At 44.5% G+C, this 53889-nt stretch overlaps 1 protein-coding gene across 2 annotated transcripts; it reads left to right on the forward strand.

Moving 5' to 3' along the window:
- The first annotated feature begins 1302 nt into the window (after window positions 1–1302).
- On the forward strand, window positions 1303–47436 carry LOC147624300 (uncharacterized). 2 transcript variants are annotated; one of them, XM_086819270.1, is made up of 18 exons: window positions 1303–1528; window positions 9730–9840; window positions 9949–10113; window positions 10191–10253; window positions 10774–10863; window positions 10998–11303; window positions 11426–11523; window positions 11648–11683; window positions 11817–11937; window positions 12029–12268; window positions 12417–12512; window positions 12629–12694; window positions 12856–12894; window positions 13043–13177; window positions 14160–14536; window positions 14666–14759; window positions 46440–46610; window positions 46821–47436. In XM_086819270.1, the coding sequence occupies exons 2-18, from the start codon at window positions 9733–9735 to the stop codon at window positions 46917–46919; spliced, it is 2304 nt and encodes a 767-aa protein (XP_086675396.1). In that variant the 5' UTR covers window positions 1303–1528; window positions 9730–9732; the 3' UTR covers window positions 46920–47436. The 2 variants fall into 2 exon arrangements, with proteins under 2 accessions (XP_086675396.1, XP_086675397.1); XM_086819271.1 differs by having other exon boundaries at window positions 9733–9840.
- The last annotated feature ends 6453 nt before the right edge of the window (window positions 47437–53889 follow it).

Consider the following 53889-nt stretch of genomic DNA (forward strand, 5'->3'; position numbering starts at 1 on the left):
TAAAGCATTCATTCGCAAATATACATGAAATTACATGGACCAATCACAAAAGTAGTCTCCCTTGCCGTATTTGGAAGGCTCACAATAGTATTTAAACGTGATGTCTTGTGTATAATGACACCTCTCACATGAATTGGATCAAGACTTCCTTGTTACACCATTGAGGTTGTATGCAAAGGCACTAGGTTTCATGGAAAGGGGTATAATGCGTTGGATAGTCCAAGTCCGCATAAAAGTTGAGAGTGCCTCAATGTTCTTGGAGGTTCATGGAGATGAAATTGGAGCTCAAACTATTGGGTTTTGTTCACTTCCTTCAATAAGTGTGTTTAAATGGTCCATCATGAATGGCTTGCATGTTTGCCACTATTATGGGATTCACACATGTAAGCAAAGTGTGTGAGCAACCCCGAATTCATGTGACATGTGCAACCCTAGATTTCATGTGGACATGTGCACGCTTGTATAATAAGAGCAAGTCTAGAAACATGTAGAGGGGGCCATGCTTGTATGTTTATATACATAGTAGTGGCAGAGTTTGTGAGTTCAATGGGCTCGTGGTCCCTCCATGGGAGCGAAGATGTTTGTTTTTACATATTTTTTATAAGGTTTGCAAGTTCAATGGGTTGGTGGTTCCTCCATGGAAGTGGAGATGCCTATCTAATGGTCCATCATGAATGGCTTGCATGTTTGCCACTATTATGGGATTCACACATGCATGGAGCAACCCCGAATTCATGTGACATGTGCAACCCTAGATTTCATGTAGACATGTGCATGCTTGTACAATAAGAGCAGGCCTGGAAACATGTGGAGGGAGCCATTGCTTATATACAATAGTGGCAGAGTTTGTGAGTTCAATGGGCTGGTGGTCCCTCCATGGGAGCGAAGATGTTTGTTTTTACATATTTTTTATAAGGTTTGCGAGTTCAATGGGTTGGTGGTTCCTCCATGGAAGTGGAGATGCCTATCTTTGGCGATTTTTACACCACACTATAACCACAACATATGTACATTCTTTAAGAATGGTGTTCCCTTGGAAGTGGGTTAAGCTTGCCATGGACATTCTTGTGCTTGTCCTGAGGAATCTTTTGTGTCGAAGTGCCCGTCCATGTGCGTCCCGGCTTGTCGGTGGGCCCATCTAAAGCACTCCCTTGAACAAGTCCTCATCCAAGGGGTGGTGGGTCATTGGTGACAGTGGGAAGAGCTGATGTGGCAACCATGTAGACTTGGGTTCTACAATCAAGCCTAGGTGGCAGTCCACATAGGACAACTATGTTTTCATCATTTTCTCTACTTCAACCCTTTATTTTGGTCTTCCACAGCTCATCGCCAGAGCCAGCATCGTTTTTATGTATTTTTTCCCTACGCCCGCAGCTCTGTGTGTAGCTCATACCCCTTTCGCTCGATCGACTTTTCTGAACTCCAATTGGGTTGCTGCTGCTGCTGTGGGCGTGGGAGCCCTTCTTCTACAACTTCGGGGCAAGCGATGCTCTCCTTCAGAAAATCAGAGCATCTCATCTTCTTCTGAGTAAGTCTCTCAATTTCCTTGCGTTTTTTATTTTCTGAGTAAGTTTCTCAAATTTCTTTTTCGCTCTGATGATGAGCTTCCGCCACAGAATTGATTTTAAAAAAGATAAAGGACTTTTCATCGCCCTCTTCATTAAGGAAAAAGCACACCTTAATTATGATGCTTTATTGTTAAGTTATGTTATCAACCATCAGGTCAAACTCGGTTGCTTCTTCCGATTAGTTGGATTATTAGGTCAAAATAGGTGGAACTCTTTACTTAAAATGTGGCAATGGCTTTTTTTTTCTTTTTGGTGGGGAGGGTGTGTACATGACCATGGAGCATAAACTCTACATGGGCTGTCAGCACACGCCATTGAGCAGATCCGATCAAGAGTTTCTCAATGATTTGTAATTGTTGTATCGGATAGCTGGCTGGTGCAGGTTCGAATTGTTGACATTGTACCTACTGTGGTGTGAATGTTTCTGTGAAGCAGTGCCCGGTTCTCTAATGTTTTGTGATTGCAATGTCAGTTTAATGTTGCTTCTTTCAAGCTTTGTAAACAGGGTCGTTCTTTGTCAGCTAGAAACACGGGGTTCCTTGACCAGCCTCCAAACCAAGCTATGGCTCATGTGAACCATCTGTTTTCATCCTGTTTAGTTAGCTTTCTCGGCCTTCTTCTCTTTCGTGGGCTCCTCCAGCTTCTCTGAGTCATTTGCATTTGAGTATCATGGGCTCTCAGACGTTTTGGATCCTTTTGTGCTGCCCTCCGTTTGAGTATCTCTTCAGAGCTTATGTCCTCCCCTGAAGCTGCCACCTCATCAGCTTTGCAAGGCTGTGACAAGCATGCATAATTATTCCTCAAAGAATTACTTGAATATTTTCAACAAAAAACATGTGGTTTTTCTTCCAAAAAACCAATGAGTATTTTACAGAAAATTGGGGTGGAAATAAAAAAATCCAGATTTCACACTACTAATTTTGACCAAACCCTTCACCCATTTCTCTTCCAGACCTGACCACGGATAGCCCCTACGGTTGTTCACACTCAGACACTCTTTGCATACAAAAACTTGAGCTCTATGCAAGAATGGGCGCCCTTGCTAATCACTCGAGTGATCATGTTGTTGCATTTTAAGCACCCGTTGCATCATTTGAGCAATCAGCAAGAAGAAGCAGAAAGAGCTTGCGTGAAAGCTAAATAAGATTGTCATCATGAGCAAAAAGATGCCAATTGTGCTTACAACTAGAATGGAAGAGATTACCAAGGGTGTTTTTTCACCAGGGGTAGGTGCAGGAGGGAGTTTTTCCTCAAGGTACCGAAGTTTCCTGGGATTTAGGACTAGTGAACAAACATGAGGAGGTGCCACTTTAGCTTTAGAAGAATTGGCAAATGTTTAGAGCTCGGAGTTGGTGACAACCCCAATGAAACAGATCCAATAGACCATAGTCTTGACTCTTTAAGTTCACTAGAGTAATGTGATTAGAGAATCCAGGTTAACAACCAGTGTCTCACTAATCCAACCTTAGGTTTGACAGCTCCATAGCACGCTCAAGCATAAGGAAAGTTAAAATGACGTATTCATTTGAGTACAAGGTCTTTGGATCCCTAGATCACTTTGTTATTGGACAAACCACCATACAATTCCATACTACACACAAAAGGCACCCTCAAGTTTGGCAACCCATAGGCCTACTCCACGATGGTTCTTCTACGTTTCTTGGTTGCCCATCTTCTTGTGGGCTGCCCACGTTGCTTCCCACCCATGCCCGACTTGTCTACCTTGATTTCTAGTGCCTTGCACTTTACCTAATAAACATCATGGATGATTTTACAACATTTCAACATCAAGTGGAATACAGAACTGTCCGAGACTTCACACAATTGAGTGGCCAACCTACCTTGACACACCTTGATGGCGATTGCATTGTTGCATGAAACTGACACCGAAATGGTTGATGTGTATGGAATGGAAATGACCTAAAATTAGGAAATGGAAACAACTAAAAAATGGCAAGTCTTTAACATTATACATTACCCATAAAAGGTAAAATTGTAGAATTAAATAGAAATGATGTAAAAGTGTGAGAATGAAGTGTCATTAAAATTAGGAAATGGAAACAACTAAAAAATGGCAAGTCTTTAACATTATACATTACCCATAAAAGGTAAAATTGTAGAATTAAATAGAAATGACGTAAAAGTGTGAGAATTAAGTGTCATGTGTACACATGGACATGGCTAATCACTAATCTCCAGGTTAATCCTTGATTTGGGTAGCAGATAAACATAAATAGTAGGCTTAGGGCACTTGCAAGGCTCAAGAGCATGTAGAAGAATCCCCCGTAAGGTCAGGACAGTAGTTGGCAGGGTGGACAAGGACATACAAAAGAAGTTGGGAATTATATATTTCAATGGGTTGTGTCCTAGCTACTAGTCGACAGCAGGTGGGCCAGGTCATGGGCATGTGGAGAGCCTATAAAGGGCTAGGCAAAGAGCCTATATATATACCTAGATGAATCCAAGAACATACCCAAATTCACCTTATAAGAAAGTGCAATTGTCATGTGCACACATGTACATGCTTCTCACAAGGGGCTAACCATAAGGAGGCAACAAGATAAAGAAAGATGATCAGAATAGAACCAAAATTTGGGAGCATTTTCTGTCCATGGGATATTCTCCAGCCTATAAAAGGCAAGTTTGCTCATTGTTTTAGTCATTCACTCCCCCTTTGGGTGTGGGTCTAGATTAGGACTAGAATAGGCGTTCTACCTTTTCATGGAAGGCAGCCCATGGCTGCAAGACTCTATGTACCTTTTTGTACCACTAGGGAGGATGATCCTCCAAGGGGTGGAGTGAGTGCCGGACTCATTTCTCATGAATGAAGACCAAGACGGTGTTCAGAGACAGGGCAGGAACGGATTGGGGATTGGATGGAACAGATGCATAGATCTTATTCAGAGTCGGGGTGGATTTGGAGACTGGGCTGGGTTTTCAGTGAAAAAGAGTTGCCAGAGATGGATTGGATGACAAAAGGACTCCAGGAAAGGGAAAGGAATGGGTTGCTGATAGAACATATTGGAATCCCGTCATCAAGTTTAGCAGAGGGGGATGTCATGTGCAAAGGTTTTGCCCATGGACATGTCCTGAAGCTAGTCTTGAAGGGGCAGCCAGAAAAAGAGATTAGAACCAGGGATTTTGGAGCATGAAGCGCAGATTTGGCAAGTGTTGGACTGGGAGAAGGACAAGGAAGACCTGTTGTCTGCATAGAATAGGTGTGGGTCTAGACTAGGACTAGAATAGGTGTTCTACCTTTTCATGGAAGGCAGCCCATGGCTGCAAGAATCTATGTACCTTTTTGTGCCATATGAAAATATTTGAATTTTCAGCCCTCTCTCTCTCTCTCTCCCCCTTCTGTCTACGTTTTTGCATCAGCATGTTCTAGATGGTGTTTAGGGTTGAAAGAAGACTCTCAGAGCTTCCGCATGTAACATTGGTATCAGAGCATCAGGCTCAGCAAGGCTAAACCCTAATTCAGTCCCATATGAAGGTGTACATGTCCAAGGTACAGGAAAGTGCTCAGGTACGAAGCCCAAGGCAAGGAACACAAGACCGGGAAGAGCTCCCAGGAGGTTGGTTGGTGGTGTTCCACAAAGCCCAAAGGGGATGGCAGTCCTGTGAGCCAGGAAAGGCTTTCGGGCAACGGTTCCAAGGGAGGATGATCCTCCAAGGGGTGGAGTGAGAGTGCCAGACTCATTTCTCAGGAATGAAGACCAAGACGGTGTTCAGAGACAAGGCATGAACGGATTGGGGACTGGATGGAACAGATGCTTAGATCTTATTCAGAGTTAGAGTGGATTTGGGGCCCGGGCCGTGCATTCATTGAAAAGGTTGCCAGAGTAGGAAGGATGACAGAGGGACTCCGGGAATAACATGGGATGATGACAGTCATCCAAGAATCAGATTGGAATCGCGTCATCAAGTTTAGTAGAGGGGGATGTCATGTGCACACACATGTACATGCTTCTCACAGGGACTAATCCTAAGGAGGCAACAAGATAAAGAAGAGATGATCAGAACAGAATTAGATTTTAGGAGCATTTTTTGTGGAGTATTCCCTGTCGACTGCATCATTATGTGAATTATTTGTCCTGGAGCTGGTTGACCAGCAGTCGGCCAGTCCATGGGATATTCTCCAGCCTATAAAAGGCAAGTTTGCTCATTGTTTTAGTCTATTCACTCCCCCTTTGGGTGTGGGTCTAGACTAGGACTAGAATAGGTGTTAGGTGTTCTACCTTTTCATGGAAGGTAGCCCATGGTTGCAAGAATCTATGTACCTTTTTGTACCATATGAAAATATTGAATTTCCAGCTCTCTCTCTCTCTCTCTCTCTCTCTCTCTCTCTCTTCTGTCTATGTTTTTGCATCAGCATGTTCTAGATGGTGTTTAGGGCTGAAAGAAGACTCTCAGAGCTTCCGCATGTAACAGCAATCAGTCCTAGTGGTCTTTAGATTCTCCTTTTGGAAGGCCAAAGGCCACAGATTTGTACAGTCCTATTGATAGCCCAAATTCACCTTATAAGAAAGTGCAATTAGTCCTAGTGGTCTTTAGATTCTCTTTTTGGAAGGCCAAAGGCCACAGATTTGTACAATCCTATTGATAGCTTTTTGTACTGTATAATATACTGAACACACAGCTATCTCTCTCTCTCTCCTCTCTGTGTCTTTGTTGGTGACTTGCATCAAGGTTCCTATTCAATTGCTTAGGGCTGAAAGAAGACGCACAAAGCTTCCGTGCATGTGACATTGGTATCAGATCATCAAGCTCAGAAACGCTAACTGCTGAAGGTGTCCCACGACGGTGCACAGGTCCAAGGAGAGTAACACAGCTAGGGTAGAAATCCCATGGGGCTGGTCAGTGTCAGCAAAACCCAAGAGAGTGGCAGTCCTGAGGGTCGGATGCATAGTTGCAATGAAACGTGTTTCATTCAATTTGAATGAAATGAAATGTTTCATATGAATGAAACGCATTTCATTCGTGTCCACCTGGGAACTGTACGATTTAGGCGTTTTTTAACCTAGATTCTTTAGTTTTGACTTGAAAACACGTTTTAATATGTAAATGATGCATGTTTAATATTGTTTTTCAAGGAAGGCAACATATTTTTTACATATTATAAACTTATATACAAATTTTGGGGCTTGTAATCCCCTTGTTTTGTATGAAACGTTTATGAAACGTCTGGGATTTGAAAGAAACGTTTATGAAACGCGTTTCATGGAAGGAAGGCTCTCGGGAAAACGGTTCCAAGTTGGTGGAGCAAAGATGCCACAACCAACCTCGGGAAGGAGACCATTGTAGTCTTCAGGCTATCCTGACGTCATCCTTGCTAGCCCTTAGCCTCCTAGGCGGGTCCTATTAGTCCCCATGCCCAACTAAGCCCTAACCCTAACCCTAACCCTAACGCAAGCCCTTAACCTAACCTTGGGTTAGCACATCTCCTTAACCTTGGTTATCCTAACCCTCGGGTAACACCGGTCCTCAGCTCAATTGGGGATGTAACAGCTAGCTAGGTTTACATAGCATGCATGATCTAGATCTGCGTTTTTTTATTGTTTATATCCCTTCATTGCAATATATAATAGTTTAGGTCTATGGTCTTCTGTGTTGTGTCTTTGTGATTTTGTTTAGCGTTAATTCATGTTTTGTTTAGCCTTAATCATCATTTTAATCTTCCGTTGTCAGCACACATGTTACACCTCAAGCACACCCTAGTGACGTGGTGTGTTTCTCCCATGATCTGTTTGTCCTCTTTGGTCTTGTTAGGGCTGCATATTCATAATAACCATAGGGGGAGGGCCAAAGAAGCCTATGACATTCTCGTATGGTGTCGTGCTGTCTAGTTTGCAGAGCTCTCTTTGTCACGGGGTATCTCTAGCGAAAATAACCTAGACTTGTATGATTTGTGAACTACGTCATGTGACAGAGGCCCAAACTCTTAGTGGAAGCGTCCTTGTATCTCGTACTAGACTTGGGCACCTATACATGTAGTCCTCCTTTGACTCTCCCCAATCATGCAGAATCTGCATATCTGCATGTCTCCTGGAATGCCCTATGCTCTTCCTGTGTCCATTTGAAGGAAGACACTCTCAATTGACCAATGGCAATCCTCATGGCATGCGATGTGTTTGTGGAGATAGTTGGGTCTCTCAATGAATCCATCCTTTGAAATTGCTTAATATAATTCATGGGACGCTCAGGGGACAAAAACCATGTCCGAAGAACCACTCCATGTTGTAAGCCATATTCTATAAAGGGACATGGCTATGTGTGTCTTGAGGAGGGGGCGTGTGTGTGTTCGTCTTAGCCATTGGGACCTAATGCAGTGTCTATTTGCATTTTCTGTTTTTTAAATGGTTCACATTAGAAAGATATGGATGAAAACAATAATTTATGGCAACTGTATGAATAACCTTTCAAGCCTTTACAACAACCTTTGTAGCTGCAGAACTTCCATTTTACCAGGATCTTATTAAGGTGGAAGAAATATCAATATTTTAACAGTTGGAGTTGTCCGGCACTAAGATTAAGCTAGAGTAACTTACCTCATATGGCTTACACTCTAGTTACTAGCTTAAAGATATACTCGTATTGTAAACTTCACACAGTCTAAGATCTATTTTTCTCTAGACATTGTCATAATTTACTGTCACAAAATTCCTTACAGCTTCTATTTTTCTTCTGTTCGTGTGTGGCATGTGGAGCCTGACATGATATATATGTATGGCTGGTGTAGCCTGACATGGTGTGTCTGTGTGGCATATGGAGCCTTGCATGACAGTACATGTATGGCTGGTGTAGCTTGACATGATAGTACATGTGTGGCTTGTGGGACCTGACATGGTGTACATGTATGGCCCATGGAGCCTGTCATGATGAAGTTCTCTGGGACTAGCTATCTTGGAGATCTTTTGTATTTATGTTCTGGGAAGGTTCCGGAAGAGGATCATGAGCCCTGGATATTTTATCGGATACAACTGAGCAGATGGGTGTTTCTTCCAATCTAGTTGCACTCGTGTGTGCATGACTTTGATTTTATCGTTGGATGACTTGTCTTGTTTGCCTAGACAATGCCTGAGATTTCTGCCTGTGTTGTCCATGGGACCGGGGACGCTTGGGTGCCCTGTGGGCGTGTATGTGCACATCTGTTTGGGACTGACAGGTGGTCTACATGTGTTTTGCAGGTGGTAAGTATTCCCAAAAACTCAATTTACAGCTTTATGAGTTCACATGCTAATAATACATGTGGCGGCCAAAAGTTGGGCATTGGACATTATTTGGGCCTCCTTCAAGTAGGCGCCCCCTTCTGGACCTAAAAAGCACACCTGGGAGCTAAAACTGGAAGAAGCGCTCTAATCTTAAGTAAGACTCCAATTTTATGTGAGTTGCTTTTCTGGGTGCATGGGAGCTGCTTGACTGTTTTATACAGGCTGTTTATAGCCTTATACCGCGCAAAAACCTAATAGGTGCATGGAAAGTGCTGGCCGACCCCTTCTGCATGTTCTCCACTGCTGGCCGGCTGATTTCCAACTTGAACAGAGGCTGGACAGAGGATAAAAATAGGGAGGAAGAGCTGGTCGTGGGCATCTGGACAGTTTTCTTTTTGACCGGGGGCTTGCAGGCTTGTGTACAACTGCAGGTCGATTTCTTCTAAGGCTACTGAGGGCTGGTTGACTACTGAAAACAACCTTTGAGGGCTGGTCGACTTGCTCTATGAGCCAGACAGGAAGAAGACGATGATGTTGAGTTGTCCCGGGCTGATGTGGGAGTGCTATGGGCTGTCCATAGTTGTCGTGCATGTGCTTGATGCCGGGAATGCGCACTTGTGCTGAGAATTGTCAGCAAATTCAGTTTATGTTATGTTTTCTTGTTTTCATATTGTATTGGAAGAAACAGGTGTAGCCAGTGGTGGTGAACACTGGGCACCGGCAAAGTTGTATCGGAAGCAGACTCCTTTTTGGTAATCTAACCATGGGGGAGGGGGGGGGTCAGCCCATCTTCTGGCCCCTAGTGTGGTGTACTGTTGAGATTTGTCATCTTGTTTTATCTGGCATGCTTATGTGTATTTTCAGATTTCATGCTTGATTAGATTTTCCGTGTTCAGTTGCCCTTCCGTTTACAATTACAAAAATTTTTGACACATTTTTTCTGGGTGTAGGAGATGGTCGGTATGCATCGTGTAGGCAGCACAAGCAATGTGGCAAATGCAGCACGCTCTCGCAAAGAACGGCGCTTAACATATGTTCTTTGCGATTCTTATGATTCAAAGGTTTTTGTCTGAGTCCCTATAGAATGCTCATGATTGTGTGCTGAATTGCTACTGAGAGCTATTGGTTTTGAACTAGCAATTTTAAAGAGTTCTACTTGTGCATGGCAGCATTGTTCAGGGATAAACTGCCTCACAGTAAGCTCTCCTCCTGTCTATGACGGTGGAAGCAATGCCATCTTATTTAGTGGCAGTCGCGATGGGACTTTGAAAAGGTGGGAAGTGAGTGATGAAACCGCCATTTGTACGGCAACATTCGAATCACATATTGACTGGGTAGGTGGTGTTGGTACTTTGTCAGCCCATTTTTTACCATTTAATCTAGCCTGCTTTTAACCAGTTTATTTTCACAGGTAAATGATGCCGTTTTGTTGGGCAAAACACTAGTTTCATGCTCATCTGACACTACCATTAAGGTGTGCTCCAGTTTGATTTTATATGCTGTTCTATTTTATTAGTTGATATACAGTAAATTGATAGATTTTTTTTTAATTTTATTTTTTGATGAGAGAGGGTTCTGAGTTTAGATGCCACTAGGGTAGATTTGAACCTGGTACCTCCTTGGGAGGCATGAGTGCTACTGCTGGGCTATATCCCAGGAGGCAAATTGATAGATTGTTGAGAGGACTAAGATTTAGTAGATTAAACCATAGCATTGTGTTTTGCAGTTTCTTTCTTACATCATATGCAATGTGTGTGTCCCGAAGGAAGGGTGTTTCGTCCATGTGGGCAAGTGACGTGGACTGCCATGTCATTTGTGCCAGCACAGATGATGTGGCACTCTACATCACTGCTCCACATGGACAAATTGTATGAAGTCAAGTGGATGCCATTCACTCTGCAATTTTAAAACAAATCTTATTTGTGCAAGTACTAAAAATTCTTACGAGGCTGCTTAATATTTTTGGATTTGCTTGGGTGTTTCTATCATTTTAGACTTGGGGAGCTTTTTCGGATGATGGGTGTTGTCTGAAAACGTTCCGGCAGCACTCGGATTATGTTATTTCCCTTGCAGCAGCAAAGAATGTAAGTTCCTGAAGATGTTTGTCCACCCTGGTAATTGCACCAATAAGAACACGGCTGAAGCTATGGCCACGATGAGAATGTTAGTTGGCTTCATGATTAAGTGTTTATTGCTTCTTTTTTCCTGCACAATGTAGAGCAATATTATTGCCTCTGCCGGCCTTGGCGGCGAAGTGTTTGTGTGGGATTTGGATGCAGCCAATGTACCCTTATCAAAGGCTGTTGTGGAGGAAACTGGATGTGAAGCTAGTGTCAGCTCGGGGCCACCTGGTCAAATTACGGGTAGTGAGCGCTCCACTGTGGCCAGCTACAACATTGCTGTGCCAAATGTGGCATCATTGCAAGGCTATACACCCATTACAGCCAAGGGGCATAAGGAATCTGTATATGCTTTGGCTATGAATGACGCTGGTACCATACTCGTGTCGGGAGGCACAGAGAAGGTTAGGCTGTGTGTGATAAAATATGATAACGACTTCTTAAGACTTTTAAACTGTGGCGTGATCATTGTTAGGTTAAAATTTGGCCATGTATCTTGAAAATAGTTGCTGCTAATATGTGACAGGCAGTTAGAGTGTGGGATCCTAGAAGTGGGACAAAGACGATGAAGTTAAAAGGCCACACCGACAATATACGGGCTCTCTCACTGGATCCCTCTGGCAGGTAACAAGGCTGGAAGAAGTGGCTGCTTTATATATGTACGTCCGCATGAGTTGCATGTCAACATGCCCACATAAGGTCATGTCATATGTCCTTATGAGGTGATTTGGTTGTTTTTTTTGGACAGGTTCTGCTTGTCTGGGTCTTCGGATTCGATGATCAGGTGTGTGCATTTGGCATTCATAGCTTGTGAAGGATTGCATTATAAGATACAAACTCTTAGTTTGGCCATTTGCATGCTGTTTTTTTCTATGCTGGTTCCTGATCTCAACCAAGTATGATGTCGTGTGGAACAGGTTATGGGATTTGGGACAGCAGCGGTGTGTGCACTCTTATGCTGTCCATACTGACTCTGTGTGGGCCCTTGCGACCACTTCTTCATTCAATCATGTTTACAGTGGCGGGCGTGATCTTTCTGTGAGTTCTGGTTTCTTCTTAACTGTGAATTTTAATGCTAAGAGGGGAAAAAGTTGATGTTTTTGTTATGGATTGTATTGTTTGGTAACAGGTCTACTTGACAGATTTGTCATCTCGTGAGAGCTTGCTTGTCTGTTCAGAGGAATACCCTATTCTTTCTTTAGCCTTGGAAGGTGACGACTGGTTGTGGGTTGCAACATCAGACTCTTCACTGCGCAAGTGGCCCACCAAAGAGCGAAGCGCAGCCAAAAACTTGTCTAGGGCAAGCTCTTTTGTGGCTGGCACTCTACCCTTTGCTAGAGCTAGGGCATGCCTAGAAAGCTCTCCTCCTGTAAGTATAGATCTAATTTCATTGGTTTATTTGATCCTCCTTCAAGAACATGAACACTGAGGAGCCAAAGGCCTTTAGGTCAACATTAAGGGATTTATAAAACTATAGTAATGTTTAAAGGTTTAATAAGGCTTTATTATGTCTGCAGACTCCATTGAATACAAAGCCAGCATGTATTGTGGCTGGAACACCTGGAATTGTCCGGCATACAGTGCTCAATGATAGGCGGCATGTGTTGACTAAGGTCTGCCTTTCTATCGAAAAATTTAATTACTTTAAGGGGGCTTCCTACCTCTAGATTTTTCTAGAAAATCACCATCTAGCTTTCTCAATTCCTTTTATTTTTTTCCAAAAAAAAAGGATGCCACAGGAGTTGTAAAGCTCTGGGAGATCACCAAAGGAGCCGTAATTGCTGACTTTGGCAAGGTAATAAAGTTGATTATTCCAAAAAAAAAATTCGAGGGCTGGCCGTTAACAGGTGTATTGATTGTGAAACTTCTCCTCTTGAATGGAGACCTTGCAGAATGCGTAGGATTTTAGTGTCAGAGCTTTTTGATATGTAACTCACACATGTGCTTGCTTGCCAGGTCACCTTTGAAGAAAAGGAGAAAGAGTTGTTCGAAATGGTAATTAGTTGCAATTCCGTTCTTGATGGGTCTTTTTAAAGAAAAAACAGAGGTAGTTTAAACAGCTTTCTAATCTGTATTGGAATTTAAATGCATTGATAAGGCTTTTTTTTTTGTGTGTGTGTGTGGGGGGGGGGTGGGATTATAGGTCAGTATACCTACGTGGTTTACGATGGATACACGGCTGGGGAGCATCTCTGTTCACCTTGAAACGCCTCAATGCTTCTCGGCAGAAATGTATGCTGTTGACCTCCAGGTTCCGGGAGCTTCTGAAGACCAAAAAGTAAGAATGCTGGACTATTATCGTTCTTTAGTGCCTAATATTTGCTGTTATGCATCTAGTCACTAATTCATTAGGATTAGCGCAAGGGTCTGGACTCCGCTGTCTCATGACCTCATTATGATGCTGATTGCTGATTATCGATGCTATTTTAACCCGAAAAAGTGGTATCAATAGCATCAGAGCTTGGGTATAAAGAATCAGAGCTTGGGTATATAAATTCTTTATACCCAAGCTCTATTGTCTTTATACTTGAGCTCTAATGTTATTGATGGCATGGTTTACATTTTCTTTGTCATGCTCACTTGTCGGTGCTTGACCATGGTCTCTAAGGTTCAGGCCAGCCAGGGGCTTGTGATACCAAGGCCATCCGTATGCAGAATGCAGCCATGGGCACTTCTCATGCACGTTGCTCGTCTCCCTCCTTTTCTAGAGTGCTAAATATCTCTTTTGTATTGCCGAAGAAGCCAATTCTATGAAAAACAAATGATGAATGTGAGAGATATGTTTTTCTTTAGTACTCATGATCATTGGGTATGCTGATCATTTATGATTTAAGTGTATGAAAGGTAAGTATGTTCTCAAATTTTGTGTGTGGGTGTCTCACACACGCACACGCACATGCATACTCGCACAAACACATGTGGCGTTTTTGTTCCCATTCCCTAATTCCTATACGCTGTTCCTGTTTTCTTGGGGTGCCTCCTGTTTCTTTTCCTGTTCCGTTACCGTTACATTGTGACTATGATGCACAAGTCTTCCAGCTTTTCCATATCAACCCAGATGCGGCTGTGGTACACGGATACAAGGATCCTTTGTCATTGCACATTGGCATGGTGTTTGAGAATGGTAGGATTGTATAAGCATGGACGGATGTCAGTTGTTATCTAATGGCGAATGAGAATAGCAGCATAGGTTATGAAGTAGAGTTCCCCTCTTTGAGTTCATGCTATCATTGAAGTCACTTTGTATTGAAATTTTGCAGATGAACTTAGGCCAGGAGACACTTCGAGGACTCTTCGCCCATTGGTTGATCTGCAGACGACAGAAAGCAGCAGCGTTACCTATTGCAAATGGGGATGTGCAATCCAGTCGTGAAGCTGGAAACGGTAATCATGCTAGTGGAAGAGTATCAACAAACTTGGATTCACATTCGGTTGCTGAAAACCACACTCCAACAATGTATCCTGCATTTGAGTTCTCGACTTCGTCTCTCCCTTCAATCATATCCGAGGGCTGTCAGGGAGGTCCATGGCGGAAAAAGCTCACGGAGCTGGACGGAACTGAGGACGATAAATCTCTTCCTTCATGGTGTTTGGACTGTTTGCTACATGGAAGACTTCCTCCTAGGGAAAACACAAAGTATATATCTGCTTATGCTATCTTTTCTTGAACCCTGCAGTTCATTCATTGCTATTAAATCCATTCTTGAATGGTTTTCAGCCTTGAATCAAAGGATACTGATGACACTTTTGTGCACTAACATTAAAGATGCAGTTTTTATCTACACCCTTATGAGGGATCTATCACGCCAGTGCTTACACAGGGAAAGTTGAGTGCTCCACGCATACTACGAATCAACAAGGTACTTCTTTCTTCAAACTATAGTGGTCATATGTACATGCTTACCCCCTTTCAATCCCATCCTCATATGTTCTTTTGGTTTGGGCCATCCAAACCATATGGGGAGGTTTTGTATGCACAGATGTAAATGGGAACAAGCCATGGTGTGACATTGGCTAGTGACATAGGCGTTAGAGTTTCTCATTAGACATGTCTGTGAGTCTTGGTGGGAAGTTGAGAGCTTCACGCATACGAAAATTTTTGGCGGTTCTAACCATATGAGGAGGTTTTATATGAACTGTTGTAAATGGCAACAAGCCATGCCGTGACATTGCAATCCCATTAACAGAGATCTTGAAGGACAATGGTTATAACATATTCCACCTCTAACATGTCCATGGGTTACACCCCATCAAATAGGTGGAAAATCCACACGACTCCAAAGTCATGGAATCAAAATATCCCCATGACCTCGGAGTATCAAACGGTCCAACCGTTAACTGGTCTAAACATTCGGTCTAAGATTGAGAGATTGTGTTTTCACACATAACTAGTAGATACTAATGTCTACTTTAGGGCAAGTATAAAACTCCTTATCAACTTCTGTGTATGTCCGGTGTCCTTGAATAGCCTGAAGACAACATCTGGCTAACAACCACTTTCATGCCACCAAATTGAGATGAACCAAAGGTCCATGCAATTCCATTAAAAGAGATCCCGAAGGACAATGGTTATAACAAATTCCACCTCTAACATGTCCATGGGTTACACCCTATCGAACGTGATGAAAATCCACATGACTCCAAAGTCCTAGAATCAAAATAACCCCGTGGAACTACGTCCACCCCGGAGTATCAAACGGTCCAACCATCAACTGGTCTAGACATCGAGTCTTAAGCCCAATAAGTTCCAAACTTTTTATCACTCTCGCGAACAATTTCGAGGGTGCCTCATGCATCAATATTAGTTGGCAACACGAGAGAGTGTGTGATGAATCATAAAACTTGTCATGCTACGAGTGATATGCCAATGCTCATACAACCAAAAAAGTCCCTTATCTTGTGTGTGATGAATCATAAAACTTGTCACCCTATGAGTGATATGCCAATGCTCAGACAACCAAAAAAGTCCCTTATCTTGTGTGTGATGAATCATAAAACTTGTCACCCTATGAGTGATATGCCAATGCTTAGACAATCAAGAAACTTGTCAACCTACGAGTGTTGGACATGTCATCTCCAGCCCATTTTATTCCATTTTATGCCACTATTTATCTAGATATTTATATGATGTAATTCAGGATTTTTCCTATATTTTTTCAGCTATTTTAGGCATTTTTATCAATTATGGACATTTGTCCTCTAGCCCTACAAGCTGACTGGCTCTACAGATATGTATATAAGCATGGACATTGTTCATTCATAATTCAATCAATACTTTTCAGTTTCTGGCTCAAGTGTTGGATCTCTCTTGGCTGTCTACTCTCTCTTGTGTGATCTCTACTTGCTTCCGCTTCATATATACATATTCTCACATGGTATCAGAGATCTTGTGCTTCCATAGATCAGCAAGAAGAGTTTTTCAGCTTGTGTTTTTTTTCTCCTCTAGCTCCCTTGGTGGCTGAATTTTGGAGATCTACTTATATATATATATATATATATTTTAAAACAGTGATTCGGGGCTGTTTTTTTTGCCTCCTGGACAGCAGTTCTTTGTTGTGTTTTGTATTCTGTGCCTACCCCGGACTAGTGGTAGCACCATGCACTTGCTCCATTAGCCTCTCCCTCCCTTACTTCTCCATGCATCGTGTCGGTGTGAGGGCAAAAGGACGAAAGGACCAGATGTACGAGAGATCAAAGCAAAACAACCCAGCATGAAATAGGTGAGTGAGTCTATATATAATGGTGAGTGAACATATGTACAAGAGGCCCTCTGATGTGAGGTGACTCTGAGTAGAAAGACCAATGCAGAAGCAGAGATGATGTCGGAGATGAAGCATAGTCTATGACGAAGGCTCGTGTCGATGTGAGGCAAAGCACTCCGAGAGGTGGTTAGTGTCGATGAATCGCATTGGTAGATGTAGAGGCACTCCGAGGTGGTAGTGGCAGCGGAAGATGAGGTGATGCAGACTCTGGTGGCGGGTGCTGCGGTACCCGAGGTGGTAGATGAAGAGCAGAGAGGGATGCCGTCCCAAGTGGTGTAGTGGTGCAAGCACTGGTGAGACAAGGGTGTTGCGTACCTGAAGGGTGCAAGCTTTGGTGACAAGGGTGCTGCGAACCTAAAGGGTGAAGAGCAGAGAGGGCTGCCGTCCGGAGTGGTGCTGATGGTGAAGCCTACTTGCAACCTTTCTGTTGTAAATTCAAGAGGAGGATTCCATGGCTTCTACACCGACTGTCATCTCTTCATGCATTCCTCAACTTCCCAAGGAATCCATCTTAGATGGATCATGGAACCAATTATCCTGATTGGGCACTACAGATGAAGACTCCTTTGGTATCATCGGCTATGGGGTATTTTTTCTGGTATTGATGCCTCTCTTGATGCAACATCTCCTCAGGCTGTCATTAATGCCTGGGCTGACAAAGATGCAAGGGCTCATGCCTTCATCTTCTTCAACATAAAACCCTCTATTGATCGTCAATTTGATGACAATAATGAGATAACTGTAGAAGAATTGTGGGATACCATCCAAAGGAGGTATTCCTGTGAGATCTTTGCTGAGAAGGTAGCTTTCGAGAATCAGCTCTCCAACCTGAAGATTGCCGATACTGCTAACATCATGGATTCTGTTACGGAGTTCATAACCATTCAGAAGCAGTTAGTCTCTTTGGGGAGCAAAGTTATCGACGAGGACTTTGTCAATTGGCTCCTCGCCAAATTGCCTGAGACTTTGTTTGCTTTTTGTGATACTATATCACTTCTTCCTTCTACTCTTGATCTACATACCATTGTTGGCATGCTTCAGGATAGGGCCATGAGAAAGAAGACCAACTAGGGTACTTTTGAGACCCTTCTTCAAGCTAAGGACAAAAGCAAATGGTAGTCCAAGGTTTCCACGAGCAACAAAGGTGACCACAAGCCTGCCAACAATCTTGCTCATAAGAAGCTTATTTGTCATTATTGTTATCTCAAAGATCACATTGAGTTTGATTATCGCAAGCAGAAGAGAGAAGGTGGTTCTGCTAAGAAACCTCCCAATCAAACCTCTTCATCCACCAACCAAACTCAAAAATCCTCTTCCACCAAGGAGACTGTCTTCATCGGTATTGAGGAGCTTTCCTCTAACTCTCGTGCTCATTTCAAGGCTGTCTTCGGAATGTCCTCCTCAACAATCCTTACGTGGTGGTACCCAGTCTTCAAGTCCATTTTCGAGAACACCTTGGTCCCATTCAGCCTCTTGAGAATATAATCTATTCGAGGCTTCGGGAACTTACTCTTGATAGTTAGCTTATTGAGTGCACGATAATCGACACACAATCGAGAAGAACCATCCTTCTTCCCGACGAACAGGATCAATGCTACAAATGGTGACACGTTGGGATGTATGAAGCCAGATTGCAACAGTTCTTGGAGTTGGCGGTCCAACTCTGATTCCATTGCCTTGGATAGTTGGTATGGAAACTTGCTTGGGGGATCCAAGCTTGGGAGGAGGTCTATCTTGTGGTCGTCCGGTCTATAGACAGGGGAAGCTGGGGAGGGAGATTATCCCGAAGAAAAATCTTCCGAAACTTTTCATGGAGAGACTGATACTTCTGTGAAGCACTGGTCACTGTTTGGGCAGTGTGGATGTATATCATCGTGCATTGTGCATCTTTTCTGTTTTCTCGTTTAACCACTGCAGCTTTTGGACACATTCTGGGCTAATCTGTAAAGTGTACCTGTCCCAATCGATCTCTGGCTAGAACTTGTGAAACCATTGAATTCCCAGAATTATGTTTGCCCCTCCTACAAGAGGGACAACCATAAAATCTCGTACAAACTCTATGCCTTGAATAACTAATTTAGCACCTTGAACTTCAAACTTGATACACGTCGTCATGCCTATGCTAAAACCCTCAACTTTCTTGTCCACCGAAGTCGGGATGAAAGAGGCTCGCCGAGCGGCTTGTTCTGTCATGTTGCCGCTATCAAACAAGATGACGACTCTCTGGCCACCTATGTAGCCAAAGGTCTTGAGCAATTCGTTGCGCTCATACTCCTGGTCTTGGGCACCGTTCTGCTTATCTTCGAGCTCCCAGCTAACGATTGCACCAACTGGAGCACTGGGATATGAAGAACTAAGGACAGCCGGTGGGGTATGTGTGAGATGGGCTCACCACAGAAGCCGTGGAGGCCAAGGTGGGTGTTTGTGGAGTGGTAGTCTTCTTTGGACAATCTCTAGAAGTGTCCTTTTGTGTGACCAAAGAAACACCTACCCTTCTCCTTGTTCTAAGCTGTCTCCTCAGCACTCAATTTTCCACTAGTCTTGCCTGCCTGAGCTTTTTGGTCTTGAGTAAGCTTGGGTGCGTTAGTTGAGCTCTTGGAGCCGGAGGCTCCTGTGCTCTGTTCTAGAAAGACCATGTGTAACATGCGGAAGCTTTGGGGTCGAATCGGTAACTTCAATGCTCTGAATTCAGCAATCTTTCACGACAAAAATAACGCACAAAACTGAAGTAGATGTGTAGAAATTAGAGAGAGAGAAAGAAAGAAAGCTTTATTAACGTCTACTAGAGGCCGAAGTCGGCCTATGAGAGAGAGAGAGAGAGAGAGAGAGAGAGAGAGAGAGACACTGTATTGGGTCCCAAATACCCTCTGTAGGGGCCCCAGCACGAATGGTGTATTTGCTTTATTAGAATGATGCAAATCAGAAAATAAAGACTGAACTTTGACCTATTTTGGTTGAGATAGATCTCTGCCCTTGACCTTCAGCTTTCACCCTTGCGTTAGCTTCTCCCTTGGCTGTCTGGGCCCTTGAGATGCTTCAGCACTTCGTGAAATATGAGATAGAATGAATGAAAACAAGGCTGGCCTTTTATACCCCCTCAGGTACCCAGTCAGCCAGCAGCATGAAGTTGGGTGGCAGCAATTAATGCTCACGCCTTGTGAAAATAGCAATAAAATGCTGAAAAGGTTTCACATTCTGAAAAAGTGGCCTGGCCACTTGCGCATGGGCTATGGGCTGCTGGGCAGCCTGTGTAGGCTGTCCCACACCGGGCGATAGCCCCTCTAGGGCCTGGGACCCAGTTGGCTGGCTGCATAAGGCCATAGTGCTGGCCAGCAGCCCCTTCCAGCCTAACACATGGCTGGTGGGCACAGCCAGGGCCCTCCTGGCCCCTTGGGGGTGGTTCTACACCTCCCCATGCCCACATTAAGGGGTAGCCCTATGGGTTGGCCCCATCTCTACATGCATGTCCGCATAGAGGTCTGGCATCTAGTAGCACACCAGATACACAGAACAATTGACATCATTCTAGAGGGAGACTCACAGCGCGGACTAGCTTTGTGTCATGTGTAGGACAATGCACACGTGACCTCGGACGCATAGAGTGGAACCTTGGCTGACTCGTCATGGACTGGGCTCACATTGGACCAGTTTCCACTCCAGGTCCTGCACCTTCTTATTCAAATATGTCCACGTGGTAATCCAAGTGTAGGATGCACGTGACATCCCTTCTGGTTCTGGCCTTTTCCCCTCGAGACAGTTGCCTTGGGAGTGGCAAGGTGGGAAGTCTTGGGCTTTCTGCCATTGTGCTTCATTTTAGCACTCTGCGCATACGAGAGTGTGTCTTCGAAGGTGGCTAGCCTAAACATACGCACCTCCGACTCGATTTGCGTGTCCAGGGAATAAAGGAACTGTCCTTTCTTGTCCTTGTCAGATAAGCCTAATTGCAAACATAAGTTTGAATTTTTATTGGCAAATTGAAGGATTGGTTGCATGTTTTGACGTGCCCTCTAAACTCGTCTTCAAGTTGCTCAAGGTAATGGGGTGGTAGAAACCGTCGCTTAAGGGCGAGGACCAACTCGTCCCAAACATAAGCCGCCATACCCAATCTGGTGTGGGCATGATCCCACTGGGTCCACCAAGGAATGGCTTCACCTTCCAAATACCAACTAGCCAAGATCACTCTGTCAGTATCATTTTTTCTAATTGCAGCAAAATAAGCTTCAAACTAATGCAACTAGGAATAAAGAGTTGTGGGGTTGAGCTTACCATTATACTTACTAAAGTTCATTTTCTTGGAAAGATGACTGGAGGAAGCCGCTGGTGTCATTCTTGCATCTAAAGCCGCAAGGTATCTTTCATGTTCCACGCGTCCCCTGGCGTCTTCTTGTGAGTAGCACGGGATGCTGCCGCACGGTCTTCCATCATATCTCCATTGCTTGCGTCCTCAACTCAAGCGTCGAACTCGGTTGCGGTCGTAACCCTTCAAAAGGGTCATTTGGTAGACGATCTGCTCTTGGGATCTAGGAAATGGAAGGAGAGGGAGGAGGAGACGAAGAAAGAGGGGCTAGAAAATGGGTGTGCTCTTCCAGGGCCAAGATCTGCGTCTTCTGCTCTTCCAATTTGGTGCTTTGTATTGCGAGTTCTTGCATCATCTATTGGAACATATCCTGTACACTCATGTCTGTCGCCCTCGAAGGACTACTTGGTGCACTTTGTTCCCAAGTTCGTCGTTGTCTCTCTTCGTCGTAGCTTTGCTATAGCAAGAAAATGCGCTTTCTTTTCAGAGCGCAATCTGACCATCCACTATGCGTGTGGGAGACTTTTGGAGGCTGAAAACCAACCGTCCTTTGAGGGACAGGAGTCACACCAAAAGGGGTGGTCCACTGGAGTCTAGAAACCAACCACACAAGCGAGAAAAAGAAAATCTTTTTTTTTTCCTGGCTAAATCTTTACACTTGAAGAAGGCTCTGATACCAATGTAGCATGCGGAAGCTTCATGGAAGAATCGGTAACTTCAATGCTCAGAATTCAGCAATCATTCACGACGATTATAACGCACAATACTAAAGAAGATGTGCAGAAAATAGAGAGAGAGAGAGAGAGAAGAGGACACAGTAGTGGGTCCCACCCACCACGAATGGTGTATTTGCTTTATTAGAATGATGTAAATCTGAAAATAAAGACTTAAATCTTGACCTACACTGTTCACCTTGGTTGGAGCTTTTTCCCCTTGGTTGTCTTGGCCCTTGGAACGCACCACCACTTTTGAATTCAACACTGGGTATTTATACCCCTTAAGATGGCTGGTCGGCTGCCCCAAACAAGGCCGGCCTGCTGATTATTCTCATGACCAGGTAAAATCGCATTTAATGCTGATTTAATCCATCGTTTCACACTGGACAAGAGGCTGGCCAGTCTTGCGCATGGACTAGGCTGCTGGGCAGCCTTGCGCAAGCAATGTGGGCTGCCCCCCACATCTAGCCGACTGGCTGGGCAAGGCCCAGGGCCATGTCGGCTGCCTGGCTAGGGCTGTTAGCAAACCAAATACACAGATCATTTGACATCATTCCAGAGGGAGACTCACAGTATGGACTTGCATTGCTTTATGTGTAGGACAATGCACACTTGACCTCGGATGTGTAGAGTGGAACACTGCTGACTTGTTCTGGACTGGGCTCACATGGGACTAGTTTCCACTCCAGGTCCTGCACCTTCTTGTTCAGATATGTCTACATGGCATCCAAGTGTAGGATGCATGTGACATATGGATTGGGTGGTTGATAGTGGGTGTACTACTTACATGACTCTTGACAGGAGCATTCTTCATGACATTCATTTGAGCTCTTTGACGGTGTCCATTGGTGATGCTTCCAACTTGGAGGCCTCTTCGGTTGGTAATGTGCGACTTAACTCTTCCCCAGGCCAGCCTTCTACCATTCGGGATGTGCTTCATGTTTCGAAGCTCTCCCGCAATCTCCTTGAGATCATTGACACTAGTACCTTGCAGATTGTTGCCATAGGTATCTAGGAAGGCGGTCTTTATCGGTTGAGGGATTTTGGTGGCTCTTTGAACGAGTCCCAATTTCATTGCTGCAACTTCTTCACAGCTATCATGCCTTAGTAGCTTATGTGGATATAGATTTGTGGCATGTTCGCTACGAACATCTAAATTATACTTTTTTGCAGTTGTTGTCTTCTCAGCAGATGGTCAAGGGTCTTCCACCACAAACCCTCTCACTCCACTTGTGTGGCTTGTCTTCATGGTGGCAAGCAACATTGAGATGCCTTTCCTCACGAGGGTACTCATCAGACTTCTTATCTTCTCGAGCTCATTCATATGGACTTGTGCGGTCCCATGCGGACTACTACCCAAGGAGGAGCCAAGTACTTTATGCTTATTATTGATGATTACTCACGCAAAAGGTTCGACAAGATCGCTCTGACAACGGAGAAGAATTCATCTCCAAAGCCTTTCATATTTTTTGCTCACAGCAAGGTATTGTTGGAAGGTTTGCGATTTCGAGCGCGTCATCTATGGCTAGAAGGTGCCTTGGATTATCCCATAAGTGGAAGCATGGGAAGTTGAAGAGCCATATATAGGCTAGAGTGGCACCTTGTCATAATCTTCTCCTCCGGCCGGTGTTTTGGGAGGCAGCTCACCGGGACGGGCGTGTGTGGTCCTGGGCGGCTCAGGCATGTGTGGTCTTGGGCGACCCCCTCGTGCCTCGGTGGCTTGTGGAGCTCGAATCGAGGGAGGGTGTTGCAAGGTTGGCGATTTCGAGCGTGTGATCTATGGCTAGAAGGTGCCTTGGATTATCCCATAAGTGGAAGCATGGGAAGTTGAAGAGCCATATATAGGCTAGAGTGGCACCTTGTCATAATCATCTCCTCCGGCCGGTGTTTTGGGAGGCTCACTAGGAGATGGGAGCCCGGTGAAGATCCCTACACTCCCCACGTTCCCGGTGGACCGTCAGTTGGACGGGAACAACTACGGCATATGAAAGGTTATGATGGAATCTGTTATGGAGTCTTACGACCTCTCTAATTTCGTTGTTGTTGGGGTTCCACGGCCGGAAGTAGAGGAAGGGGAGTTACTGTCGATCCGAAAGGACCGGGAGTCACAGGCACATATGTGGGATCATGTCAACGCTAGGGTCCGTTCGTTTATCTTCCTCGACTGCACACCGCAGGTAATCAATCATGTAAAGCACATGACGCTGGTCAGAGGTATATGGCAGCATTTGGCCTCTCTTTACAACAGGGTATCGCCCATGAAGAGGATTTCCTTGGAAGTACAGATGCGGGTTATGAGCCCTACAAAGTCGTTGACGATGCGAGAGCATATTAATAAGCTGTAGGCTCTTTAGTAAGAAGTTCTTCAGGCTAGGAAGGAGATATCGTCAGAGGACATGGCCATCACGTTGCTGTCGCATTTGCCCTCTCAGTACTCAGCATTTTACTCGTCTTTGATTACCAGTGGCAGGCACAGCACCATCACGTGGGAGGAGCTTGTGTCCATGGTCTTGGACCAGGAGGAATGATTCACGAACCCTCCTCAGGGTGGAGGTTCGAAGGCCTTAACTGGCCAACGGTCGAAAGGCTGTAACACGGGCAAAGGGAAGGCTTCATCGGAGAAGTTTTCTGAGAAGAAGTCCGTTACTGACCGCGAGAAACTAAAGGCAGAGAGGACCTGTAATGATTGTGGCGAGAAAGGCCACTATTGGAGGCAGTGTCCCAAGCAGAAGACCGAGAAGGGTGAGGATTCCTCAGCAGCAGTCATGAAGACTCCGTCTTTTGTGCACCTGGAGAGGTGATGGACACCGATGTTTCATTTTCTTCAGGCAGGGAGGAGGTTGGAGGATTCTCCGCAGGGAGTGGATTCTAGACAGCGGTGCTTCTAGGTACATGACTCCTTGCTGTTCAGATTTACAGGATCTCTGCAGGTATTCTGGTCACATTCTTACTGGGGATACATCCACTATCCCAGTTCACAGTGAGGGCAAGTTGGAGATAGTTCCTGATGGCAGAGGGAGGAAGCATTTCTCCGAGGTGTTGTATGTTCCGTCACTTGGTTTTCAATTTGTTGTCAGTGCATCAGGTTTGCAAGACTGGCGTACGGGTGGAGTTTGATGAGCATTTTGTTGCTCTCCGGGACAAAGCAACTAGCCAGGTGGTTTGGGATGGTGGAGTGGAGAATGGAGTTTACAAGCTTTCAGCACTCTCTCTCCCAGGTCGTCAGGTTTGTGATGAGTGGCAGTCTGGTAATGGCCACTTAAGTGTGGATACGCTGCAGATGCAGGCTTTCTGGAACCAGATGGTGGATAGCTTGCCAGTTGATGGCAGCAGTTGGCAGGAACTTTCCAGTACTGATGTTGGTGGTTCTTGTGTTCGTCAGTCAGAGGAAACTGAACAGGTAACCTATGCTCTGATGTCTCGTAGTATTCGGGACAAAGAAACTCCTGTATATGAGGATGTTCTTTCTAAGGGACCTCTCGGAAAGCCAGGTAGGTGGGAGTTGATTGCTTGCAGAAGGAGGTGGTTTCTCCAAGCTTTGTGGTTTCGGATTTAGAGGTGGTTGACAGGTTTCAGAAGGCCTTGCGTGGTCTTCAGCAGGTTTCCAGGAGTAGGCTTTGCACCGTAATAGGTGTTGATCCTTGTGATGCCTCTTTGACTCAGAAGCAGAATGGTTCATTGATCTAGTTGATGGACACCAGATTGGACGAGAGCTTCCTGATGAGGCAGTTGAGCTCATGGTTTCAGATGACTCTTTGGGAGGCACGATTGCATATCCTGTGGTTTCTGTAGCATGCGAAGGATCATGGACTCTTTTACACAGGAGGGGGATTGATTGATGGAGTCCGACTCCACGACTGGAGTGACTCAGTTTGGGGAGGAGATCCGGACACGAGGAGATCTACTTCAGGCCCAGGAGTAGCTTTATGGAACAGTAAGAGGCAGTCATCTTTTGCCTTGTCGATGACAGAGGCAGCATACCGGGCTGCTTGTGATGCTGCTTGTGAGGTGGTGAGGTTGCATTGCAGGATTGGGCTTCCACTGGAGGAACCCATGGTCATCCAGAGGCACTTTGTTTGTGAACAGATTGTTGCTGATGACATCTTGGTGGAGTTCTGCTCGACAGAGGACAGTACGGTGGACCTCTTCACGAAGTCGCTATCTCAGGATTTGCTCAAGCGGCACCCCAGCTCCTTGTGGTTGGTTTCACAGCCAGGAGTTGAGAGGGGGTGCTAGAAGTCATCTCCTGTCTTTATGTTGACACCAGGGCCTTTGTTGTGGGTGTGCCCGCCCTTGTAGGTGGTGTTCTCATTTTTCCTCACTCACCGTATTTTTTCCCCATTTTTTCCATTTTTTCTATGGCTTGGGTGGCACTTCTGTGGTGGCAAGAGATCTTGGTAGGTGGCCGATTGTACCTGCAGTACCTGACTTCAACTCTGGTGCTGGCCGACTGTGGTACAGGTCGTGGACACCCTGGCATTGCTGGCCGATTGGGTGTCTATGGGCTGGTCGTGGAGATCTAGGATAGCCCCCTTGTCTAGTTGTATCATTCCAGGATTCTTCTTTGTGTATATAGAGCAGAGTTACCTCTCTCTCTCTCTCTCTCTCTCTCTCTCTCTCTCTCTCTCTCTCTCTCTCTCTCTCTCTCTCTCTCTCTCGTGCTGTTATTTTCTGCATTGCATTTTGCTCGTGTTCCCAGATCTGGTCATCATCTCCGCTGCGTATTCTGACATGGTATCAGAGCCCGGGCGTGTGTGGTCCTGGGCGGCTCAGGTGTGTGTGGTCTTGGGCGACCCCCTCGCGCCTCGGTGGCTTGCGGAACTCGAATCGAGGGAGGGTGTTGGAAGGTTGGCGATTTAGCGTGTGATCTATGGCTAGAAGGTGCCTTGGATTATCCCATAAGTGGAAGCATGGGAAGTTGAAGAGCTATATATAGGCCAGAGTGGCACCTTGTCATAATCATCTCCTCCGGCCGGTGTTTTGGGAGGCAGCTCACCGGGAGATGGGAGCCCGGTGGAGGGATGCTGCAGTGCCCGTTTGGGGGTGTTCGTGGTGCTCGATGGTGATGCGTCTCCTACGTGCGTTAGTTTTCTGCTGCGCATTCTGACAGGTATAAGCCGTCAATTTTCCATGCCTCACACTCCTCAGTGGAATGGTGTGGTTGAACACAAGGACCAAGACTATTTAGGAGATGGCGTGTACCATGCTTTCTTTTTCTGACCTTCCTCCCTCTTTCTGGGGAGAAGCTGTGAGCACTGCTGTTTACATCATCAACTGTTCTCTTACAAAGGGGGTTTCTCATATGACTCCAGAGGAGGCTTTTACCAGACATAAACCTTATGTCTCTCATTTCAAGTTTTTTGGTTGTGATGCCTATGTTCATATCCCTACTTCTGACAGATCCAAATTTGATCCCAAGTCCAGGAAGTGCAAATTCCTTGGATATAGCTCTCATTCCAAAGCTTACAAATTATGGGACGGAGTCACGGTCCTTGGTGATTTCTCGCGATGTTCACTTTGTTGATCTTCTTTACCCCTTGCCTCTCCACCCCCACCATGGTTGTTTCTTGTACCGGTACGAATATTCGTACCATATGGTTTGTATGATACGGTACCGTACGGTTTCGTACGATACGAAATCCCCCTTCCCCCTCCCCCCCAAAAAAATAAATCCAAAATGCTCCAAAAAAAAAAGCGTGCTCAACGAAGGTCCCAAATGCCCGCAATACTTCGCAACTTTCGTGTCCACTCAATATACCTAAAAAATCTGGCAAGGTAAACTGGTAGTGTACACTTGATTGGTAGGATGAGAGAATCTTGCTACATCACTTGGAGATCCTTGGTATAGGTAGGCTAGACAGTCAGATCCTCAAGTTATTTACGAGGGAGGAGATTTGGAGAGGGCCATTTTGATCTATAGAGGAGTCCCTAAACCTATCACCCTACATGCTCATGCACTGCTTGTATTTGTGCAAGGACAGTCCCTTAGTCATAAACGCTACACTGGGAGACCTTTGGTATCACATTATCCATGCAGGCTCTTTTTTGGAGACAATTGGGAGATCCAACTGGGAGAGACACATCTCCATGTTCTGGTTCCTCAAGCACTGTAGACTCCTCTCCCTTAACCTTTCCTCACATTCAAGCTTGAAGCTCCATAGTTTGTAAGTGTCAAAAAAACCGTATTTTATCGTACGGTATCCCAAAATTTCACATCGCACCAAAAATTTCCGTATGGTATCGTATTTTCGTACCGTGACAACTATGACCCCCGCTTCCTCCTTCCTTGGCTTCTCTTCCTTCTACTCCTGTGCAACGGAGGATTGCCCTCGAGATTCCACGATGGCTTGAAACCACTGTTCATGATTCTCATCTCTCCGATATGGAGCTTCATCAGCTTGCTGATTCTTCTGCACAATCTTTGACACGTGCATGGAATGAGTAGAGTGATATAGTCATATGAGCCTACTATAGCTAAAGAGGCTCTTGCTCTTCTTGAGTGGCAGGCAGCCGTGGAGGCAAGATTCCATTGAGAGGAATCGTACATGGGAGCTTGTGGACCTACCTCTGCATCGATAGGTCATTGAGGTCAAGTGGGTCTTTTAAGACCAAGCTTCATGCTAATGGATCTTTGGACAAACACAAAGCCAAATTGGTTGCAAAGGGGTACTCTCATATGGAGGGTGTGGATTATGAGGAAACTTTTGCTCCTACATACATATACACCACCATCCGGACAGTTGTTGCCCTTTTTGCTCATGAGTACTAGCCAGTTTACCAAATGGATGTCAAGTATGCCTTTCTTAATGGTGACTTACATGGGGAGGTCTATGTTGAACAACCTCAAGGTTATCAAGTTCCCGGACATGAGGGTAAGGTGTATAGATTGCACAAAGCCCTTTATGGTTTGAAATAGGCACCCAAGGCATGGTATGATAAGATTGATGCATTCTTTCTTTCCCTTGGATTCCAGAAATGCTTTGCAGACAACAATCTCTATGTCTTCGCTTAGGATGCTTTGCTTTGTTTGATTGTCTTATATGTTGATGATTTATTGATCACTGGCTCACATCTTGCCAAGATTTGCACAACTCCGGTCAAATTTAGCTCTCACCATTGAGATGATTGATTTAGGACTTCTTCGCTATTGTCTTGGGATGGAGGTCTATCAGTCTTTTGATGAAGTGTTTCTTAGCTAGTGTAGATATTTGCAGCAGCTCCTGGAGACATTTGGGATAGCCGAGTGCCGTCCAATTTCTTGTCCAAGGAGCCTTACTCCAAGCTCTCCCGTGATATTCCCTCTCCTCTCTTCGAGGAAAGTACACAATATCTGAGGCTTGTTGGTTCTCTTATTTATTTGACTTACACCAGGCTCAACATTTCATACAGTGTCAGTGTTCTTCCACTCCTCGACATTCTCATTGGCATGTCGCTCTGAGGGTTCTCCGATACTTATCCGGTACCTTGAACTATGGTCTCTCTTTCAGAGGAGGCACTGATCTTGTGGATACTTTGATGCTGATTGGGCAAGTGATGAAGATATTCGACGATCCACTTCTGGTGATTGCTTTACCCTTGCTTCCGATCTTATTTCCTGTAGATCCAAGAAGCAGAATATAGTTTCATTATCTTCTATTGAGGTTGAGTACCGTGCTTATTTGGCTACTTGTTGTGAGCTGTTATGGTTGTTCCAGATGTTGAGCAATTTTGATGTACTCTCGGATTCTCTGATCTGTATTCTTACGGACAGCCAGAGTGCCTTGGTGCTGGCTCAAACTTCATCCTTCCACGGCGAGACTAAACATATCGAGGTCCACTTTCGCTTCCTTCGTGAGCTTGTCGTTGACGACATCTCTCTTCACCAAACCTCTTCCTTGAGATACTATTGATTAGCGTCTTACCCGTATGGGAGTTGGACCCCGTGCTGGAGCTGAGAGGAGGTGTTGGACATGTCATCTCCAGCCCATTTTACTCCATTTTTTTATCTAGATATTTATCTGATGTAATTAGGTATTTTCCCCATATTTTTTCAACTACTTTAGGCATTTTTATCAGTCATGGACATTTGTCCTCCAGCCCTACATGTCGATTGGCTCTATAGATATGTATATAAGCATGGACATTGTTCATTTATAATTCAATCAATACTTTTCAGTTTTTGGCTTAGGTGTTGGATCTCTCTTGGCTGTCAGGCCCAGTGTTGGATCTCTCTTAGCTGTCTACTCTCTCGTGTGATTTCTACTTGCTTCCACTTCATATTCATCTATTCTCACAATGAGTGATATGCCAATTCTCAGACAACCAAGAAAGTCTCTTATTTGTTGTCACTCACAGACTAGCATTGCTCCTCATAGTTACCAGAGGTCAACGCCCCATACCACTAGAGCACACCCCACATAAAACCCGAGTTAAGCATGATCATAGGTGGAATGGCCAACTTTCCTCCCTACAACCGAGCCTTGAAGCAACTGAATTCCCCTCTAAACACGAAGGTCAAACCTTAAGTCAACTTGAGGGTCAATCCAATCCATGCAAAGGCCAAAGGCAAGGATGAAAAATACCACCATGTTCACACTTCAATTTGTGTCCCTGGCTACTGTAGGCAGCTCCACTGGTTGTCTATAAACCATCCGCAAGCCTCAACCCATGCATCCTACATTACTGCCTAGGTCGGCATCCTGTTCTGGTTTAAGTCAACACCCTTTTGATGACATAAAAAGTCACCCAATCTTCATTTTGCAATCTGTTCCAAAACATCTTTTGAAATCCTCCTTGGTAGCATAAGGATCTTTTATCAAAGTGAAATTCATATGGTAACCCATAGAAATCGCGTGGCTCAAGGGTCTCCGAGATAATGCATCCGCTATCTTGTTGTCTTTGACGTTCATAGGTCACAGCATGACCTTCTTGGTTCAAGACTGCTCCAATGCAATCTTATCATGTTCAACCACAAAAAGGTCTAGAATAACCAAAACCGGTCCTTTGCTAGCATAAAGTCTCAATGCTTCAAAAGGGTTATGTTGCAGCTTTGGGCCACAAAGATTCCACGGCTTTCTTTGTCGAAACATGGAATGGGCTAAACACCACTACAAACCACTCGTCGAACTTCTTGGCACGATGTCAATCTGATGATCTTCCGATCTCTCTGGCTTCTTTGCCTTTCTTTCCCTTACTTGTCCCGAGGAAGCTGCATCTGAGAGAGCAGGCCTAGGAGTAGCTTCCTTGTCTCCTGCATAAAAAATAGAACGGGTAGCTCTTGATCCTTTTGCAATGGTGGCTCCTTTGGCCCGAAGATAGACTCAAGCAGCTTCAACTCCTTCGGCTTCAATGGCTTTATCCTTGATGAAATCTACAAACATTCGAGCCCTTCTTTGGTCCTGTTCCTTCTTGGCTCTCCAAGCTAGGAATTCTTCATCTTGGAGAAACTGTCTAACCTGTTGAAGATCTCGATACTCTGCCGATGTCATGGCTGCTATCTTAAGTGAAATAGACTGTCGACCTTGGTTCCCATCTTGAAGTCCTAGATCGGCCTCATAGTTGTTCCCTTCATTAGGCCCTTGGTTTCCCTCATCTCTCCACATGGCTCTGGCACCCCAAGAAAGTTTCTTCAAGAGAAATCCTACTCTGATACCATTGTAAGTCCAGCGGGGCACTTCATGACAGACTCAACCACATGTCAAGAGTTATGGAGAGAGAGAGAGAGAGAGAGAGAGAGAGAGAGAGAGAGAGAGAGAGAAGGGCAAAGGGATCGTGCACAGTACACCACACTGAGCGGGGAACATGCCTTGCCCTCTTTCTGGACTTTATTTAGAAACAATCCATGGGCACGCTGGCCAGGATCAATACAACCAATGAATACAAAATCAAACAAATATGTCGGTGTAGAAATCCAAGTCGATGTAGATGTCGAAGCACAAGATCTTTGATGCCAAGCACACCACGAGGATGACCCACAAGAATCTCTCACTGGTAAAGTGCCATCCAAATCTAAGTCTAGATCCAAATCGAAGTCCCATTCCAAGTCCAAATCCCAAGTCCAAGTTCCAAGTTCCAAGTCCAAGCTCCAAGTCGAAATCGCAAGTCCAAGTTCTAAATTCCAAGTCCAAATCCAAATCCTGAATCTCAAAGATGGGCGGTAGCTCTGGGCTGCGCTAGGCTAGGCAGCCGGCGGTGGCACAGGGCGGCGGCGGCGAGTAGATGAAGATGAGGGTCTCCTTGCTCTCCACAAGCTTGATGCCCAAAACAAGAGGGCTCTAGCTTCTTTTATATTTGGGAAGGGCCTTGCTTTTTGCCAAATGCAATACTTTATGCTTTGCTTTTCTCTTTTTACTTTAATATTTTAGTAATAATAAAATATTGCTCATTTTTTGCCAAAGTTCTTGATTTATTGCCTTTCTAGCTTCAGGGCCTTGCTTTTTGGCTTGGAGCTACTTTTTGAAAAAGCGGCTTTTAGCTTTTTGATCCGGCTCAGTCCCCTATTTCCAATGGTGTCCTTGGCTCGTGGTCAACTAAGTTTGACTTTTTGCTTTTCCTTGCTTTTTGACCAAAAATGGTGCTTTTTCTTGAGCCAACTTCATGAATCCTGTTTCCATTCTTTCATCAACCTGTCCATGTGTCCAGGCATGTGTTCCATCATGAAAAATGAAGCTAGGAGGGCCAAATAGTTACAATGGCCTTAGGTGGTGCCCTTGGTTGCCATGCTCATGGGATGGTCTTTGTTGTCCCATAAGCACCTTAATGCAATTATATGCTTGCTAATGCAAGACCTACTGCTAAAGTTGATTCTACATGCACTTTTCTAATGAATTCTCCAAGTGGGTTAAGAGGACCGACTCTCAACTGACCTCTATGGCTCGGAGACTAACCTACATAGCTCGTGTGTGACTGTCCACAGAGTAAGGGCTCACAATGGAGTGACGTACGAAACATATTCCTTAAAACAGGTACTACTTCTGAACAAAATGTTGCATTGATGATCATGCCAATGTGTTACTATGTACCCCAATGCAAGGTGTATGTGACATTCCCTCGTGCTTAACTCAGCGGCAGGTTTCAAGGCTTCCAAGTAGTCCGTCAACAACGGGGGATACTCATGAAAGAAGTCTTCATCCAGCCATACTGCTTCATGGGTTCCTCGGTCTTTGAACTTCGTATAAAATTGTCGTATTCTTCGACTAGATCCATGCTTCCGTCTATGGAGGAGAATTTTCTATGGCTCTATGACTTCGGCTTCGTTGATCATATCTGGTTGTTGCTCTTTTGATATATCCTGCAATGTTGGACCTACATATGGCTTCAACCAAGAAACATGAAAGACATTGTGCACAGTTTAACTTTCCGGCAACTTTAACTTTAGAGAGACATCCTCAACTTCTGAATGATGGGAAAAGGTCCGAAACTTCAAAATGAAAGTTTGGGACAACACTTACTCACTTGCTTTTGCCGGGGTTTCATGATGCGGAGATATACCCAATCTCCTTAAAGTTGACATCTCGCTTGGATTTGTTGGCTTGTCGGGTATATGCTTCCTGAGCTTTGGCAAGGCGCTTCTTAACTGACTCGATGATTTTCAAGAATGTCTTGGTTGTCTTATTGGCCTCTAAAGATGGTGATACCTGTCTCGTCAAAAGAGATGAGAACTGGCGACCAAATGCTGCCTCATACGACGTCCGGCCAATACTCGATGAGTGAGTATTGTTTAGGATTGCGTGAACCAATGAAAGGTATTGTTTCCATTTTGACTGTTGGTCATGGCAATATGATTTGAGAACGTCAAAGGCCAATTGATTGTATATTTCTGTTTGGCCATATGTTTGTGGATGTAATGCTTTGGAAAATTGCAGCTTAGTCTCAAAATTGTCAAACAATGCTCTCCAAAAATGGGACATGAATGTAGGATCTCTATCTAATGTGATTGTCCGAGGCAAACCACCAATGGGGTACCAAAACCGAATGAACAAGCGAGCTACGTCCTCGGCTGTGGTTGTCTGCTTGCATGGAATGAGCATGCAAAACTTACTGAATTTGTCCACAATTGTCATACATTGTGTTTCTAGATCCAGCGGAGGCAAGAAGAGGGCCTGTGAAGTCCATACTGATGTCGTGAAAGGGTCCCTCTGGAATAGGCAAAGTTGAAGTAACCCTACCTGTTTTGTACGAGGAACTTTCATCTTTTGACATATCTGACCTGATTGGACTTGTTGGTAGACATCCTGTAACTTGGTTAAACACAATGCTAATCAATACACTTAAATACACTAAGATTTGATGGACACTTATCAAATACTGCTGAATTGACAAGAGACACACAATGAGCCAGAACGGTCGATCCCTCTCTCAAATAAAGTATATTGATCTTGGGAGAATCAAGTACATAGTGTCATGGGCATTTCTGACCAAATTTCCATACCAATGCATATGAATACAGTATTGCAAACAAGTGGTTGTCGATGTAGACTTGCAATCCACACTACCCTCTCAAGTGCCCATGTTCCCTACCATCTACTCTCTATTGTTCCACCAACACATGGTAGCAACAATCTACAAGAGAGCTCGTAGGACAAGAGAACACTACACAGGGTATGTGATCTTGTAATCTGGTTCCTCCCTCCTACTACTTGCTTCCATATTTATGTCAGAATACGCAACGAAGATGATGACAAGATCTAGGAACACAAGGGCAAAAACGCAGGCAGAAAAACAGCACAAGAGAAAGAGAGATGTAGGCGTGTAACTCTGCTCTGATATACACAAGAAGATCCCGAATATGATACACATAGTGGTATGGGGCTGGGGGCCTATATATATGCCCCTGGGAGAGCAGTCAGCCAGCATAGGAAGTGCCCACGACTGCTGAAAAATGTCCACGACTGCATAAATGCAGTCGGCCAGCAGATAAGTGCCCACGACTGATAAACTGGAGCCGGCCAGCAGTCCAGTAGCCCACGACTGAGAAACATACAGTCGGCCAGCACTGGAGTGCTCCTGGCATCCTCTGGCAGCCCTCCCCACCACTAGGAAAATGGGAAAAAATAAGGGAAAAATACGGGGAGTGAGGAAAAATGATAAAACACCTCATAAGGGCGGGCACACCCACAACAAAGGCCCTGGTGTATAAATCTAGACAAGAGATGACTTCTAACACCCCCTCTCAGCTCCTGGCTGTGAAACCAACCACTGGGAGCTGGGGTGCCGCCTGAGCAAGTCCTGAGAGAGCGACTTCGTGAAGAGGTCCACTGTACTGTCCTCCGTCGAACAGAACTCTAGCAGGATGTCATCAACAACGATCTGTTCACGAACAAAGTGCCTCTAGATGACCATGGGTTCCTCTAGTGGAAGCCCAAACCTGCAATGTAACCTCCTGCTGCTCCGTAAAACTGCTCCTGGGCCATAAGTAGATCCCCTCGTGTCCGAATCTCCTCCCCAAACCGATTCACTCCAACCGTGGAGTCGGACTCCATCCAACAATCCCCCTCCAGTGTAAAAGAGTCTATGATCCTGCGCATGCCGCAGAAACCATAGGCAACGGAATCTTGCCTCCCAAAGAGACATCTGCAACCATGAGCTCAACTGCCTCATCAGGAAGCTCTCGTCCAAACTGGTGTCCATCAACCAAATCAATGAACCATGAAGCTTCTGAGTCACAGAGACATCACACTGCTCACAAGGATCAACACCTGTTACGGTGCACAAACAAGTCCTGGAAACCTGATGAAACCTGTTAACCACCCCCTCTGAATCCGGAACCACAAAGCCTGGAGAAACCACCTCCTTCTGCAAGCAAGCACCTGCCACCTGCTTGGCTTTCCGAAAGGTCCCCGTGGAAAGAACATCCTCAACTACTGGAAGTTCTATGTCCCGAACACTACGAGACATCAGAGCATAAGTGACTTGTTCAGCTTCCTCTGACTGACGAACACAAGAACTACCAACATCAGTACTGGAAAGTTCCTGCCAACTGCTACCATCTACTGGCAAGCTATCCACCACCTGGTCTCGGAAAGCTTGCACCTGCAGCGTATCCACACTTAAGTGGCCATTACCAGACTGCCACTCATCACAAACCTAAGGACCTGGGAGAGAGAGTGCTAAAAGCCTGTAAACTCCATTCTCCACTCCACCTTCCCAAACCACTTGGCCTGTTGCTTTGTCCCGGAGAGCAACAAAATGCTCATCAAACTCCACCCGTACGCCAGTCTTGCAAACCTGATGCACTGACAACAGATGAAAACCAAGTGTCGGAACATACAACACCTGGGAGGAATGCTTCCCCCCTCTGCCATCGGGAACTATCTCCATCTTGCCCTCACTGTGAACTGGGATAGTGGACGTATCCCCAGTAAGAATATGACCAGAAAGCCTGCAGAGATCTTGTAAACCGGAACGGGAAGGAGTCATGTGCCTGGTAGCACCACTATCGAGAATCCACTCCCGAGTATCCGTTGCGGAGTCCTCCAATCTCCTCCCTGCCTGAAGAAAATGAAGCATCGGTGTCCATCACCTCCAGGTGCACAAAAGCCGGAGTCTTCATGATTGCTGCTGAGGAATCTTCACCCTTCTCGGTCTTCCGCTTGGGACACTGCCTCCAATAGTGGCCTTTCTCGCCACAATCATTACAGGTCCTCTCTGCCTTCAGCTTCTCGCGGTCAGCGTCGGACTTCTTCTCAGAAGACTTCTCCGAGGAAGCCTCCCCTTTGCCCGAGTTACGGCCTTTCGACCGTTGGCCAGTAAAGGCCTCCGAACCTCCACCCTGAGGAGGGTTCGTGAATCGTTCCTCCTGGTCCAGGACCATGGGCACAAGCTCCTCCCACGTGATGGTGCTGAGCCTGCCACTGGTAATCAAAGACGAGTAAAATGCTGAGTACAAAGAGGACAAATGTGACAGCAACGTGATGGCCATGTCCTCTGACGATATCTCCTTCCCAGCCTGAAGAACTTCCGGCTGAAGAGCCTGTAGCTTGTTAATATACTCCCGCATCGTCAACGACTTTGGAGGGCTCATAACCCGCATCTGTACTTCCAAGGAAATCCTCTTCATGGGCGATACCCTGTTGTAAAGTGAGGCCAAATGCTGCCATATACCTCTGGCCAGCGTCATATGCTTTATATGATTGATCACCTGCGGTGTGCAGTTGAGGAAAATAAACGAACGGACCTTGGCGTTGACACGATCCCACATCTGTGTCTGGGCCTCCCGGTCCTTTCGGATCGACGGTAACTCCCCTTCCTCTACTTCCGGTCGTGGAACACCAACAACGACAAAATCGGCGAGGTCGTAGGACTCCAAAACAGAGTCCATCATCACCTTCCATATGCCGTAGTTGCCCCCGTCCAACTGACGGTCCACCAGGAACGTGGGGAGTGTCGGGATCTTCACATGTCTCTCGGCCATTTCAAACAGATTGCCATAGCGGGGATGTACTCTGAAAAGGGTGGGTGGGTGCGAACAAAGAACTAAAACCTGCAAGTGGCTGTCCAGCAAATCAGCCCGCCTTCCTCTTGCACCTTCTCTTCCCGATCAGCCCAAAACAGTCCACCAATCAGCCACAAAACAGTCCCCCTCTTGCTCACACAAATCCCAAGACCTATCTAGAGCCTAGGGCTCTGATACCATGTCAGAATACGCAGCGGAGATGATGACCAGATCTGGGAACACGAGCAAAAACGCAGGCAGAAAAACAGCACAAGAGAAAGAGAGATGTAGGCGTGTAACTCTGCTCTGATATACACAAGAAGATCCCGAATATGATACACATAGTGGTATGGGGCTGGGGGCCTATATATATGCCCTTGGGAGAGCAGTCGGCCAGCATAGGAAGTGCCCACGACTACTGAAAAATGTCCACGACTGCATAAATGCAGTCGACCAGCAGATAAGTGCCCACGACTGATAAACTGCAGTCGGCCAGCAGTCCAGTAGCCCACGACTGAGAAACATACAGTCGGCCAGCACTGGAGTGCTCCTGGCATCCTCTGATAGCCCTCCCCACCACTAGGAAAATGGGAAAAAATAAGGGAAAAGTACGGGGAGCATAGTAGCAATGAAACGCGTTTCGCATCCCCACTGAAGTACGAAACGTTTCGAAACGTTTGAAACGAGTTTTTTATGCTTATTTTTTTTTAATGTCAAAATTGGGGATTTTTGCCGTTTGAAAACGTACGGCTCAAAATTTGGGCCTTTTTCAGCCTTGCGCACACGTTTCACAGAGAGAGAGCTTACGTGCGAGTTTCACAGAGAGAGAGAGCGTGCGTGCGTGTTTGCTACAGCCTTGCAACTAGCAGGTTTTACCTTTACCTCTCTCTCTCTCTAGCAGGTTTTATTTACACATTTTTAAGTCTATAAGATCAAGGTGACATGTTGTTTGTTTGCAGTCTTATAAATTGATATGAAACTTGTTGAGGGTCCCTATTGTTGGGTCTTCCCCCCCCCCCCCCCCCCCCCCAAGTACCCCTCCCGTTTCATACTTTTGGGTCGAGCAATGAAACGTTTCGAAACGCGTTTCAAAAACCTTTTTTATGAAACTCCTGGCTACTATGACGGGGAGTGAGGAAAAATGATAAAACGCCTCATAAGGGCGGGCACACCCACCACAAAGGCCCTGGTGTATAAATCTAGACAGGAGATGACTTCTAACAATTTAAGCATTAAAGCTTACCAATTGCAAGTAGAGTCGATGATAGCGGAAGTCTTTGAGATGGAAGTCATTGGAGTGAAGAGATCTTCGATTTGTCGCATTTCTTCGCAACAAATGTCTTCAAGAGGATGAAGGGAACCTTGGGAAAGCTTCCCCTATGGTTCAACTTGAGAAAGGAGGGTTGAAATTAGGATTTTCAGCAAAAGGACTAGAAATTACAGCGATAAAAAGAGCTATTTTGCTAAATTTCAGTCATTGGGAGTGTGAGGAGAGTGATTAGCCTCCGGAAACACTCTTGGAAGCTTGAGAAACACCGCCATAAATGCCTAAATGATATGTAAAATGTTGAAAATGATGGGAAAAATACCCAAAAAATCCTAGTAAATATCTTGATAAATACTAGATGATATCTGGGGTGTTTGCCATGGTCTAGATGCAATGGATGAATGATGTGCAATGTGCAAAATGCTTTCTGATGCAAACCCTAAGGTTTCTACTGACTGTATATGCATGAATGCGTCTCTTTAAGTGGGGTAAGGGACTTAGACTAACTGACTGACTGACTTGCTATGGCTGAGAATGACCTACGTAGCTCGTGCCTGACTTATCCTGGACTGAGGATTACAATGGGGTCACCGCATATGACAAATATCATCCTAAATGGAACTATTACTGTTACAATATTGCACTGATGATGATGAGCCAGTTTGTTACCATGCACTACAGTGCAGAGTGCATGTGACATTTCCTCCTGCTTAGCTTGGCGGCAAGTTCATGGCTTCCAAGTAGTCCGCCAACAATTGGGGGTACTCTTGAAAGAACTCCTCGTCTAGTCATACGGCTTCCTGGGTACCTCGATCTCGGAATTTCGTATAGAACTGACGTATCCGTCAACAAGAACCATGCTTCCAACGATGAAGAAGGGTCTGCTCGGGCTCGATGACCTCTGCTTTATCTACCACGTCTGGCTGCTGTTCATCTGAAACATCAAGCACTTCTGGTCCAACATATGGTTTTATTAGCCAAGAAACATGGAAAACATCATGCATCGTCCAACTGGTAAGCAACTTTAACTTCATGGAGACATCACTTAACTTCTTAACTATTGGAAAAGGTCCAAAACTACAGAATGAAAGCTTGGGACAGTGTTTGCCCACTTGTTTCAATCTTTGTTTCATGATACACAGATAGACTCTATCCCCTTTCTTGAAGTGGATATCTCGTCTAAACTTACTTGCTTGTCTATGAATTGAATAATGGCGAGGCTCAAAACTGAGGGCCAAATTGGGTTGAGTACTAAACTCTGCAGAATTGACATACTAATTTTTTTAAGTCTTTTCTAGAGATGTTGAGAATGATAGACTCTTGAATGGTCTGGATGCTGGTCTTTCTACTAAGAACATCTTCTACTGGATTATGCTGACCAGGAATGTACTTGATCATTCCTCCAACTTGATGGAAGAGCTGACCCTGTCTAGTGTGTTGATCACTCCACTGGGCACCTGGCATCGTTGGGAGCCACTGAAGTGCTTGGTGGTCTGTGATGACTGTGAAAATGCGTCCAAAAGGAACAGGTTACAAATGTTTGAGTACTGACTGCTGTTCTAGCTTGTCCTTAAAAGTCTTGGAAAGACGAGGGAAACTTGCTAGGAGGTTTTGTCCTAGGGACCAAATCGATATGATGATCAACAGGATAAGAGGGTGGGATACTGGGTGGGAGATCATCCTTAAAAATGTCTGAATGAGAAAGGAGATCTGCCAACTGAGGGACTGAAGAAGACGAGACAGTGGTTATCGATGAGATAGAAGTTGTTTGAGCATAAATTAATGCTCCTACTCCCTTGCGGATAGCTCGTCGGGCCTGGAGACGAGAAATCATAGGAATGCCAAGAATGCTCCTATCTCCCCGAAACATGAAAGCTCAGGAAAACCTTTAGAGATATAAAGATGTCGTGCCTCCAATTGGGAATAGGTTCATACTGACAAAACCACTGGATTCCTAAGATCATGTCACATCCCAAAAGAGGAGGGAGAATGAAATCTCACTGGAATGAGGCCTTTTGAACTTGAAAAGAAAACTATTGTGCCCTTTGAGATATGTGGGTGCGGAGACCAGGTGTAAACGCGTCTACCTCCAAATGATAGGGCACTAAGGTACAGCTCATGTTGGTAGCCAATTGGGGAGAGATGGCGTCGTCAGAACTGCCCATGTCAAAAAGGATTATGAACTGTCGGCCCTTGGCAGAGCCATAAACTCGGATCAAGCTTTTCTGTGTGGTTGTTGCCTCAAACTCCTGCTTAGTATCAAGTACCATGGATGGCATGGGATGCATAGAAGGTAAGATCTGAACCGCATTGGTGGTAGTAGGCGGGGAATACTGCGGGCAACTGTGGCAGAAGGCTCTTTGGAGGCTTGCTCCACTTGCCTTTTTGAACAATCCTTCTTACCATGCCCAATGGTATGACAGAAAAAACATCGGTTTTCTGACTCATACTGTCTTTGCTCCTGTGGAGGAAGATAGCCTCCAGTGATGCCTGCGTTAGCCTTTTCCTCGGGGGTCTTCTTAGGCTTGGATTCCTTACCCCTTGAACTAGAGCTAGGACTGTTGCCTGTCGTAGTGTCTTTAGAAGACGAATTACCCTTCCCCGGTTGGGGTTTGGTACTGGACTCTGTGATGAGTGCTTGGGCTTGCCTCCGTTCATCTTCATTTTGAGCGAGAGTCAAAGCCCGATCATATGTACTGGGTTCAAAGTTACGAACTGTGAACCAAATGTTAGGATCCAATTTACAAATGAATTGCTCCATCTTGGCCTACGCAGATAGCCCTATAACTGATGTGCTAAAGTAATAACCTTGCTGGAAAACTGAAGCACTGGGGATCCGTTTTGTCTGAGTCCATAGAACTCATCTGCCAGACCGGTCATGTACTGGGGCGGGAGGAATCTGGTCTTCAGGTCATGGACAAAGGTATCCCAGCTAAAAGCTATGACACCTGTGGTCTGGTCTGTATAAAGATTAGACCAATGCTACCACCAAGTGACTGCCATCACCAGTGAGATGGGGAGCCGCTATGTGGACTCTATCCTGAGGATCTGTGATCCTAGCTAATGGAAAATGAGCAGTAAATTGATGAATAAACTGATTAATTGCTAAATGATCACACTTACCATCATACTTACTGAAATTTGGTTGACTGTGAATAACGATAGTTGATGCTGCGGACTGCTGGTTGGTGGCACCTGAGGCAGGGGAAGCTGAAGAGAGGTGGTGGTATCTAAGATGAATGGCCTTCTTTTCCCTTTGGTGCTCGAGTAACATACGTTCTCGATCGAGCTCTCGTTGGTGCTCTTGAGCGGCGAGTTCAGCGTGACGTCGGTCTTCGTCGATCCTGCGTTGGGCTTCCTCAGTGTCCCGTCTTTTTGCTTTTTCTTGTTGTTTTCTTGCTTCTGCTTTTTCTTCTGTCCTTCGGGCCTCGTCTTCTCTTCTTTGTTGTTCCATCTGAAAGAAGAGGGAGATCTAGTCGGGGACTGCTAGAGGTGGAGGAAGACGTGCTGCTGTTGCCTCCAAGAGTTGGAGACGCTCCATAAGCAGCTTGTTCTGAGCTCTAAGAAGAGCTATGGTGTCTACTGTAGTCGGAAGAGCAAGGTCTCCTTCGGGAGAGACTTGTTCCGGTTGATGGGTACTCTCTTCTATAGACATGATGCTAAAGTCGGTGGTCGTGTCAGAACGTAATCTGACCATCCAAGGATGCCCTCATGCTAGGATACGGTGTGTGTGGACAAGCTGAATCTGATACCAATGTAACATGCAGTGGAAGTATTTGTATTGGAGGATCTTGTCCACAGATGCTCACACCGTCTTCTGTATCTTGAGTTTCGTGAGTTTAGCAATCCACTTTAATGATTTCAAACTTTAAAAAGAGATGAGAGAGAGATGAGAACTGTACACCGTATGGGGTCCCGAATTACCCACTGAAGGGTCCCCTATCCCGTTACCGAGATAGTATTTGCTTTATTATCTTTAAAGAAACTGATGGTGTGACTGACGATAAGCCAAACACAAGACCTTTGAAGACCCAAGTGTTGGGCTGAACTATGCACTCCTGTAGAAGCACCAAAGATGTCCAATCTCGAGCCTATGCACTCTTCCCAATGGAATGAGGGAGGGATGGAAAGCTAGGGCTGAGAGAGGGGCTGTTTGGGACTGTTCTAGACTGAGTATGAATGCTGCGTTTTACCTTCACCAAGGCTGGAGCAAAACGATGAATAGATGAATGCTGAAAACTGTATGGATGCAAAAAACGCAAGGCTGAATGTTGAAACTGCTGCGTTTTGTTGATGTAGGGGTTGAATGCTCATGCATTGATGCGCCTAGGGTTGTAGGAGGAAAACGCTGAGAGAATAGGGCTGAAACTTCAATCGCTTATGCTCCTAGTGTTGAGGATGACAAGCGCTTGAATGCTCCTTTGCTGAATATGATTAATGAATAGCTGAATATGCAAGAACCCCATGAGCTAGTCGGCTGGCTACTGAGTTTGCCGACTGCTCATGTCCACCATAAATGCCTAAATGATGTGTAAAATGCTGAAAATGATGGGAAAATTACCAGAAAAACCCTAGTAAATATCCTGATAAATACTAGATGATATCTGGGGTGTTTGCCATGGTCTAGATGCAATGGATGAATGATGTGCAATGTGCAGAATGCTTTCTGATGCAAACCCTAAGGTTTCTACTGACTGTGTATGCATGAATGTGTCTCTTTAAGTGGGTTAAGGGACTTAGACTGGTTGACTGACTTGCTATGGCTGAGAATGACCTACGTAGCTCGTGCTTGATTTATCCTGGACTGAGGATTACAATGGGGTCACCGCGTACGACAAATATCATCCTGAATGGAACTCTTACTGTTACAATGTTGCACTGATGATGATGATGAGCCAGTTTGTCACCATGCATTACAGTGTAGAGTGCATGTGACAATTAGGGACACTTGGAATCATATTTGACATGTGGCATATGTGGTGGCAGTCTATCCCCACACCTTGTAAAGGGGGAAAAATGAGAGAAAGTTCAAAAAAACAAGGGGGAGGGTTCCTTTTTTTTGGAAGGAGAAAAAGAAAAGAAAAAAAACCAATTTAGAAACAAGAAAAAGAGACCAAGGGGTTTCTTTTTAAAGAAAATTAGGAGAAGGAAAGGAAGGGGACCTATTCCTATTTTATAACCTCAAGAAGAATAAAAGAAAAGAGGGATGGGTCCTTTCAAGATCTACGAAAAGGACCTGATTCTACAATGCAAATATGCTTTCCACTACTCTTGTATTTCCTTTAATCCCTTTGCTCTCGTGTTGAATAATCTTGTTGGTCAACATCACTCTCTCTCTCCCCCATTAGCTGCGTGCTTGCACTCTCACCATAAGGCACCATACCAACATCCCAGGCCTTGACATCGTTTTGGCTATTTCCTTGGATTACTACATCTCACTAGCCTCACATCCCTCTTGAAGGTGGGTCACTCTGTTCTGCTGCCTTACGTTCCCCCAACGATCTTTTGCATTCAAGATGGCTTCTCTCCTTTTAGCTTTTGTAGTGGGTAGCCAAGGCGAGCTATAGCCTATCACGTTACTCTCGGAGGAGAACTTCAGCAGGTGAGAATAGCTGGCGTTCATGATGGCGGGTGGCACGTCAACTCCGCTCTTGTGGTTGGAGATGAACCCTCGTGGCATTTATGTCTCTGAGAGAACCGCCTTCTTGCTCGGCTGCAACGGGACCCAGAAGAGTGGCAGGGGAGGGATCCCACCGCACAATCAAAGCTCCCAAGCATCCCCATCCTGTGCTCGACGCAGCTGGGCTGCCTCAGTTTGCTTCAGGAGATTGACGGCATGCCCATTCCTGCCTCCCATTGGCAAACTCATGGTTTTTGGTATCTGCTTTGGGAGAGCGTCCACCCTTGAAAAACCCTCTTTCTTTGATTGTGCGCAGGAACCTAGCGGTGCACATGGTTGGCCATTGCGGATCAGCCAGTTTCTTGGGGTCCATGCAGTGCTCCCTGGAAGACTCAGTACCATTGCCTTTGGGAGTGCCCTAAGGCAGGTCTAGTGGAGGATCCTCTGCGTGTTCACCTTCGAGCCCAACAGTCTCTGGACTACGGGGCTCGATTTTTGGTTCACAGATGAGGGGCTGGCACTATTTTATGAGGACAACACGAGCCTTGCACTCCATTTCACCCACTTCCAGATCATGTTTATTACCAGCGCCTCTTCTGCCCCAGTGACTCCTTGGACTTGAGAGACCCGTGCGGATCAGAGATGGAGCTCATCAAAAGTATCACCACCTAGCCTGACACATCTAGCGGGCTAGGTGCGGCAAAATCATCAACGGTTCCATCACCCCACCAGCAGGAGACTAAGATCTATGTAGACCTACCTCATCTACGCTTTGGGGAGGCTAGGAGGAGTTGGCGACTTGGACCGAATGGAGAAGTGCCGAGCTGCTTTTCTTTGCACTTGAAGCCAAAGCCCCTTTCTCACTCGATGGGACTCATGTCTCATTTGGCACCTCAGGCTTCCAGTGTGGATTTCCCCGTGCTCCCTCCTGATATAGCCCCCCCTTTTCTGGTTTCTTATTGTTTATTGACCTCTAAAGAGGGTTGCTTTTTTTCTTGAGCATACACCTTTTTTTTACTATCAAAAGAATCTATTTTCAGAGATTTTTTTTTCAATTATGCTTGAACATTTTTGTTTAGACCTTTGATTTTCAGTTTTAGGCCTAAATTTTGAGATTACTTTTTAATTTTCATCTTGGTCCTGATCTTTAGAAATTGTCAAGTTTGGCCCTATATGTGAGTGTAAAGTTTTAAAATTTGACTCAATGTTCACATCTGAGAATGATATTTTCACATTTGGGCAGTACGTTTCAACAATTGGGCTTACAATTTATGTATTAATCGCCAAGATTAGGCATTTTATCTAACTTTCCCCCAAGTTTATGGCTCTCAATTCCCCAAAGTTGCCCCAAATGTATGGTTCTCCTCTCAAAGTTTACCCAAATTTCCACCAAATTTGGGCATTTCTTTAAAATTTAAGGTTTTCCTTTAATTATCCCCCAAATTTGAGTGTTTTTCCCAAATCTGGAAAAATCCATGATTTCCCCTAAATTTTGGCATTTCCTCCAAATCTACCCCAATGTATGGTTACTCCTAGATTTTCCCAAATGGAGGGTTTTTCCCCAAATATGTGGATATGTGGTTTCCTCACATTTTTCCCAAGACTTGGACTTGTGCATAAAGAATATAGAAGATATGATGGAGATTGGATACACTGTGAATGGCATGATGGAAGAGTAAGAGAATATGGTCCTTATAGAAGAAATGATCGAGATTGAATACAATGTGTGAATGGCATGATGGAAGAGTAAGATAATATGGTCCTTATATAGGGGTAACGAGGAGTGGTCCAGTCATATTTCTGCGAACTTCAAAACGTCCTTTTGACCCATACAATTGGCTCTGACCTATAATATTCCTCATCAGTCGTCTATGACAATGGTGGGCCTTTTGACCCCATTTGGAGTGATCTGGTCCCTCAAACAGGCCCCGCAATCCTTGGACAGATTGTCCGGCTCCACAAAGCTGTCATTGAGATCTTGGTCACACGGGACTCCATCAGATGTCAAAACTGGGGTGCTGGACACCCAACCACTGAAATATGGCTGCCTTTCATAAAGTGGGCTATACAAACATGAACAATTTGTGACCTGGGCACAATGATGATGAGGATGGAACATTGATTTCCAAATGTCTGTAGTTATTTAGGGACATCCCTTGTAAACATTAAGAAAGAACATCTGAATGGATGAGTGTCGTCAGAGCTTGCTTATTCCTGATGCTGCATGACTGTCAAGTCAGCATGAAGTTCCAATGTGAAGTCTATACCAGGCTTGAGTTCTTTGTCTGGCATTGCAAATTATTAGTCCGTTTTGCTGCCTTCCAATGAAGGCTCGTGATTTCTACTTCTTAAGATGCCTGGAAAATTTACCCCTTGAGATGTCTCCAATTGTTTTCCGGGCCTCTTTTTGGGCTAAAATGAGGTGGTTTTGAGTGTTTGTTTATTCCATTGTCCTTTCGTTTACAGGTGATTAACTATGTATTGGAGAGAATTGTACTTGATAGACCACCAGAGGAGGCTCCGACATCACAAACTAGCAGCCAGCAGCACGCGATGAATGGTAGCAGTTTTAGGCCCAGTACAAGGGTTTGGCAAGTTGGGACCAGGCCAGAAGTGGAAATACTTTGCAATCAGCAGGTATAAGTTTTTAGTGCTTATAATTGATGAAGTAAAGAAGTGATCTTATGAAGGTAAAAGCTAAGGCTGGTTACATTCCCCACCTCTACCCTCTACGACAGGCGGTGAGTTGAGTGGGCAGTGGGAGTCTGCAGGTGGGTACTCCCTGCAAGCAGGGGTGGTTGTATAGCCAGCCTAAGTATCTAACGAGTAATCTTGACAATTTAATAGGTGCTTCGACCAGAAATGAGTTTGGCAACTGTGCGGCAGTACATATGGAAGAAGCCAGATGACCTCTACCTGTACTACAGAGTTACAGCAAACAGATGATCTAACTAGTTTCTTCTTCTATGATTACCAAGGATACCATTTCCTTATGCAACCTGGAGGGCTTGACACAGTCTTACCACCAGGTTGCAAGTCTGTGAAAGAGAATTATATATTGGCGCCTCAATTCACCCGTAGCCCTCAATGTGCTTGTGGCATCCTGGAGGGCCAGTGGCAATGTTTATTGTATTTATGGTTAGGACAAATAGGAAGTGAGTTTATGTATAGTTCAGGCTATGGTCACAATACCCATGGGTTTTTTTTTTCCCTTTTTTTTTTGGGGGGGGGGGGGGGGGGGGGGGGGGGGGGGGGGGGGGATCATGCTGTTAGAGCGTGCAACTTTTTCACAGTTCTGAAATCAGTTTTTACTGGTGTCCCTGGAGAGTGTCAGTGTAATAGCTCGCTTTCTTCATGAAGACCAAAAAAGCTTGCTTATGCCTAAGGCATGAGCCCATACACTAGCTTCATCATATTTGAAGATGTGGTAAGATTGTTCAAGTAAAACTGCTTTTTCGCACGCTCTCATGAATGTGGAAACCCATGGTCTACTTAAGAGCGCAAAGTCAGTGACATGCTGCTTGTAGGGTCATTCAAATGTCCCATGAAGCATATTGTCTTCAGCATCCAGGCTGCCCTTGTTACTTGACCTGTGTGTCTTCGTCTGCTTTTTTGCCAATCCATACCTAAGCATACGTTATGCATTGGATCAGGCACTATTTAGGGTAAAGGTTTGCTAGAAGGTTAAGTTCATGTTATGAGCTCTAATCTACAAAGGGACAAAAGAGGCTATGTGTAAATGCCTTTAGAGCAAAGTTAATTGATTTTGTTGGCCTGCTTTTCTATGAGTAGGACCCACCTCCTCATTCTGCACATAAGAGATAATCAAGTCATGAAGAGTAGCAGATTCAGCTAGCATAGGAGCAGTTAATACAAATCAATTCAAGGCTTCCTATTACAAACAAATTTGGGCATTTAAAACAGTACGAAATGAGGGTTTCTTACTTTTTTCATAATTATCTCATAATGTAGTTTAGTTTTCAACAAGTCTAGCCTGGGTTTTTTTGAACAGTTTATGTTTAGTAATATATAATAGGTAAGGTTGAGAGAATCAAATATTTGATGTGATTCTCTTTCCCATCTTCTTTGTATATTTATAGTTTAGTGCTTCAAAGTAGACTTCTAGTAAGTGCAATCTTGACATAGTCAGTGTCTCCTTACCCTTTGACACGGTATCAAAGCATACTTGCTAAGCATAGCCTTATGATGATATTTGCATAACAATTCTTGCTACCATGCTATATGTTGATAGACATGAAATTTGGGGGTAACACAGCACTTAAGAAACATGTTGCTTCACTCTTCAATCATGGTGGCACTTTCTCGAGGTTAATTGTTGCCAAAGAAAGTTGCTAAAAAAGACATGGCCTCACAAGATTTTTCAAGAAGTACCATTCAAAGTGGTATGTTTGTACAGAATACATCACACCAAGGATAAGATCTCTCTCTCATGTGGAGGTTTTGTGGTGCATGGCCCTTTTTCCTTTCGACACCTAGAAAACATGTAACATCCTTTGGTCTCATAGATGCATTGGATCTTGCTAGCTGATCTCTCTCTCTCTCTCTCTCTCTCTCTCTCTCTCTTCCCCCCCCCCCCCCCCCCCCCCCCCCCCCCCCCTTGTGCGATTGCAAGTAACACAAAGGAAAATCTTAGACAGTATCAAGGAAGAAGAGAAAAGCACTCAGTCCCTAAGAAATTCAAACTTTTCCCTCAAGGTTTAACTCATTAGAAGCAAAAAATGAAAAGGTTGGGTTATACTAACCAGTAATTCTTATTAAGATAATAATTCAGTTGTAAAGCAGAGGGTTGATGATTTTCCTTCTTGTATCTACAAGAGGAAATAGTACATGGATAAAAAGGTCACAATGAGAATGGTTAGAAAAAACAAGTAATATAGAATGTATGTGATTGGGGATTGTAATAGGTGGAGAGAAAGAAAGTCTACAAGAAAACGAAGGTTGAGAAGGCTAACGAAGATTTGAGTGTTCTTTTCTCATTGTAGACGCAGTATGGGTGATTTACACTAATTTGAGCATCATCTTGCAAGTCTTGGCATTTTATGGTGGTCTTTTAGAGGAAACCATATGTATACTTAGGTCACATATGACCATTTTAAAATGCTTGCAAATCTTTGAGAGGCAAAGTTACAAACAACGGTTGGTATGAACAAAAAAAGGTTTCGGAAAAGGTACACATTTTGGATTCAACAATATTGTGTGGGAGGACAACTAGTGTATTACTTGTTGTATGTAGGCATGCATATTTCTAAAGATTGAGCTTGAGAAGACATGATGGAATGGATCACGTTTTTTGACACATTTCTAGATTTGGTATGAATTTTATAAGACAAAATAATTTAGTGTAGAATTTCTTTATGGGTGTTAGCGGAATTGGGTTGAGTTGCATTGTTTTGGGAAGAACGATTAGACGAGACAAGATTCCCTTCTTGACTATGGGACATTTGGTATTAATGCCATGGCATGCAATCTTGCAAAGAAGAAAGAAATAATAGGGCTTTCACACTTTTCATGTCAAGAACAATAAGGCCCTAAACACATGCAGGTGCATGTGCATGTGTGTGCACACACTTGCATGTAGTGTGGATGAGAGTTGGAATGTTTGCTATCTGAGAATCATAGAACACGAGCCCTTTTTATGTGTGCCATGTACCATTCATGCCATCTACTAAAGCTAAGCATTTTAGTCGCATGTCATCATGTTTTATGTGCTCAAGTCATCTTATGTCATGTATCGTATGTTCAAGTCATATGTTGGTGGTAACAACTTGATTGCCTATATGCATCATCTCTATATACTTTGATAACTCATGCGTAATGTCAAACAGCTCCATACTAACACTCTTGCATACAATCAATATCTTTTTCAATGCACATGGTATTTAATGTGCTCTAGGGAGGCATCAAAGTTCTAGGCATGTTCTTGTTGTTGTATCTGCCACATAGCCCAACCATGGGGCACCACAAGATCCATCACTCGTCTATTCTATTAATGCTTGTGCCATGCATACCTTCCATCCACTCATGCCGTATACACCATATGGTAGCCTAGTGCACGAGTACATGGATTGTTGATGTTTAGCATGCATGTGGTGAAGTAGCATGAGGGCTCAATCTCTTTGGTGTGCCTAAGGTTAGGCTGGATTTGATGTGCATGAGAGAGAAGGTGAGGGCGTGAGAGCATTGAGGAAATTTTATAGTTGCAGTATAGGATATCCTTATTGGTTGGTTCATGGAGGAGGGGGCTTGGAACCCCCTTGGATCCTAGCTAGCAAGGTATTCCACCCTTGGTGGGTATTCATCCTCAAGCAGTAGAAACCCGCTTACCTTGCTAAAGCATTGGTAAGCTTGGCTGGTAATACCTCACCACCCCTTGCATCTCCTTGCAGGTGTAGTAGTGGAGCAAAGGCTTGGCCCCTCCCCTATTCTCTCACTCTTCCTACCACACCCACTACTCTACTCATTTCAATGGATGCTCTGCAAGCACCAAAATCTCTTGCCATGGTTTTTTAAGTCATGTAAACGTGAGGGTTCCAAGACCTCGTTCGGTGCTTCCACATTATAATTCCTATTGGCTAAAGAGGACAACTCTTGACTTGTGTTGTTCCCCACACAACCCTTGAAGGAGTAGACCAATGATGCAACCAATTTGCAGTGGATCACTTTCCTGAATTAGCTACCCTTCAGTAACGCTACCTTCCAGTTAAGAAAATATTATGACCTTATTACATACAAGCTAAATAATCTAACCATAAAGGTGTGTGAGGTTGGTAGAAAAAAATACTCAACTAAATAGGGCAAGGCCAACCCCAAGCGTAACCTCAACACCAACCCCAACCACAATTCTTCAAGTTGGACACACACTTATTTCCACGGAGGTATGATTTGGTGTGCAGTTTGTCACCAAAACCTTACAAGCATGGAGTGTCTGTTGCCAAGGCTTCAATAACAAAAGTATTGTGCTCATTGCCATTGCCATTGAAACCACGACACAACCCATTATTGATATGAAACGTAGCAAGTTGGAATTCAGTACCACAACCTAGAGTCTCAACACCACAACCCATGCTCTCAGCACCAAACAATCACTACCAGCTATATTGAATGCTCCTCAACCAGCAACACATAATGCAATGCCATCAAATGCTTTTGACACCAAGGCAACCACTAGCCCTACTAGCCATACCAGATGCTACTCAATCGGCACACAATTTAGTGCACATTTGTTAGGACCCCTTATCGAGAGGTATCATACCCACCTCTTCCATAATCTAGTGTCTTTTTCTTAGAACCCCTTACCCATCTCCAATATTACCACCCCAACTAGTTCCTCTTGGCACTAGTATAATAGTACTCGATGACTTTGCCAACAAACGCAGAGAGTCTAGAACAAGAGAGCTATGAGTCACATGAGAAATACAATTCATATGGATATCTATAACAACATCCATATACACCCAAGGTGTGACAAAGAGTGATAGCATGTCATGTAGGCTACCTATTCAATGTTTCCATTGTAGGCATCCACACCGTGTTATCAAGTGTCATCATAAAGCCGTTGCACCAAGTACTCCAACTACATTCCCAAATCTAATGCCAAAACCCAATGTCATTCCTTACAAGGACACATGTTAGAGTGTGGATTTTAATATGCTTTTAAGGGCTGTCCCAACATAGTGATAATCACCCCAGTATCATCAACCACTTTGATGAGCCTTAACTTGTTAAGTGTATAGGGAGGACATATTCATACAGTCCCCCTTAATGCCATCATAAGGCTCCCAATCAAGATGTGGACAATGGAAAAGGGAACATTCAAGGATACCAATGAGCAAAAAGTTCAAGCTTCAATCTAGAGAAGAGCAAGTAGCTAATAAGCTTGAGGTGCAAGCCTCAAAGGTTATAGTAACCCTTGAAAAGGCTAAAGGACTAAAAGAATCAAAGGTCCCAAAGAAGAAAAATTAAAGAGCATGCAGAAGCGTAATAGACAATTTGTTCTCAAGAACGATGATGTCATGACTATCACAAATGAGAGCTCCGAAAGCTACAACCCTTATGGAAACATTGAATGATCTCCACCTCAAACCAGCTCTTCCCAAAGAAAAGAAGCCCATCAACTGTGCAAACCTTCCAAAGAAACTCAAAGAGTACCCCAATCTTGTGTTAGAGAAGGAGCAAATGAAACACGCCTAAGAGCTTGTGAGGAAGGTGTCCATCCTTGAGCAAGTGGTTGAGTATGAATCACTGAACCCACCCTATTTTATAGCCAACAATCATAGAACTTGAGAGAGTCACAGAGTGTGTCAAAGGCCTTAACCAAACTTATAACCATTCTCAAGAGGCCATAGAAAGAGCCAGTTCTAGAGCCAGTACCTATAATGGAACCAATCTACCTAGACCTCACATTGCTAGATGTAGTGAAGGAGGACTCAATGGGAGGGAAACATTGGCCTTCCATGGGCCATCATAGTTACCACAATAGTTTATGTGAGGTGATTGTTAGCGACAAATTCATTTTGTTTCCCTTTAAAGGCACCACCTCATAATGATAATTCAGTGCATATCTCTTACATGTTAGTAGGTCCAAGACTACTTCCGACTGAGTGTGAACTAAGTGAGTGCAAATATCAAATGCGGGACATAGCAGGCCTCACAACCTTCTTACCTCTTTTTCTTATCTCTCGACGGAAGTTTGAAAGGAATTCTAAACTTTGGAGAGACTTATCCTTGATTGGATGATTAAGAATCTAAGAGCCTACCTAGCAGGCCTCACAACCTTCTTGCCTCTCATTCTTGTCTCTCAACAGAAGTTTGAGAGGAATTCTCAACTTTGGAGAGACTTATCCTCGATTGGATGATTGGGAATCTAAGATCCCACATAGTAAAACTTAAAGAGGGACAATGAGCCATACCACATTGATCACTCTCAGCCCATTTAGGTGGAGCATAAGCCATGCCATATTGAGCGCACTCTCCGTCCATACCCAAAACCAAAGGACATTGAAGTTTCCCATGAACAAGTTTGGACACTATTTTAAAAGTGACAAAATGAATACCGTGTTACATGTAGTTTATAAAGAAATGATGATCTTTGCCATCTTGTAACCAGTCGTTAGGTAACTTTGCTAATGGGGCCAAGATCGTAATCGTCAAGGTCTCCAATCTCCACACCTCCTTGGGGAGCAGTTTCCATGACCATCCTCTCTCAAGCATTGTCATACTATCATGTTGGACACTACAAGTCCTTGTTTCTCCTATCACCTCACAACACTTGTAGACACTCACTAGCATGCATTAGAGAAGAATATTAGAGAGGATTGGCACAAGAGCAAGACGTAGTTGCACACAATGGAAGAGCATATTGCATTATCTGAGAAAATGACACATATACAAGGCCATAAGTGCTCACACACACTTCAACTATGGTGGGGTGACTAAGTGCCCAAGGCTCATAAGTGACCAATATGCTTATACAATGCTTAATCTCATAATACATGCATGAAGCACATTCATAGGGAATCTATTCTAGCTTGTCTTGGAGCTAGAATTACTATAATTACTCTATCAAACCAGGTGCATGTCCAAGATGTAGATTTCATTGTTGCTCATAGATTGATCATACATGCTTTTGGTGTCTTCGTCTTTGGTATTTGATGTAGAATTATAGTGGCAACTCTTGTTACCCCAAAACGGATTAATATTTTTTCCTTTCTATTGTTGATTGCATCGTCGTGATGATCGAGTAGAAGACTTTATTATGGGGGAGATTCACGAAGCTATTTGTTGATGCTTACGATATTACATGAATGTTCAATGGTCATTGTCCCTCTAGAAGGAATGGGAAAGGCTAGTTAGTGAAGGATAAAGTTAGTAAACATGGCAGAGATTCTGCGAGTGA

The sequence above is a fragment of the Cibotium barometz genome, chromosome 25 (assembly GCF_041138505.1).
Source record: "Cibotium barometz isolate CiBa-2024 chromosome 25, ASM4113850v1, whole genome shotgun sequence".
Lineage (NCBI taxonomy): Eukaryota > Viridiplantae > Streptophyta > Polypodiopsida > Cyatheales > Cibotiaceae > Cibotium > Cibotium barometz.

What these genes read in the sequence shown, in the direction of transcription:
- LOC147624300 (XM_086819270.1), top strand. Translation starts at nt 9,733, where the DNA reads ATGGTCGGTATGCATCGTGTAGGCAGCACAAGCAATGTGGCAAATGCA. An exon ending in GTGGCGGGCGTGATCTTTCT is followed by an intron (nt 11,938 to 12,028) that starts GTGAGTTCTGGT and finishes GTTTGGTAACAG; the next exon opens with GTCTACTTGACAGATTTGTC. An exon ending in GGCGGCATGTGTTGACTAAG is followed by an intron (nt 12,513 to 12,628) that starts GTCTGCCTTTCT and finishes CCAAAAAAAAAG; the next exon opens with GATGCCACAGGAGTTGTAAA.